Genomic DNA, 72,089 nt, shown 5'->3' with positions numbered 1-72,089 from the left:
CCAAAACTTTATTTTTACAAAAAAAAAATTTAAAAATTTTTTTTTTAATCAATTAATTATTATTTAATAAAGAAAAACGTATGTTGCTGGTTACATGTTTACACAGTCAAATCCTCAGTGTTAAACAAACACTGCTCAGTTTTCATATGGTCCTATATAGAGAGTAAAAATAACACTGACGCAATGTTGCAGTTAGTGATGTCACGGCCCCTCCCCTGCCTTGCAGGGGTGGTTCCTCCTGCAGGCAGAGGAGGGCCGTTGGTGATTGGAGCCACCTGGGCTCAGGGTATTTAAACTGCCTCACTAATCTCTCTCTCTCTCTGCTCCTCCAGGTATGATCCTGTTTGTGTTTGTTCCTTTGTAGTTTTACTTAGTTTCCACTCAGACATGTTACACACATAGATTCACGCATCCATGCACTTTACATACAGCTTACACTATGACATTTTCACACCTCATTCCATTTTCCTTGTTTATAGTTACTAGTTTTTGGTTTACAATAAAGAACCTCTTTTTGGCCTTTACCCGTTGTGGGTGTCCCCTCATTTTTGCCACAGGCTATGAGCCGGCCTGTGACAAGTGGGGGCTCGTCCATAAGTTAAAGTTTGTTTAGTTTGTTTATCATTGATACGGTTATTTATTTGTAGTTGGGCAATAGTTTGGCTTATTTGACTATTGTTTGTAGTTAACTTGGGTAAGTAGTTTTGTCAGTTTAGTTCAGATTGCCAAACGTTTTGTTTGAGGGGATACTTTGGTTGGGCCAATATTGTTGGAGAGCGCAGTGAGAGCCATGTGCTCCCTTTTGTTTAGTTAGCTTTGTAGCTAGTATGGTTAGCAATTCACTCTGGGCCTTTTCTGGGTTTAACGTCTAGGTAGGAGTCCTCTCCTGTTGAGGCTTATCAGCGAGTGTCAATAAGAGGCTCGTGGTGTTTTTGTTTTAGGTGGCAGTGAACGTGGGTAGAGCTTCCTTTTCCCTTTTCCCCTACATCGGCTCGGGAGCACCTCCGTGGATGTGGTGGGCCGCCAGTTTCTGGTTGTCTTTTCCACTTGCACTGGTTTTGTGTGCATAAAAACCCACCACATGTGACTGCACGAAGACTAGGGGCCAGTTAGTTAGTCGTTTTTGGAGGTTAGTGGGGTGTGGCTCCTGTCCTTAAACCCAGACTGGCAGCAGATGAGTTGTTTTTTGGGCATTTGTAATAGTTGTATTGGTTGAGGAAAATGTCTTCCATTTTGAGTAGTTTTGTTAAGGCTCCTTCAGAGTTAGCCTTAGATTTGTGTACTAAGGAGCAGTTAATTGAAATAGCTGAACATTATCAGATTGAGATTGTTGATAAAAAACTTAAAGAGACTGTTAAAGCTGTATTAAAGCAAGGTCTAAGGGAAGTAGGTGTTCGTGTGGATCAGTCTGCAAGTATGGAGGGTGCAAGTTTTCAGGCCAGCCCTTCGTTAACTTTTGAGCAGCAGAGGGAGCTAGCACGATTGCAAAATGGCAGTAGACCAGAAGTAGTACCACAGTTTGATGTTTCACAGAATCTTCGTTTGTTGCCTAAATTTGATGAGTCAGATCCAGACACATACTTTATTTTATTTGAGCGTATTGCGGGAGCTAGAGCTTGGTCAGATTTGGACAGCACTATGTTGTTGCAATGTGTACTTACAGGTAAAGCACGCAGGGCCGGCCCGTGGCATAGGCGGAATAGGCAAATGCTAGGGGCGCCACTCATCCATAGGGGCGCCAAAATGTATTACTGATACTATTTTATTAATATTAATTTGAAATATTACCAAATAAAGCGCAAAAAAACGTAACTAAGTCCCCGCATCTTTCTGGTCCGCCTCATCAATCTCCCCCCGCCGATCTACTTGAAGTGCGTCAGAAATGCAACGCGCGATCAGTTTATCGTTAGGGGAATTTGTTGTGTCGCGTCGCCTCTCGCCGCATCCAACGCAGACAGGGTTGCTTTCATTTTTTAGGGTGCTTGGCCGTTCGCGCCAGGTGTTGCCTGATTATTTATGACGGATGGCAGAATTGAAGTGTCTAAAAAAAAAGACAGAAGCCCTCTGATGCAGGGAAGATAAGGGATACACTGCTCTTCTTACGTAGTATTTGTGTCTTGTTTCTAGTCTAAATATCTAAAATTCCTAAATCAAGGTTGAAGGTGCGTTTACTAGATAAGTTAAATGACAGAAGATAGTTTTCTTGTTTTCTTGAAAAATAAAATCAAAATGAAGTGAGTTTTTGCTTAAAACAAGCAAAATTATCTGCCAATGGAGTGGAAAAATAATATTGTTTCTGATTGAAATCTTGTTTCTGTCCCAAACAGAAATAAGATTATTTTTCTCACCCCATTGGCAGATAATTTTGCTTGTTTTAAGCAAAAACTCAAGACATTTTTCTTGTTTACTTGAAAATCAAATCAAAATGAAGTATGTCATTTTACTCATCTAGTAAATGCACCTTGATTTAAGAATTTTTAGATATTTGGACTGGAAACAAGAAAAAGATTATAAATAAGAAGAGCATTTTTTGCTGTGTAAAGACAGAAGTAAAGGGATGTAGGCAAATTAGTTGAACAGTTAATGAACAGTTTATTTAATTGCATAGTAGTAAAATACTAATGTTTGCTAATTAATTCCAGTTATTTTTACCTTAAACTTTATGCAAGCAGCTGTTCTGGGTTCTCCAGAGGCCACAGCCAGTGTGATTTTGTAAAAAATAAATAATATAAAAATATTAAACGCATGTAATATCACTTTTTTAATAGCCTAATGTTTTTACTCTGCAGTTGTGCAGTTTTAAGGGGGTGTAGCAAATGTAAAAAGTAAAATGTATTTGCCGAAATTAGTAATGATATTTATATACAGGTTTATTTAAAATGGCAACATTTTATGTAAAATTCACATTAAATATCAAAATTTCTCAGTTGAATTCCTGGTGAAAGCATGAATGCTCATAGTTTAGTGGAAGATTGCTGCCATACTGGAAAACAAACACTTTTGCTAGTTCTCAATGAATAGTTTGTGCATGAATGTTAGATGCAATTACTCTTGCTATTTGTGTTTAGGCTGTAATGTGGCATAGGTGTAATATTTGTACAGTTTTACTATCATCAGCCTTTAACAAATAAAAAAACAATAATAATATCATGAACATAATGATGGGGTAGAATGGACTGGACATCATATAAAACAACAGCAACAATAAAAATAAAACATCAATGCATTACAAAAATAAAACAGTACGAGTGTTTCCACAACTTAGACTGATAATGTGTAGTGCTAAACCTTGATACAAGGGGCACCAAGTAAAATCTTGCCTAGGGCAGCAAATTGGTCAGGGCCGGCCCTGAAAGCACGTGAGGCTTTTTCAGCATTAAGTGTAGCTGACAGTAAAGTTTATGCTACAGTTAAATCAGCAGTTCTGAAGGTCTATGAACTTGTGCCGGAGGCATATCGTCAACGTTTTCGTTTCAGGAAAAAGCTAGATTCACAAACCTATTCTGAGTTTGTTCGTGATTTGATTTCTGCTTTTAATCGGTGGTATACAGCTTCTGATGTTAGCACTTTTGATGGTCTGACTAACTTGATTGTGCTAGAACAGTTCAAAAATTCTGTGTCTGACCAGGTTGCTACATACATTAATGAACGTAAAGTTAAGTCTCCAAGTGAGGCAGCAGTCCTTGCAGACGAGTACAGACTAACACATAAAAGCCATTTTGAGTCAAATGGTGACATGTACTATACAAATAATTTTACACCTAGGCATAGTAGGTCACTTTTTTCTGGCGCTTCTTTTCAAAGGCCGCAGCAGAAGTTTGGTTCTGGGGGAAATAAAGCACCAGTTAATGAGAATACCTGTCGCTACTGTTTAGTTGAAGGACATTGGAAGAAAGAGTGTCCTCTACTTAGATCGAAAAAGTCAGGTCAAATTAAACCTGCGGTGATGGCAGTTCCTGTTACAGCCTCTGACCACCAGGATGAGTTTTTTCGACCACTAGTTGAGTTTGGTTCTCAGTCTTCTCACTGTGATTTTTCAGCTTTTATTTCGGATGGTGTAGTGTCGCTGGTAGATGGAAACCAAAATGTTCCAATTAAAATATTAAGAGACACTGGAGCTTTAGATTCTTTTATTCTGGAATCTGTTTTGCAGTTCTCTAAGGAGTCTGATACTGGCAGTTGTGTAATGGTATGTGGCATGGGTTTAGTTCCATTCTCTTCTCCTCTACATAAAGTTACCCTAAAATGTGGTCTGGTAGAGGGTGATGTAGCTGTTGGGGTTAGACCCCAGTTGCCAGTAGAGGCACATGATTTTGGGGAATGACTTGGCAGGTAGTAAGGTGTGGGCAGCTGGCAAACCAAACCTCTTTGAGAAGCAACCTTCAGTGCCCCCTGCAAGTGTATCTCCAGATTGCAGTAGTGTGTCTCCTGAGGTATTTCCAGTGTGTGCTGTTACCCGCTCTACCGCTCTGAGGGAGGTTGAGAGTAAGCCAGAAAGTCTTGAGTTGCCTGTTAAACTCCAGATAGAACAGTTGACTAGTTCTAGAGATTCATTGATGGCTGAGCAAAAGGCCGATACTACTTTGGCTGATCTGTTTGATAAAGTTGTTCCTGATTCAGTGGTGAGGAATAGTGCTCAGTGCTATTTTCTTTTGGATGGGCTGTTGGTCAGGAAATGGATTCCATACTGTGATCAGGGTCTAGGAGAACCAGTTTTTCAAGTAGTTGTACCTACTACGTTGCGAAATAAAGTGTTGCAAACTTCACATGGTGATGTGGCAGGTCATATGGGTGTTCGTAAAACTTATGATTGCATACTCCGTTATTTTGTCTGGCCACGTTTGAAGCGGGATGTAGCTCAGTTTATTAAAACTTGTCATACGTGTCAGTGCACAAGCAAGCCAAATGACTTAGTGTTGGGTCACCGGTTGTGTGGGTCGCTAGCAGTGCTTCAGGATGGTGGTTTGCCTGAGGAACCACCTCGGAACCTTATTGACTATATAAACGGTTTTAGGCTGAAGTTGTATAGGGCTGGTGAACTGGCGAAAGGAAAACTAGAATGTTCTCAAAAGAAAATGAAACAGAAATATGACAGACAGGCTGAGCTGCGTGAGTTTAGTCCCAGTGATCGTGTACTCGCTCTTTTACCTCTTGTAAGTTCACCTTTTCAGGCAAAATACTTTGGTCCTTTTACTATGTTGCGCAAAGTGTCAGATATGAACTATCTTCTTGAAATCCCTGGTTATAGGAAGTCCTCTAAATTGTGCCATGTGAACCTGTTAAAATGTTATCATTCCCGTGATCTAAGTAAAGTGGAGGGCACTCCAGCAGTGAGGTCAGCGTTGACTGCTGCTCCAGTCACTGCATCTTGTGGCTTTAACTTGGTGGATGGGGGAGAAGAGGATGTAGATATGGTTTCGGAGGAGGTCTTGCAAGGTCGTTTGAAAAACTCCCAGACTTTGCAAAACCTTGGGGTTTTGATGGATCCTTTAGACTTCGAGAAACGTGATGAATTAGTAGCTCTAATTAGAAGTTACCCTGATTTGTTTTCTGACACCCCATCGCAAACCCACTTAATTGAGCATGACATAGACATCGGAGATGTTAAACCTATCCAACGGAGATTCTATTGTGTATCCGAGGAGAAGAGACGGCAATTGGAAACCGAGGTGCAGTGGTGCAGGTGCAGTAGAGTCCAAGCCTTGTTCGAAAGACTGGTGTGGGCCAGGTTGACTATCAATTTGGCAAAGTGTGAGTTTGCTAATGCAACAGTTACATACCTAGGCAAGGTTGTGGGGCTGGGTTTTGTCTGTCTCGTGGAGGCCAAGGTCCAGGCTGTGAAGCAGTTTCCGCAGCCCTCTACAAAGAATTGATGCGCTTCCTAGGAGTGGTGGGGTACTACCGTGCGTTCTGTAACTACTTTTCTGTAGTAGTGTCCCCACTGACCAATCTGTTGATGGCCAAGGTTCCATTTATCTGGTCCACCCAGTGTCAAGAGGAATTTAGGAGGCTTTGGGGCTCATTTGGGCTCTACAGCACTTCGAAGTCTATGTTGGTTCCGGTTTGACCCCTGTAACTGTGTTCACTGACCACAACCCACTCATTTTTCCGAAGTCCTTGCAAAATCCTAACCAGCGCCTGATGCGTTGGGCTTTGTTCTTGCAACCATTCAACCTTGATATTAGACACATTAGTGGCAAGGATAATATCATTGCTGATGCCTTGTCCCGTGCTCCTTTAACCTAGGTTCTATCTTTTCTCTCTGCTGACCCCTGCTGGCTGTCTGCCTGTTCGTTCTCTTAAATTGCTCCCTAGGTACCAGGGCTGCTGAGTTGGAGGGTTGGACAGTCAGAGGACCCGCGGTGACCGCTAGGAGCCAGGACTGGTTGTTTTGGGGGTTTTTTTCTTTGGGGATTTTTTTGAGATGTTTCAAAAATGTTGGGCCAATTTTTGGGCTGAGGGTGGGACCCTCATTTTAAGGAGGGGGGTGTCACGGCCCCTCCCCTGCCCTGCAGGGGTGGTTCCTCCTGCAGGCAGAGGAGGGCCGTTGGTGATTGGAGCCACCTGGGCTCAGGGTATTTAAACTGCCTCACTAATCTCTCTCTCTCTCTGCTCCTCCAGGTATGATCCTGTTTGTGTTTGTTCCTTTGTAGTTTTACTTAGTTTCCACTCAGACATGTTACACACATAGATTCACGCATCCATGCACTTTACATACACCTTACACTATGACATTTTCACACCTCATTCCATTTTCCTTGTTTATAGTTACTAGTTTTTGGTTTACAATAAAGAACCTCTTTTTGGCCTTTACCCGTTGTGGGTGTCCCCTCATTTTTGCCACAGGCTATGAGCCGGCCTGTGACAGTGAAATAAAGTAGATCCACACTACAAGTGATGATTGAGGATTAGATACCAGAAGTTAACAATCACAATCACTGAAGATACGAGGAACAATAAGAACAGAAAGAAGAGATGAGCAGAAACACAACCACTACAACTGACTTACAGCCACACAGCCTTAGATGAAGTCAACTGTGTAAGACCCGTTCAATCGTCCCAATGGAGGCTAATAACGATCCGCGGGTGAAGGTCTCTGCGCGTTTGGCCTTTTCAGCTGGGCAAAAGGATTTCATTCCCATTCTTCTTTTATCTGACTTAGGGGTGTCGCAATATACCGGTATTGACGATAACCGTGATATTCAAAGCACGAAATATCGACATCGTGTTAATTTAGGGTGTGGCAATATACCGGTATTGGCGATAACCACAATATTTAAAATGAACAGGTCTGGTATGATAACATGACGCGTAAATATTCCGGTGTCCTGAGTCTGACTGTAGCCGTGTTTTTTCCTCCCTCTCTATTACACACTGTTGCAGCCATAAAAAATAGTTCAGCTTTGTTTGTAATGTCAAATTTGTTATATTTCGTTTCGTTTCTTTATTAAGTTAATTTAGAATAAATGTTTGGGGCAATTTTCGTTAGTTAAATTAAAGTTTTTGTTTTTTTCCTAATGACCAAGCGGCCATCAGCGGCCGACAGTGAGTTAACCGCATGTTTGATCAATTTATCCTCTCAAATCAACACTTGACTTGTCTTGCCTATAATAAAATCCATATATATATAAAACACTTCAAGCATATCACAATGTAAGTTTATATGTTTACTATCACCACCACAGTAAAAACGCATTTTTGACAAGCTGAGGCAGGCTTGCACGCAATGGCGCCTGCAAACGAAACGGGCTATACAATCTAAACTATAAAAATAAAAACATGCATTGTCTTACCTTATACCTCTCCGTAAAATGAATATAAATCCAATCTTCAATTTCCACTCTATGCAAATTCAGTTCACGACAACCAAAGCAACAGATATGAGTTGTATTTTATTTATCGACTCATTTCAAGATCAAAGGCCGTAATAGGAGAACGAGCGACCTAAGCACTGGTAAGAGCATTTAGTCTCATTCGTTTTAATGGAGATTATTGTGTTTTTGAGCATCTGATTCTGGGCCTTGGGCTACTTTCAGTTTCACTGGCGGCCGTTTGCGTCTTTTCTTGCATCTTAGTGCCCTCAGCACTCGCGGGCAGTGCGTGGTGGTGGATCATCTGAGTGATCGGATTTAAATCCGCCTCGAAAGAATTCTCTTCACAATATGAAAGATATATGATCAGAGAAAACGAATGAAGTTAGCAGGTGTAAAAAGGCCATAACTCTTGCAGCTGCGCTGAAGGAACCGGCGCGGTCAGAGCCGGTCGCGGTCTCAGTTTCTTTTAATTAATGAATAATGTCTATTCTTGTATTTGTATTTGCAATCTAGTCATGGCCAATAACATTTATGTTAATATTTATTCATCATCATACTGTTGAACTTGACAGCATTTTCTCTCTTGTTATTTCATAAGGAGCTTCAAAGACAATTTATCAGTAACAGAGTATTACCCTGTTTATCATTATCCAATTATGTTTGTTGGGTAAAAAATAAAACTAAATAAACAAAGTAAAAATTAATTGGTAACACTATACAATAAGGTTCCTTAATTAACATTAGTTACATTAGTTAACATGAACTAATAATGAACTGCACTTATTAATCTTTGTTAATGTTAATTTCAACATTTACTAATGCATTATTAAAATCTTGCTAAAATGCACTGTGAACTAACATGAACAAACCATGAACAGCTCTATATTAACTAACGTTAACAAAGAAGATTAACTAATGCTGAACAGCTGTTGTTCATGGTTAGTTCGTTAACTAATGCATTAACTAATGTCAACTAATACAACCTTATTGTAAAGTGTTACCAATTAATTTGATAACTTTCTCCCCCAAGGTTTCTATAGATATCGCGATATATCGATATCGTGAATTTTTTTGGCCACAATAACCGTGGTGTGAAAAATCTGATATCGTGACAGCCCTAATCTGACTCCATTTTTATCATGATCTAATATTTAGGTTAGAATGCCGATTGGTTATTTGGTCATTTATTTTTAATAGTTTAATTACACATTTAATTATTCTGTTTAACCCTTTGTTGAAATTATACCCATTCATAATCTATTAGAGATAATTAATAATTCCAGAGCAAGTCAGAATAAATCCAAATGTAACAATTTATTAACAGTCAGGTAAATGTATAACGGCCATTACATAATCAATTCAAAGATAACCAATACATAACATCAAATGCTCTGATGTAAAGAGTAAAAGATGCATACCTGGCATCTGAAAATTACATAGTGCTGAGTAGACACTCAGCGTTATGGGCTGAGATCTTTGTACCAGTCGCACTGAGACATTTCAAACGAAATAAAACATGTATAATACTGTTTCACGAGTTCACACGTACATCAAATTAAATGGAGTAAAGATTATGCGTATTTGGCGTGCTGTCCGGGGGAGGGCTCCGGGCTCGGAATTTGGCCCGAACCCAGAGTATCCCCCAAAATGCAAATAACCGGACAGCCACCACGAAACCCCCCCAAATACGCAGATAATTGGTGGCCTGGCGTTTTGATAGGCCTGGTTGCTAGACCAGGAGGGCCCGTGTTGCCTCTGGTGGGAGCAACTCACAGCGTCGGGCGGAACGGGTCCTACTGGCCGATGTACTGGGAGCAACCTTGATTTGGAACGATCGATCGGGAACGCTCTTACAACATCTGAGGGGGGCCCGGCTCACTGGAACAGACGAGAAACAATCCTACCGGCTGATAAATGAGGAGCATCCTCACAAATTACCGATTGGGAAAGCTCGTGCGACGTCTGAGGGGGGTCAGGCTCACTGCAACAGACGAGAAACAACCCTACCGGCCGATAAACGAGGAGCAGTCTTAAATTAAAAATTACCGATCGGGAAGGCTCTTGCAACATCTGAGGGGGGCCCGGCTCACTGCAACAGACGAGAAACCATCCTACCGGCTTATAAATGAGGAGCATCCTCAAAAATTACAGATTGGGAAGGTTCTTGCAACGTCTGAGGGGGGTCAGGCTCACTGCAACAGACGAGAAACAACCCTACCGGCCGATAAACGAGGAGCAGCCTTAAATTAAAATTACCGATCGGGAAGGCCCTTGCAACATCTGAGGGGGGCCTGGCTCACTGCAACAGACGAGAAACAATCCTACCGGCTGATAAATGAGGAGCATCCTCAAATTACCGATTGGGAAAGCTCTTGCGGCGTCTGAGGGGGGTCAGGCTCACTGCAACAGACGAGAAACAACCCTACCGACCGATAAACGAGGAGCAGCCTTGAATTAGAATGACCGATCGGGAAGGTTCTTGCAAGGTCTGAGGGGGGCCAGGCTCACTGCAACAGACGAGAAACAATCCTACCGGCTGATAAATGAGGAGCATCCTCAGAAATTACCGATTGGGAAGGCTCTTGCAACGTCTGAGGGGGGCCCGGCTCACTGCAACAGACGAGAAAAAACCCTACCGGCCGGAAAAGACGGAGCAACGAGATTTAACGTGCGTGTAATTTTTTTTTTTTTTAAACGGCCAATCCGGAGGGTTCAAGCCACATCTGGCGGGAGATTAGACTCTCGGCGTCAGATGGGTGAGCCCTACCAACCGATAAACGGAGCGTCTTAATTAAAGAGGAAGACTGACCGAGGGGGCCCACCCAGCCTCTGTCTGGAGCGGCTTCCTGGCATCAGGTGAGTGGGTCCTATCGGTCAACGGTACAGTGAAAGAGATGTGAAACACCCGGCAGGAGAGCTCTCACAGCATCCGACGGGAGATCGAGACTCACTGCAATCGGATGGGTAAGCCTCGCTGGCAGACGGGTGGAAGGTAAACGTAGAGGTTTGTCCAGGAGAGCCCTTGCTGGACAGAAAAAGAGGAAAGATAAGCATTTGACCAGGAGAGCTCTAGCAGCATCCGAAAGTCAAGTCAAGTCAAGTCAACTTTATTTATATAGCGCTTTTAACAATGTAGATTGTTTCAAAGCAGCTTTACAGTTTTTAAACAGGAAAATAAAGCAGCATAATTTTATTCAGCTGTATAGCCATTCTGGAAAAAACGCTGATGTAATCGGTTCATTTCAATTATCATACAGTGACAGTGTGGGCTTTAGATCAATAATTCGATCAGTAATTTAGTTTAAATGGTTAATTTAGTTTATTAGATTTATTTCGATGTTTAGTTGAAAAATGTAGTGTCCCCAACTGAGCACGCCAAGCCAGAGGCAACAGTGGCAAGGAAACCAAAACCCCATTAGGTGACCTAATGGAGAAAAATAAACCTTGGGAGAAACCAGGCTCTGTCGGGGTGCCAGTTCTCCTCTGGCCAATTAACAAACAGCTTATTATTATTATTATTCTGGCAGCTTTACGGTTCAGAGGTCATAATAGATCGGAATATTCGAGGGACCGGGGGCAACATGCTGGAGACGGGTTTATTGAGGATGATGTTGATTAAATAATTATTAAAGTGCAATACTTGGAGGCCCTTAACGGTATTAAGATAGGAAACGAGTTGATTGAAGGAGAGAAAATTTGAGGGTATGCATGTTATAAGAGAAGTGGAATGCTTTAAACATCTCCAAGCGGTCACATAGGATTGGGAGATTCTGGGAGAGAACAGCACTGCTGCAGAAGTGGAGAAATTAGCCAGAGAATCTGAGCTCCTGCGAGAGCAGAGGGAACAGCACTGCTGCGGCAGTGGAAAAAATAGCCAGAGAAACTCAGCTCCTGCGGGAGCAGAGGGAGAAGCACTGCTGTGGCAGAGGAGAAATTAGCCAGAGAAACTCGGCTCCTGCGGGAGCAGAGAGAACAGCACTGCTGCAGAAGTGAAGAAATTAGCCAGAGAATCTGAGCTCCTGCGAGAGCAGAGGGAACAGCACTGCTGTGGCAGTGGAGAAAATATCCAGAGAAACTGAGCTCCTGCGGGAGCAGAGGGAGAAGCACTGCTGTGGCAGAGGAGAAATTAGCCAGAGAAACTCGGCTCCTGCGGGAGCAGAGGGAGAAGCACTGCTGTGGCAGAGGAGAAATTAGCCAGAGAAACTCAGCTCCTGCGGGAGCAGAGGGAGAAGCACTGCTTTGGCAGAGGAGAAATTAGTCAGAGAAACTCAGCTCCTGCGGGAGCAGAGGGAGAAGCACTGCTGTGGCAGAGGAGAAATTAGCCAGAGAAACTCAGCTCCTGCGGGAGCAGAGGGAGAAGCACTGCTGTGGCAGAGGAGAAATTAGCCAGAGAAACTCAGCTCCTGCGGGAGCAGAGGGAGAAGTTAGCCAGAGAAACTGAATTCCTGCGGGAGCAGAGGGAACAGCACCACTGCTGCACTGGAGAAAAGGTTAGACGGACAATGGAGAACCACATTCATATTAGGGAAACAGCTATGACTTTTAAATCTAGCATATTTTATGTATGAGCCCATACAGTAGCCTAGTGAAATAATTGTCCATATTTTCATGTAATTTGTTTATTTTATTAAATCTAAAAATAAAAATCTAAAATGTGTGCATCAACCTGACACCTAGATGAACACTTTACAGTTGGTTTTATGACAAAGCCATTCTCTTCAAATGCTAGTGAAGTTAGAAACATGTGTAACTTTAGAGACAGTCCCTAAAACCGCGGATATCGAATATCCAAAGTCATGGAGCTTACTCCAGTTAATTTCACCTGTAGGTCAGTCTGGCCAGTAGGAATTCACAACCTTTGGATCATGAAAGCCAAATAATTTCGCTCGCTAGGCATTTACCATGGCCCTGTAAAAATTAATTTGAATGGTTTGTTGAGATTCGCTTTGCACTGTGTGGTGAATTTGCAGACGGTCCCTAAAGCAGCCTAGGCGGATACTTTACCTCGCTGAAACTGCTCCTTTAAGGCGGAACACATTCTCTCACTCACTCGCTGATGAGTGGGCAATCCGTAGATGGAGCGCGAGCTGTGAACGTTGCATGCGTTCTAAATTCTGTTGCTCTTGCCATTTATTTTTTCTGTTCAGTAACGCAGTTGTCAGTCAGGAGTGTATGCCAACTGCCCCATGTGTGCGTGGGATCGAGGCGGATAATAAACTCCATGGAATGTCAGATATGTGAGATTGCTTACACTTGGCAACGACCATTCAGGCCAGCTCTCCGGCCTCTCTGTGTGAAGAGCTATGCATGTATACACAAACAATATTAAATCACAATAAAGAAAACATTGTCATTGTTCATAAATATTCGCTTGGCATTATGTTAGATGTGCGCCATTCATTGATTGTGAACTGCTCTGAACTGAAGCCTAGTTGTGCAAGCCCGTACAACGCTCTGAATCTAAAACGTGAGTTTCACATGTATTTATTGAAATAGCCTTTGAAGTTTGCAGTAACCTGATATGTTTTTCTATCCCCAAAATATAAGATGCCATAAAATAATCGTTAATAGCATGGTGTCACGGCCCCGGTCTAGGTCAGGACCGCAACATAAATGACACAACACAAAATGGCTGTTCAAGTACTCATTTTATTTTCTCAGTTTCTTAGATCTTTCTGATCAGTTCTTTTGTGCGGCAGCCATTGGAGAATACCAACCAAAAACAAAATAAGTAAACAAAAGAACTGAAGCAAATGATCAGGGGTGAGCAAATGCCAAAATAATAAACAAACAACACTCTAACTTCCCATTAATGAACTAACTTCCCTGTGCATAAAAATAAAGAAACCAAAATACAACAACATAACCTATCTATCCAACAAAACAGGAGAAAAGGGTGGTGGCCAAGTGGCCTACAAAAATAAATAAGGCACTCACCCCCTACAGCTTCACATGTGATTTACAAACAAGTTCATGGGACATGGACGTTCAGGACATAAAGCTCTCACAATGGTTAACAGCACTCTGTAACTTACTTTAACAGCATTTTCACTAAAGCTGAACACCAAGGCTAACACATGAGCAATAAGGATCAAGGAGAGAGACACACAGCAGCAATCATGACAAGTAACAAAGAGAGTGCAAACAGGTAAAAGGCGAGAGCAAAAAGTGAAAGCGCCCTCCAGGGAGACTTGGAGGAATTTATAGTCCAGGCCTCATCTCTGGTCCAACCATCGACGGTCACTCGTTAAGCCTTGGGCCAATCCTGTCAGAGAGGACACACAGGAACATACACAGCATACAATACGTCATAGACGTAACAATGGTATACAATATAGCCTACTGTATTGATGCTACATTTAAGGAAATGGGTGCTCCAAAATACAGTGTACTAGTTCGCACACTATTTTTCTATTTTCGCAGTTCTATTTTTTGTCGCAAATGTGAGTAGCTATATGGTCGCACTGTCGAGCCCTGTGTGACCGAGCTTATGTGAGCGAGCGTCAAGTTGAGAAGTATTGAATCAAAGCAGTGATTATCAGCTGGTTCCAACAAGTGGCTGATCGTTGGCATAATATGCCGTTTTGTACTGTCATCATTTTAGTGATTTCTTTACCAGCAAGTATATTTATAGTTCATTACCGCGTGCGTGTCCATGATGAACGTAGGCTACTTCTCGCGTGTGAAAATTGTCTGTATAGACTACACAGAGGCGGCAAGATCGCGAGAAAGGCTTGTTGTAGTTTCCCCTGTTGCAAGTCTGCGGAGTGCACTCTTTACACTGTCCGAGCACTTTCGTGGTTGACGCTGTCGTCATTTTTCTAAAACAACACGCTATTAACATGCATTTAGAACAACGATTAGAATTTAGAAGTCATAATCTCAATTGTGATTTGTGGCAAACACAATTAACAGTTACATCCGGGAAAAGCTGAATTTATTTTACCGTGAATGCTGATGGAAGTGGCCGAAATGGTTTAGAAATCTGTAAGGAAAAGATTTTAGCATTGTAGAATTGCTTCGAGCTGTTTGAGCTATTTTAGGCTATACAGCGTGGGCGGGTGGGGCGACCTTGCTAGCAGTCCATGCTAAAAATAAAAACGGTCAACGAAAGAAGGTAAATATGCTGTATATATACACACACCTCTTATCGTTGATTAAATCGATTGGCTTGATATGCTCCACATGTGTTTAATTAGGTTTAATTATCTGAGGGTGCTCCACTTGGGTTTGATTAGGTTACATTATCTGGCGTGCTCCATTGTTTAGATAGGTTTAATTATCTGGACGTGCTCCTCCCGAAATTAGTTACTAAAACTTCACATAGTGAGAATTCACATTAAACCATATTGATTTTGGATAAATTCTGGAGGAGAGATTGGGGGGAAGAGGTAGGTTAAAGGAAAGTCATGTACATTAAAGCCATTCTCAGATGATTCACTCAGCATGACGTCGTCTCGGAATGGGGACGCTAACTGTATGAGTGAGTTTAGATGATAATTTCCAGAAAGTGTACTTTTTCTTCTCGGGGAGTAATTGTCCCTCAATCAGACAGTCTTACAACTGCAAATAAAATCAATATCTCACCTGAGGATGATTAAACAACTCCAAAAACACATTACCATATTCAATTAATTACAAACCAGTTTGGCTTTATTTCTTTAATATGGTAAATGGTACAAAATTAGTTGAAGTCTGTTTGATGTTCCCTTTAATTGGGCACTTGGCCATTGACTTTGGTTGAATTAATTCTCTTTCAGCAATTGTTTAAAATCACTATTTTCAACAATATTTCATGCTTCTGCACTGCACTGACAAACATTTTACTATGTGCACTTTTTGGAATCAGTGACTGACAGCTGGATTTTTGACAATATGTGACTTCCCTGTAAAAAATTGTGCTGTAAAATAACGGTAATCTACTGGCAGCTGTGGTTGCCAGCAATGTACTGTTAATTTACAGCCCTCTACTGTTTATTTACAGCTTTTTTACAGTATGTTACCGTAATAATACCATGAAAGGTATTCTCATTTTAAAACTAGTATTCATACGGTGTTTGTACTATAAACATTTCATTTGAGTCCACTGAAAAAGAACATTTCTTAATATAAACTGCAAACACGTAATGTGTTGTAGTGAAAGTAGATTACTTTAACTTCAATTTTTACAGTTTATCGCTAGCAATAGCACACATGTATGTGATAAATGACTCAACAAACAGCTCATAAATGCATCAGCAAACACAGTCACTGACTTTAAATAAAGTATCAGGTAGCATTTAATCAGTGTTTTCTGCTCATCCTGGACTGAAGCACAGGCTCTACTCTCCAGCACAATGGTGACCCACAAAACTAATTAATTAAACTAAAAGATCTCTTCTATATCATCTTGTGCAACAACACATAGAAACAGTTCATTTTAATATTTACTCTACTTATCAGTTACTGACTTCGCAGCAACTTTTTTCTATTAACTTTCACTACTATTTCAGTGAAAATATCTTGATTCATCTGGTAAATCTGACTGTTAAATTTTACAGTATATTACTGTTTTTTATTTTTATTTTACAGTAATCTACTGGCAGCTCTGGTTGCCAGTAAATTGCTGTTTTTTTACAGTACTTTTCCATAAATGAATATTCAGTTGTTTACCGTTAATTTACGTTTCACTCTGGGGTTTTTTTCATCTAATTCCTTTAACCCTTTAAACCCCACAGCAAAATCTTCAGTTTTAAATGAACACTTATATGTGTTCACACTACAGAGTGTTAGAGTAATTGAAGCATTGTTGAAGTTAATGAGATGATTAAGAGATTAATTAAGTGATAATTGAGAATTAGTGATGAGCACCTGCTGTTAACAAGCAGAACCACTCAAGGAAAGAGAAGTACAAATGACTTCAGCCACAGCCTTAGATGAAATCAACTGAAAGTAAAAGAAGACATTAAAGCAGAGGAGGATTAAACAACTCCACAAACAGCATTACCAGTAGAGCTGCAACTAACGATTATTTTTTCTGTCGACTAATCTAACGATTATTTTTTTCGATTAATCGACTAATCTAACGATTGTTTTTCCAGATTAATCTTATTATTCTTTTTTACTGATTATTGTATTTCAAAGAGGGTAGTGAATTTGTATATTATTTTAACATGAAATCAATGAATGATGACAATATTAATTGTATTTCAGGAAGGGTAGTGTACATAGTATGCCATTTTATAATGAAATATATGAACACAAGAAGCTTTTTAAACATAATATATAATGATACTATTCATCATAAAATGTATACAGAGTAGGCCTAATTAGGAAAAGTTGTTTACTATAGTAGTTGAGCATGATTTACTTATTGATTTGTGTCAGTAGTAAACGAAAATGCACTTGTATTTATCTGCAAAAGGTTCACATACAGGAGCTTTCAGCAGTGTTAATGTATAACTAGTCGTCTATTTTGAAGATACATGTGCATAAACAACGACTAAAGCTGCCAGAAGTTTTTGCCCAAACTTCAAAGACACATTTAAATGATTAAAGCTAGAGGCATATCTTAACTGTAATGTTACTTTAATCATGTAAACTACCTATATACAGCAAGTTATTATGCATATGTGTTTGGGACAGAGCGGAACCAGGTCGCATATACAGGAGATATATGCAGCCCATAATAAATAAAAGCACGAGACGTACTGGGGTCGGAGAAGAACCCAGGAAAATGTGACCGTCTGTTGCAATACACACGTGGCGCGTTCAGCTGCGCGAGAGAAGACTGGCAGCAGGGTTGCCAGGTTTACACAACAAAACCCACCCATTCGTTACTCAAAACTAGCCCAAAACAAGCCCAATCGCGTTTCGGGGAGGTTCTCTGGTAAACATCGCGTTCGGGGGGTTAAATATGTGTGTTTTTTTGCTTCAACCCGCGGACATGAGACACAGCCCGCGGCAACAGTGTAAAAGTAGCCCAATTCCGCGGAAAAAAGCGGACTTGGCAACACTGACTGCAGTGTGAAAGCTCCCGCTCTCCACGCGCACAGCTTCTGCTCTGCCACCGCGCGCAGTGTGAAACCGGCGTTACAGAGCGAACAAAGCACAGTTTTATTCGGCTTCTGTTTAAAGTACTCCCACACTTTTGAATGTCGCGGTCTGGCTTTATATGATAAATGATCATTTTCACTATGCTCAGGAGCAGAAGCTGCCATTATTCTAGATCTTCTGTTCCATTCTAGAACGTAAATAATGTGCCGCCGACGCGTCGACGCATTTCACGCACGTATTTTCGTAGTCGACGTCATCGACGACGTCGACGCGTCGTTGCAGCCCTAATTACCAGCTTCACTTATTACTAACCAGATTGACTTTATTTCTGTCAGACATCTACAGAAGCTCTTATAGAAAATTAACAGATCAAATTAACTTTTGATGTTTCATTGAAAATGTTTGGTCACCATTATGGTGATTAGTGTTTGCCTCAGTTGGGCTCTTGACCCTTGACTTTGTAACAATAGCTTTTCTTTGTCTTCTATAACTGTGTGTTTCCTAGACACAATTGTTGTAACAAAACATCTGTGATCAGGTATTATTGGTTATGGTTATGACATACACATAATGGAATGCTTGGTTTGTACGTCTCATTCAGTGTCTATTCCATAAACAAAACATTTTTTTAAACATGTAATTTTACTCCTATTTTACATTACCAAAACTGTGACACTTTGTAAAATATCAAGCAGTGATTAGGAATCAGTTATGAAGGATTTTTAAACTCATGAAAAACAAAGGTGACAGTCAAAAAAAAAGATGAACAGATCAACTCTGAACATCACAAAACACTACCAAAAGTCAACACAAAAACAACACCAAAAATAAAGGTAAATATTAAGAATTAAAGAAAATAACCAGGCTATTCATTAGCATAATTTATTAATACAGCAATGCATGCTGGGAGTCATGGACATGCATGTACCCAGCATGCATTGCAGAATTAAGCTTTTGATTGTCACCATTGTTGAGATTCATACGCCGATTCTTGATATCTATTTGAGTCTGAATGATTATGGTATTAAAAATGTTTTGACCACAAGCTTTTTTCCTGTCCTTCAAATTATCTGGTTGTTGCAACACAGTTGGAACTCAAGCTGTAAAATTAATGGGTTACCAAAATAATAAAAATAAAACTTCATCTATATCATAATAGATTATTAGACTATGAAGGAGCTCAGTGAATCAGACCACTAATAAATAATTAACATAATTTGTTTACATTTTTTGTCGTCTTTGCATGCTATAACAATTGTATTTTAAACACACAGTTAGAGCAGCTACAGAAAAACTAATGTTATTATGTCAAGGTTCAAGAGCCCAACTAAAGCAAACACTGATCACCATAATGGTAACGTAAAATAAGTTCTGTAGACGTCTGACAGAAATAAAGTCAGTCTGGTTAGTAATTTGTGAAGCTGGTAATGCTGTTTATGGAGTTGTTTAATCCTCCTCTGCTGAGATCTTCAGAGATTTAATGTCCTCTTTTATCTTCAGTTGATGAAAGCAACTTTTTTCTGTTCATGTATCTCTTTCCTTCGGTGATAACAGCAGGTGTTCATCAGTGTTTGAATTCACTCACTTATTTTCGCTCACTATCACTAAACTAGTGTAGGGAATAGTGAATGAGGGTATAGGGTGTGATTTGGAGCACAGCCTCTGAGTGTCGACTTTGAGCGCTGTTAATTCACGGTATATTCCTGTTGGCTGTTTTATGAAAACATAAATTTAGGATGGTATATATTTGTTTTATGAGTTGTCAATACAGTATATAACAATACAATATATAGGGTATGATTTTACAACTGCAAATTTATGTTTCACTGCTTGGATTCCAGTTGTTTCTGTGAATTGCAGTGATCCATTTGCTTCTTCCATTTGCTCTTTTCTGTCGCTTTTATCAGTCTGTAAAAATATATCTCAAGATTTCTTGATGAATCTATTTGTACAGTCGATCACACAGCTCTTTCCCGTTTTAGATGTGTTTTGTGTGTTTTTTGCGGCTTTCAGACTGAAAACCAATGATGCCACTCAGTCTTTTGCCACTCCGGCCGACGGTGATGTCACGTGCATACCCTCTATATGCAGAGGTTAACAGGATAATGATACACAGCCGGAAGTTATCAAGCAGAAGGAGTTTAGGCAATGTGTTATGGGAAATGTAGTTCATGATATGATTAAGGAGACAGGAGACGATTGCGCCCTCTGGTGGCAATCGGTACTCCAGCTGACAGGTGTGACACTTTAAGTGCAGCGCAGGCTTCAGAAGAAATTATTTGTTCAAAAGCAAAGTCTTCTGTCCATACTGTCTGGTGCGTTCTGCACCCAGAAATTCCAAGTTTACATTAGTATAATTATTTATTTGGAATGTAGACCCAGATGCAATAAAATTACTTTTAAAGCTGTTAAGCATTTGCCCTGCATTTGTCTGCAATTTTAATAGAATCTTTATTTTCCTATGCAAAAGTCTTTAATATCTTAATGTATCACATCTAAAACAATTTATTTGAAATATAAATTATTTTTTAATAACTATTGTTGCCTTTACACAAATTCCTCATACATGCTAAACACAAAGGTTCCCCTTGTCAAACAATCAAACTTCAACACTTATTTTAGCAAAGTGTATTATTTGTAAGTGATGGATCTGAACATGAACATTTGCTCATTAGACAACTTCGGGCAATACTTTTTCTTATGAAGAGCACTGGTGCGTTTTTTCTCCAGTATGAACTCTCTCGTGAGCTTTCAAGGAATCTGACCGAGCAAAACTCTTTTCACAGTGTGAGCACTTGTATGATTTCTCTCCAGTATGAATTCTCTGGTGTGATTTTAAGTTGCTGGATGTAGTAAAGGTCTTCACACAGTCAGAGCACATATGAGGTCTTACACCAGTATGTACACGCTCATGCTCTCTTAAATTTTGCAGTCGTGTGAAACACTTTCCACAAAAAGAACAAAAGTGAGGCTTCACACCAGAATGAATTTTAAGGTGTGTTTTTAAGCTTGACGCCAAAACAAATGTTTTATTACACTGATCACAGCTGAAAGACTTCACTCCAGTGTGACGATGCAGATGAGCGGTGAGAATGCTTTTGGATGTGAAACTCTTTTCACACTGAGAGCATGTATAAGGCTTCTCACCAGTGTGAATTCTCATGTGCACATTTAGGTGTCCTTTATGAATGAAACTCTTTCCACACTGAATGCATGTGAACATATTTTCTCCAGTGTGAATTCTCCTGTGCACCTTTACGTCTTCTTTGCGACTGAAACTCTTTCCACACTCAGAGCAGGTGAACGGTTTTTCTCCAGTGTGAATTCTCATGTGCTGATTTAGGTGTACTTTATGTCTGAAACTCTTTCCACACTGAGTGCATGTATATGGCCTCTCTTCAGTGTGAGATCTCATGTGTCTGTTAAGGATTGATTTATTTCTGTAACTCTTTCCACACTCAGTGCAGCTGAAACATTTTTTGACTCCAGATTGTCCAGCCTGTTTTTGTGTGAAATTCTCATCAGTCTTTGAAAGGACTGCATTTCCATCTTCATTTTTCAAACTATCAGGTTTTTGAAACAGATGTTGTTTGTCTTCATTTTTATATGTCAGTTTTCCATCTTCATTTGTGAAATTATGCCATTTGTCTTCATTCGCTTCAACTGGATCTAACAATCAAAATATGAAATACACAAAATTCAATTAAAGAAGGCAAATGAGAAACAAAGAAAAACAATTCATTCTTACTTCATCACAAATCTAGTTTACTACTGAGTCTATTAGTATCTATTTTTAGATGTACTTTTATATCCTCCAGAGAACCAGAAATATAAGATAATTTTTTTATGAATTTAGTTTGTCATTACATTGTTTGGAGCATAAGAAACCAATGGAGAATTTTTTATTCTAGAATATTTTATTCATATTTTATGTTATGTCATCTGCAGAGGGCACCAGGACTCAGTTACTCTGTAGAGAGAGGAGAACCTTCCAGAAGAACAACCGTCTCTGGTAGAGTGGCCAGACGGAGCCCACTCAAAATGCACATGACCGCCCGCCTGGAGTTTGCCAAAGGCACCTGATGGACTCTCAGACCATGAGAAACTAAATTCTCTGGTCTGATTGAACTTTGGACTGAATGGCAAGCGTCATGTTTGGAGGAAATCATCAATGGCCAATACCATCCCTACAGTAAAGCATGGTGGTGGCAGCATCATGCTGTGGGGATGTTAAAATTCCTTAAATTCTTTTTTTACAACACCGGCAAAGATCGTTTACACTCATCTTACTTATTCCAGCGTGCGGGCAGACAGGGTTGCCAGGTTTTTACAACCCGCCCAATTGATACTCAAAACTAGCCAAAAACAAGCCCAATAGCTTTCCGGAGGGGTTCTCCGGGAAAAAAGATTTCAAACAAACTTCTTTCATGTTGTCATTATGGAGTAGGTATAATGGACGTATGGAGGGAACTGAATCCTACAACCAAGGACTACACTTTTTACACATCACCACACAAAATATACTCAAGAATTGATTATATCCTAATGTACAATAAAGATAGACATATGGTGGGGAATTGTGAGACATCTAAGAAAAGAACAACATTCTGGAGACTAAATACCAGTATATTAAAAGGAGACATTAAAGAAGAAATAAATTTGGAAATCCAAAGATATTTAGAGGAGAACGATAATGGGGAAGTGTCCCCACCAGTACTATGGGACGCATGTAAGGCGGTGTTAAGAGGGAAAATAATTGCTATGTCTGCTTATTTAAAAAAAAATTAGACAAAAAAATCTTGTTGCATTACAGTTGGACCTACAGAAAGTAGAACAGGAACATAAAGAAAGGCCGAATGATAAAATTTATCAGGAAATTAGGAAGAAAAAAGCGGAGATAAATGACATCTATTTAGCAGATATACAAAAAAAGTTACTGTTCACAAAACAACGTTATTATGAAGCAGGTAGTAAATCAGCAAAATTATTGGCATTTAAGTTAAGAAAGCAGGAGGCCAGAAGTAATATATATAAGATTAGGGACTTTCACAATAAAAAAATAAGGCATAAGACAGAAGACATACAAAAATGTTTTGAATTATATTATAAACAACTTTATGACCAAACATCCATCGATAATAAAGCAGACATAGAAGCCTTTTTAGATACACTTTCTTTACCAAAGGTAACAGACGAACAAAATTCAGGCCTGATATCAGAGATTACAGATCAGGAAATAAATTCAGCTATTTCTAAACTCAAAGTGAATAAATCTCCGGGTGCAGATGGATACCCCTCAGAGTGGTACAAGTTGTTCAGGGAATCATTAATCCCAATGTTAGGAAGAACGTTTAACTGGGTGTTAAAGAAGGGGGAAATACCATATTCATGGCGGGAAGCTATAATTTCAGTAATCTCTAAAAAGGGCAAGGATGAATTGGACTGTTCCAGTTATAGACTGTTGTGAACTTCTGTTGTTTCTTGAAGTAGAGACCAGGGGCCTATACCATGAAGCCGGTTTAGCTGGCTAGCCAGATATGTTTAAGCTTAGTTTGTGCTAATCCTGGGTTTTGGGTACCATTAAAATGGTTTGGCTTTTAGCAGTGTTCATCTCCATAGTAACTTACGCTCCACGGCTAACCTGCTCCAGGGCAGGTTATGTTCTGGATAAGAGATCAAACTGAAATTGGACCAATCAGCTGTGAGCAAAGTGACACACCTCTGATGCAATAAAGTCACTCCCCCTGTTTCTACTCCAAATTACAGGTCACTACATAGCAAATGGCTATTAAAGACTAAAGCGTCTGGCTTTTAATAATGCTTATCATTTTAGTTAATCAATCATTAATAGGCACTTAGTTGAAATTAATATAAATAGCCTATACAAAGTTCAGACAAATAAGCTTTAAAATCAATAAATAAAGCTATACAAATTACCACATGCAAGCTTAAATGTTCAATTGTCTATATATCAACTAAACTAACTTCATAACTTTTACTTGCATTGACGTAGTGAATATTTTATTTAAGTTGTACTCTTTTATAGTATTTTTCAATCATGCAATATTCTGCAGAAGAGAGAAATGAATCTCGCTGCTTCTCTCGTGAGAAGTGAATCTCAGTTTTACTGATCCACACCGTGTGATTGGCTGTTCACTACTGATGTCACAGCTAAACTCCTAAACTCAGGATCAAAGCCTGACTTGACAGAGAAAGCTGATGATCAGCATCATGGGACCAACAAAGCCTGAATAGATTGGTTTGGTTTTGTCAACTCTAAACTAATCCTGTAACCCTGAGTTTGTTAAACTACCATCATGGTACAGGCCCCAGGAGAACTTGGATAGGTTTTTCAGCAGGATTCTTTATTGAGAAAAACGTGCTGTCTTTCCGCTGAGGTTCCAAGTCTGACTAAAGCCAGTTGAACATTGTATTTTATATACATTTCAAGGGGAGGGATTATACAGCAGGGGAGGAGACACTCTAAGCAATACAATGCCTGATTTAATCAGCATAACAGTGTCAATCAAATGCATAGATGCTAATCCAATCACTCAGCATAACAGTGTCACTCAAATGCATAGATTCCATCAGCCTACCACTCAGGGGCTCCAAAAGTCATTAAAGACAAATGGTGCTCATTTTAGAAACAGGAACTGGCCTGGAAGAATCTGATATCATCATTTTTACCTTAAATGCTAAATACAATGTACTTTCTTAAATTTGTAATCCCACAAGACCTATTAGTGTCCTTAATCAGGACTATAGACTTTTCACTGCAATATTGGCTAGGCGTATTGAAAAAATCTTACCGAGTATTATTCAGCTGGACATATTAAAGAAAACCATACTGAAGCAGTGATTATGGGAATGGACGCGGAGAAAGCGTTTGATTCTGTTAGGTGGGATTTCCTTTACAGTGTGTTAGAAAAATTTAATTTCCAGGATATAATAATTACGACAATACAAGCCTTATATACCGACCCAACGGCTAGGATTAAGATTAATGGTAGTTTATCCAATTCTATTTCATTAAGCCGCGGATCTAGGCAGGGGTGTTCGGCTAGTTTTTTTGGAACCACTTAGCCAATCCATAAAACAAAAAGCACAAATACAAGACATAGAGATAAAGGGTACATGTCAGAAGTTGGCACTTTTCGCAGATGATGTTCTAATATTCTTATCTAGTCCTGATACATCCGTGCCAGCACTCATGTCAGAATTTGCAAAATTTGGTCAAATGTCCGGATACAAAATAAATGTACAGAAAACACAAGTCCTCACTTTCAATTATAGCCCCTCTGAAGATGTTAAAGAAAATTATACACTTAAGTGGGATTCAAAATCAATGAAATATCTAGGAGTTAATTTGACAAAAGATATTGGCCAACTGAAATCAGCAAATTACGACCCACTAATATCCAAATTAAAAGAAGATATTGCAAGGTGGAATTTGATCCCCTTTATGACTCTTACAACTAGAGTAGAGGTGATTAAAACCAATATTCTCCCCAGGGTGTTATATTTGTTTCAGAATCTACCAGTGGAGATACTGAACAAAGAAGTTACAGAATGGGATAAAATTATTTCAAGATATATCTGGCAAGGAAAACAACCTAGAATAAGGTATAAAACATTACAACTGTCTAAGGCGAAGGGGGGACTAGCTCTCCAGTGCTTAAAAAGTTATTATCAAGCAGCGCAAATAAAACCTTTGTTGAACTTATGTAATCCCTCCTACTCTGCTAGGTAGAAAGAAATTGAATTGCAAACGACAACGGAACTCCCAATACAGGCATTTATCGGGGATAATAAACTCAGGCATCAATCGGAAAATATACCCAATCCATGGATTGACATTTCACTCAAGTGTGGTTTGAAATTGTTACAAAGAACAAATTGACACACAACAATAAGCTGTTAAGGTGGATAGGATATGATACAGAATTTTCCCCTAATAGAAGAGATAATAGATTTAAAAATTGGGAACAAGGCCCTCATATGTTTTGGGAACTATTAGAAAATAGTGTAAAAGTTTTGAAGAAATCAAAGAACAATTTGGTCTGGTAAATCAAGATTTTTTTTTAGATTTTTGCAAATGAGGCATTATTTAGAGCATGATATAAAAAAGGAAATTATGATGTTGAGGTAAACATTATTAAACTCTTTATTTCCGCATATCAATCTAAACTAAACAAGAAACTAATTTCGAAGATATATTCAGGGATAGAAGCTTTAAAAGGAGATGATACACACTACATAAAACAAAAATGGGAAAATGAAGCAAATATAAAATTGATGGATGAAGAATGGGAAGATCTCACTCAACAAATATGGAGAGTAACATTATCCTTAACTTGGAGGGAACATGGGTGGAAAAATTTAGTGAGATATTTTAAAACTCCAGCTCAGACAAAATATCGGGATACAAGCTGTTGGTGGGAATGTGGGGAACAGAATGCAAATCATGTTCATATTTTCTGGAGTTGTCCTTCGATAGATAAATATTGGATGGAACTCAAACAATATATGGACAAGATATTACTGGTTAATCTCCCTTTCAATGTTGACACACTTTATTTGGGAAGACTTAATATGCAAGGCAGAAAAAATCTGAATTGTAAAATGTTTAAAATGATGCTACTAGCAGGAAAAAAGGGAATTACTAGGAAGTGGCTAAAGGTGGATGCACCAAGAAAGGAAAATTGGGTTGATGTGATGCATGATATATACATTATGGAGAAACTGACGTACACTGTTAGATTTGAAACGAATAAGTTTGAGAGGTTGTGGAATGGATTCTTGGAATTTATTAGGCCAATAAGATCAGACTTTGTGTAAAATAGAATACCTGGGACATTCCCCTTGTTTGTTCTTGCTACCAGTTTATTTTAATTTAATCTTTTCTTTTTGATTGTGGTTGGAAGGGGGGGGGGGGGGGGGTCATTTAGTTCTGGGGGAAAAAAGATGTTGTAGGACAAGATCAAAATATGTATTATATGACCAAATGTGTATCTATGTCATGCAACTTCAATAAAAAATAAAAAATAAATAAAAAAAGAATATGTTTCCCCTACCGATCGAACTGCGATGTTAATAGAGTCACGTGAACGCCCTCCGTACACAACCAACGGCCACGATATTCTTTAAGTAACACATTGAATTTCAGTTTGTTTTTCACCAAACCCTATCATATTTTTATTCATCTTTATTTCTTAAGCTGGGCATACACGGTGCAATTTTTGTTCGATTTCGAACTCTTATTTGGGTCGGGACAATTTTCAAAATTGTGAGGTGTTTGTCTATCTATGAGATGATTTTAGTATCAAAATTATTCATTGCGCGTGCAACAAGTAAGATGTGCATTTGTGGATCCGGTGCCGCGCATGCATTCATTGCCTCGTTTGTGAGTTGATCTTATTTGATTCTTGTAATTGCTGTCAACCAGTGCCATTAGAACTATGGAAAATGTATGCTTGTAGTTGTAGAATGTTGATCATGTTCCTGGTGGGGGACGATTGTTGATGTGCTTCCCATCCAGAGCACCCAGGCAGTTTGGGAAGTTCCACTGAGCCTGGAATCCAATGACCACTTGCTGCCACTGTTCCACTGTGTCTGGGCACTGAAAAATCACTGACGGAAAGAGAAACACAAGAACTACAACTGACTTCAGACATAGCCTTAGATGAAATCAACTGAAGATAAAAGAAGACATTAAATCTCTGAAGATATCAGTAGATGAGGATTAAACAACTTCACAAACAGCATTATGAGCTTCACGCATTACTAACCAGACTGACTTTATTTCTGTAAAAATACTATATATTTCTGAAAAAATATTTCTGAAAATAATAGTTTCATAGTATGGAAGTCACCATACTGGAGATGAGTGTCTGCTTTAGTTGGGCTCTTGACCCTTAATTTGTTTAGCTTTAGTTTTTCTCTGGCTCCTTTAACTGTGTGTTTATAAAGCACTTTTGTTATTTCAAGGGAATCCAAGAGAAGATATTATCAGGTGATGTTGGCTATTTGTTTTGGCCTGAATCACTGCTCTAATTTAGAGGCTAATTTGCTGGTTATAGAGGTAATGTGTTATTAATTGTGTTGTATTCATAGTATTAGCCATGGGATTATTCAGCACAAGTTGTGTTAATTGAATAATATCCAGATAAAAAATTTAAAAAAAGTGCACAAAAGGTTTTAATCTACGGCATTACTTAGACACACACAGACATCATGAATCAGCGTTTGAATCTCTACAATGGTGACAATCAAAAAAAATTAAGATAAACAGATCAACTTTGAACATAAAACAAGCAACTAAAATGTCACGACAAAAACAGCAAAAGTTAAAGCAATGTAATTGCTAAAGTAAGTATCAAAGAAAATTTGTAAATTCAGATGCATAATTTATTCATGCCGCAATGCATGCTGGGACACATGGGGGGGGGGGGTTAATTGGTGGTACCCAACATGCACTGCAGCTTGAAGATTTTAATTGATTGTCACCATTGTTGAGATTCATACATTGATTCTTGATGTCTGTGTATATCCAAGCAATGCCATAGATTTAAATCCTCCATATTATTCGAATACCACAACGGTGCTGTAACTCGTGCTGTAGAATCACATGGCAACTATTATGAATAAAACAAAACTATTAACACAGTACCACAATAACCAGAGTATTAGACTCCGAATGAGATCAGTGATTTAGCCACACGATGTCATTAACAATATATATATAGCCAACATCACCAGATATTCTCTTGGATTCCCTTGCCATAACAAATGTGCTTTATAAACACACAGTTAAAGGAGCTAGAGAAAAAAGTTAAAGAGTTAGGAGCCCAACTAAAGCAGACACTGATCTCCAGCATGGTGACTTCAAACAAAACTATAAACAGAAAATTACAGAAATAAAGTCAGTCTGGTTAATAATGTGTGAAGCTGGTGATGCTGTTTGTGGAGTTGTTTAATCCTCTTCTGCCAAGATCTTCAGATTTAATGTCTTCTTTTATCTTCAGTTGATTTCATCTAAGGCTGTGGCTGAAGTCAGTTGTAGTTCTTGTGTTTCTCTTTCCGTCAGTGATTCTGCTCATTATCATCAGGTGTTCATAATTAATTCTCAATCATCACTCAATTATCTCATTAACTTGAACACTGCTTCAATGGTACTTTATCTCAGTAGTGTGCACTAGGCTGTGTTAATTTATCATGGGCATTTTTCTGTGTACCATTACATAAAACTTACCTATTTCATTTACGTTTGACTGACAAATATGAATCACATTAAGTTTATTTGTTTGTTTATGTTAAAACTATGTAGTCCAAATGGATGGAAAATTGTAATGTAATTCAAATACATAAAACTTATATTTAGACCAAAATATTTTTTTGAGTGTGTCAGACATTTCTGAAATGTTCACTAATCCGTCTGTGGTGAGCGAGATTCTGAGCCTATTTATATCATTATAGCTCTTCCGGTTTCCCGCTTTGAATAACGAAAACAGACTACTGCCACCAGCTGGTACGGAAAGGTATTTCCTCTTACACAGGCGCAGAACGGACGTGGTACTTGGCCGTCGGATGTCGAGCGTGTCGACGTGAGCCGCTCACTTTCGTAGCCACTAGTTGATCGGTGGTGGCTTGGTGTGTTCCTAGCTTTAGGGGTGTTGATGGACTCGATCTACTCCATCTGTGTGAATCATTGTTCTGAATCCGATCTGGATGTAGTCTTTGACAAAAACGTGATTTTCTCAGCTTTTTGTTCAAAATGTTGCTTTTTTAAATTAAACTTACCCATATTTAAGTGTTGATAAAAAAGGAATTAATGAAGCTAGAATACGTTTTTTTTTTGTGTTGCTGTTCAAAACCAGAGGGTCTGCTCCTTTTTTTAATATATTACATGCTCAGATATTCATATAACAAAATATTCTATAGGCCATTATATTTTTGTGAAAATGATCAAAAACGCTGGCTGGCAACTTAAAAAAAAAACGCTGACAGGGAAAGAGTTAAAATCGCCTTGAATGTTTAAATTGACAAGACATTAAAAGACGTGCAAATGATAAACTTTAGTGACAATGCAACACTGGTTTGCACCCGATTGTGCAAGTGGTGACAAGCGTCAACTGTCCCAAAGCGCAAGAGTCTGGTATAGCCGTCTACGTCCTGCAGAAAGTTTTTAAATGATTGATTTGATTTTTTAACCTGTGTGGATTAATTTACTCATACAACCTACATGTTAAAGTGAATAAATGTTTGCGCAAATTTCCCGCATTAAAGCGCGAGACCTGCGGGAATTATTAAAATTATGTGCAATATTTCCAATATCCAGCGCTGAAATTCAGAAGTGGAACCGGCGTGCACTCCCAAAAAAAAAAAAAAAAGTACAAAATTGTACCTTTTAAGGTACAAGGGTCCGTCACTGGGGTGGTACCCTTAAGGGTACATTTTTGTACATCCAAGTCAGGGCAGGGTCCTTGCAGGTTTCAAAGTCAAATTTAAGACCTTTTTAAGACATTTTAAGACCATAAAGATTGAAATTTAAGACCTATACGACGCATTACCAAAATTATTTAAATCAAAGAAATAATAAAAAAAAGCAATAAAGCAATGACATTAGTAACCCTCCACAGCCAACAACGTGCCAAATGCCCAAAACCTTAGGCCCAAAATGAAAATAGGCTAAAACAAACTTGCCCTCAAATAGAATAGATTACAAAACAGCATATTGATAGCCTAATAGATTGAACAGGGGGATGAACTAGGGAGATAGGATAAACTAGGCATGCACAATTTGGGGAAGATATCTAATTGCGATTATTCTGGTTAAAATGCTTTTTGTTTTTTTGTTTTGTTTTTTTTTTACAAATGAAAAGTATGCATATAACATTTTATATATTAAAGGTCCCGTTTTTCGTGTTTTTTTTAAGCTTTGATTGTGTTTACAGTGTGCAATATAACGTGTTCATGTTTCATGTGTAAAAAAACAGTATTTTTCACACAATTTACTTATCTGTATACCACTGTTTTCACTGTCCTCAAAACGGCCTGAGAATTTCCTCGTTCTATGAAGTCCCTCCTTCAGAAATACGTAACGAGTTCTGATTGTGCCAGCGGTTCCCGTGTTGTGATTCGACAGCAGCTTAGGGCACGTTCCCCGGGAAGGTCACGCCTCTTACCATAACGGGGAGATGAACGCACTCAAACTACAGCCCCTGAAGGCCAAACAAAGGTGATTTGACTCCGGGATGAAAATAACAGCGTCTGATGGCGACAAACGCAACCGAACCGAACCGAACGCAACACTCCCTCTTCTCCACGAGGGAGCAACAAGACCACGCCCCCTTTTTCGCGTATTCTTGTGGGCGGAGGTTAGTCGACAAACTAACTGTTCTACTGACGTAATTAAAGCAGGAAATACCAGGATGTAGTCCAAACCGGCCGTTCGCTGTAGGCTTTTAAAGGGAACTTCTGTTAAATAAAATATGTCGCTTGGCATTGAACTTTGAGCTTTATAATTTTACAGGTATTATTTATGCTCTAACAGCAACATTACACACTAACTAAAGTTTGAAAAATGGGATCACGAAGAACAGGACCTTTAATGTTTATATATTAATGAGACTAATAATAATAATTATATTCGATAAATACAAATATTTAACAAAATTAGAAATATTACTATTACAATAACATTTTAATTATTAAAAAATAAAAAATTGAGTATTTAAGAATAAATATAACAATATAATAATAATAATAATAATAATAATAATAATAATAATAACATTTCTATTTTACAGAAAACTGTAGTTGTAGGTTGTAAATCGTTTTATCTTTGACACTGGCGGTGGCTCATCCGATTTTGTTGCGTTATCCTCCTAGTCCGTCTCTCCCCCCATTTCACAAAACTGAGTTAATATAAAGTTTTAAAAAAGCTAGCAACTGAACACTGTTTTATCCTGCATGTGCGTGGATGGATGCGACCGACCGACAGCACAGGCAGTTGCTAGGCGATAGGGGATAAGTTGAGCCCGTTTACGGACACAGGATTGGATACATAACCATGAAGAAAACACAGTAACAGTATAAGGAAACGGTTTCATTTGAAGCCAGGAAATTCTACTTTAGAAGTACATTTTCACACAAAAAACGGGACAATTTGTGTCCCGGGAAAGAATATACATTTTCCGGGACAGACGCTCAAAAAAGAGAACAATCCCTGGAAAACCGGGACGGGTGGCAACGCTAGTTCTGAGGGCAGCGTTGCAAAGACTCTTTGTAGTCTACGATTCGATACTTTTTTGCTACAGTGTAACGTTAAAGCTACACTGTGTAACTTTTTTAGCTAAAAACACTTAGTTCTTTCAAAAATATATGTGCTCATTAATGTATATTTACTTCTTTCAAGTAATAAAGTATTCTCGTAAGTTTATAATATGCCATTGAAAATACATAAGGTAATGGGATCTAACGGTGGTCGCCATGTTGCCCCTCCATCTTGAAAGTACATTAGCCAAAGAGGGACATACCCGTAAATTACCCGTACCCGCTTCGCTTTTCGCGTTTTAACCGGTTTTAACTTGTCTGGTGCATGTGCAGAGAGTTTTCATCTCAGCAGCGTCCAGTAACAGTTATACGGAGTTTTCCTGGCTTGTTTATTCCTCAAAAGCCTCAAGGTTTTTCCTTGTGTGGTATTTCTGTGCGTTAATAACTCCGTAAGTAATAATAGTTATTGTCATTGTAGATGTGTTTCAGAGTGTGTCATCGCGTAATTCAGTTGATGTCACCTCAGAAGTATTTTTGTGTCAACATACAATAGCGTAATGCTCACCTATTTGAATAATCATTCAGTTATTTTGTTATCAACAATGTTTATTTGTTTATAGAAAATATTTGCTTGTAATGTATGTTGATGGAAATATGTATCAGGTCTGATCGGCATATTAACAATTGTTATACAGAGCGCACTGCAGTGCTAACGTTAAAGCGCCGCACACACGTTTGTAACCGGACACCGCTTGTTAGCAGCGGCAGCTCCGCTCCTTTTAATGCAGCTGCCTTTAGCGCCTATATATGGTACAATAAGCTCTGGTTTACGGTTACATTATACAAATGTAACTTATAAGTATAGTTATACAGTTCTTAACTGTGTATGTATATTTACCATCATTATTTGTTCTCTCACAGACAGGGCCGGCTCTAGCTCTTTGGTTGCCCTAGGCAAGATTGAGTTTTGCGCCCCCCCCCCCCCCCCTTAATTGTTAAAATCCACCTGCAAATAGTTGCCAGTGTATAGGTGTCATTTTCCTTCTGTAAGTATTTTTCTAGATATTATCCATGTTTTATATCTTAATGACACACAAGCATACAACCAAATAAAGGATTCAAGAAAAAAAAAAGTATTAACTTCCTGTCACATGAGACTGCCAACTTCCTACTCCTACTTCCAGGGAGCACAACGAAGGCAAACCCTCCCAAAGAAAGGATATTTTCATGTTCCTAATAAGTATTTTTAGTTGACATATATATATATCAACGTAATCATGAAGGTCTCTAGAATCATCCAAACAAAACAAATCTTACAACAGATCTATAGTTTTTAGTATACTTAGTCAAACATAATAAATTTGATTATGAATAAAGATTGATCTGTTGAAAGCAGTTATTTTGAGTTAGATGCTAAATGTTCTCCTCTTATACATATTTGACATTGAAGGGGTGCATACAACATATTTGCCCACCGGCAACTATAGTTGCCACAGATTCAAATACGATTTTCAAGAAAAAATACAAAAACCTGGGGAAAATAAATGCAGAAAATGCCATTCAGAAAACAATTGGGCACAAATGGGTTAAGTATTTATAAAAACTATATAAACAAAAATGCTCCTATAGTTACTCCAAGACTTAAAAAGCTAATTATGACTTAAATGATACACAAATTATGACCCATAAACTGGATTAACTATACCCTCTACAAACAAAAGTGCTATTATGGATACACTGTACTTACCACTACAAAAATTAAAATATATAAGTTCTTGTAGCTCTATCCCTTTCTTAAATAATAAAAGATGAACAGTTGTTTCTGGCATTTCTATTCACCTTCAAAATTGACGCAGCATTAAAATTTGGCTCGTCTGGATTTCCTTATTGTCAGTGAAATGCGTAGTAATATGTTGATAACTAGCTAGCTAGTGATAGCGTAGTGACAGCAATAAAACGTCCAATGCCGTCCAATATTAGTTGATAATATCGATAATACGAAGTAAATTTATTTCGTTTGACACCTTTATGGCTGAGATGAGAAGACTTACCTCTATACTGGGCTTTCTTTTGATCGTGTGCCTTTTTCTTTTTCCGTCCCTGTGCACTCGAGGGTTTAGACCACATTTTTGAAGAACGCGCCAGTGCTGAGCACTTGCACTTCCTAACGCCTGAACGCCTGTGCTGGACAATACTCACAATCAATTCAATCTAATAATCAGGTTAAGTAATTAAACGTGCGGCTGAGGGGGCGCCCAAGGATGATCATGTTTAATAAACAGTATGTTTTATTTCGCTTGTTTTAATTCTATGCTTAATGGGAAGTAAGTTAAAGGGCGCCACTAGAGGGCGCCTGCGCGCGCCCCCAACACATTTGTCGCCCTAGGCAACCGCCTAGCTCGCCTATAGCAAACGCCGGCCCTGCTCACAGAAACCACATTTATGTACATATCCACGCAAACCTGTTTATGCCTTGCAATTGGATGACTGAATAAACATTACTATCATCAAAGTTCACTCTGGATTAGCTGCAGTTCTTTCAAGCCGAATAATTAGGCCAGTTGAGTTCCAACCATCCCACTGCGCACAGAATATCCCACAGGCACCGTGTCGAATGTGGACGAGGTCGAACTGGAAGCCATGTTAATCTTGGACTAAATCGGCCACCGTAGGAGTTGAAACGAAATCGGAATTGAGAGGAACAGAAACTAAAATTCACTGGATGGTCATATACCTTTTCACCACTAGATGGGGGAAAATATCACACAGTGTAGCTTTAATAACTTTCTGCGGCCAGCGTTTCTGGAAATGAACAAGGATAACACCTTCTTTTTTAGACCTAACTAAATTAAATTTAAGACCTCGGATGAAAATCTGGCCGTCTTTAAGATGTTTTAAGGCCTTAAATTAATTTTTTTTACATTTTAGACATTTTAAGACTTTTTAAGACCCAGCAGGAACCCTGCAGGGGTAGGCAAGTTCGGTCCTAGAGAGCCTGGAGAGTTTAGCTCCAACCCTACTAAGCCACCACAGTATAAAACTCATGGCTCTCAGCATGCATTTCAGCATTAAGTATGTCACCATTGTTGAGATTCATATGCTGATTCTTGATATCTCTGTTGATATCTCCCTAGAATGTATTTAAAAATCAAAATTCAGAATGCCTGATCTGTGGCAAGAAAGTACTATTGGTGAATATTATTTATTGATATTTTTAGTCAGTGATGAGTTTAGTCAACCATTTTTCTTCATGACAATTTTTGTTTACGGCTTCTTTTGATTTGAACAGATTTTGTGTTTTGTTAACACTGTAACAAAAACCACAAACTTGCATAAAAATCTAAGAGTCAAACTGCCCAACTAAAGAAAACACTCATCACCACAATGGTGACCAAATATTTTCAATAAAACAAACATCTAAACCTCTGTTAATTCTCAATAAGAGCTTCTACAGATGTCTTTCAGGGTTGGAGTCAAACAGGGTTGGAGTTTTTGGATTTTATAAGTCTGACCATAGTCAGACCAATGTCGTCTGCAAGACTGTCGTCCCCACCAAAACTGGTAACACCACAAACTTGTTTTACCACTTTAAGTCTTGTTTATACTTTCGTCTGGCTCAGCAGCGCGAGCCTACGCTGACAGCGCGTGCACGCCTCGTTCGTCTGGGGACGTGTTTATACTCAACGCACTCGCCGTTGTGCTATTCTTGACTTTGGCTGAATCCGAAATCGCCCCCTAAACCCTCAAACACTATTCCCTACTTTAGTCCACTGATACAGTTCACTTGAAGGAGTAAATGAAAACAAGTGAGCGAATTCAGACAGCCGCTGTGTGTACAATCAGCTGTACACTCGTTATTGCGGTGCAAAGTGGGATAGAATGAGTGCACTCAATAACGTCCACTATTGTTTCGGACATCACTACAAATGGCTGTCCTCTCAAATAGAGCCCTATTTAGGGGTAGAGGGGGCGATTTCGGATTCAGCCTTTGAAACTAAATGGAGAGGTACTCTGCATCAGTGCCTTATGACAAAGCATCTAAACGGTAACCGTTACAAAGAAATAACGGAGGCACTGCACCTTGATGTTAAGAGATAATTTTTAAAAATAGCCAAATTCCCCGTTTTTCACCACTTGACTGCGTTGCATACTTTCCGACTACAAAACCTCCCTCAAGACTGATTGACAGTTGAGTGTTAGGCATCGCAAATGCAAGTGCAAAGGGGATTGCGATTCCATTTGAATTTTGTGAGGGTTGTGGCAGGAAGCGGAGGAAGTGAAATAGCAAATGGGTGATTTTCTATTGCTATTCCAAAATGGCGGGGTCATAACTAGTAAGACATCAGGGATGGAAATTAGCACCCGCCACCAGCCAAATGCGGGTGATTTTGTGTTGTGGCGGGTAGATTCGCTTCACCTACCGGCCACCGTGGCGGGTAAATAAAAATAGCATAGCCGACTGTTTCAGCTGTACGGCGGACACTTTTAGAGGAGTCACACCTTCAAAAAGAAATGTGCCGTTACAAATCAAATTCACAATATGCAGTAGAGAAGTTTATTTGCGCGTGGTTGCGTTAAGCGGCTTTATTGCCATAGCGGCGGAGTCTCGAGAACATGCGCTGGAAACGTGCGCGGTTTTTTAAAGACATATCGAGCTCGCGTCGCATCCACCGTTTGAACGCAAGAGGATCTCCAGATATAGAGCTGAATAGAAAAAAAGGTATCAATGGGTCTGTCCAGTAACTCGTGATGAACCTCAGGCGAACTGCACACTTTATGAGAAGCATTTCAGTTGCTCAGACTGACTGAAAAGCAGCAGCAGTGACACAGAGAGAGACCGGATAGCTGGACCGAATGGCTTCAGCCAAGTGCAAGCAAAACTCACGTAGGCAGGCTATCTGACGTTTCACATGGGGTTTATTATCAGCGCCATTCCCATGCACTAATGGGGTAACGTTAGTTTGCAACACTTCACTGACAACAGCGTTATTGAATGGAAAAATAAACGAGAAAGAGCAACAGAAATATATAAAGCATACATGCAGCTCACAGCTCGTGCTCCATCTAAGGACTGCCCACTCAGCGAGAGAGTAAAATAAGTGCCTTCCCCCTTAAAGGAGCAGCACCGAATTGTACTTGTTACAAGGTATAGGTCTATTGTTTTTTTAAATGGATAATATATTTATATAATATTCCATACATTATCAGAGCTTGGCAGACAGAATTATTATATATTTTTAGACAGGTTAATTAATAGATTATAGCCTAATTAATGTTATTATTAATGTATAATTTTAATCATACATAATAAATAATCCTGCCATATAAAGTTTGCCATTTATTAAAATAATATTTAGATAAAAATGGGACAAATAATTACATAATAACAGTCAAAATTTAAGTAAATTAATACAAAATTTAACAATTTTGAATTTCAGAATTGTCAAAAAAGTGATTAGTGGTTCAGAATGACTGCTTAAAGGGACAGTTCACCCAAAAATGAAAATTCTGTCATCATTTACTCACCCTCAAGTTGTTCCAAACATGTACACATTTCTTTGTTATGTTGAACACATTGGAAGATTCATTCCTACTATGGAAGTCATTGGTGCCCCCAAAGCAGCCTGGGTACAAACTTTCAGCAAAATATCTTCTTTTGTGTTCAGCAGAACAAAGAAACTCATACAGGTTTGGAACATCATGAGGGAGAGTAAATGATGACAGAATGTTTTAGTTTTGGGTGAACTATCCCTTTAAAGTGCACCAAATAGGCTTTAGAAATAAATTAAATAATCAAATGTAAAATAATATAAAAATGTTATATTGTCGTGAATGGGTGTCCCTTATTTTGCCACACTGAAGGTGGCAACCCTAGTATGTCGTCAACACGCTTCAGAAGATGCCAAAACTAATAGTTTCATTGTTGGGACTAAAAACCTAAAACTGGAAGCCATAAAAGACCACGAATCATCCAAATGCCACATCCATTAATCTGCCCTACTCATTTAATGAAATTAATATCAGTTCATGTTCCCTTTCGAAAGGGAAGCTGACGCTATGGGGAACGCCCTCGGCGTGACTGGTGTCTGAAGCTACTATCGAATCACGGCAAAGTCTTTGACCGACGTCAGCCCATGACGTCATCAACGTGCGACCCGGAAGTATAAAAGGGCGCCGTGCCAACACATACACATCTTTCTCGTCTTCAGGGACTGTCTGTTTGAACTGCTATACGAGTTAAGGTAAAACAAATTCAATTATTAATACACACGAGTGTGTATTTACTGCCTGGGATCAAGAGCATGCACAGTCAAGTTCATTTGAAGTTGTTTGTGTGTGAGTGTGAGCGGTTTTCAATCTGAGATCGCTCCACTCTAGTCTGGCTTTTTTCCTGAGGGAAGAAAGTTTGGCATCTGGGACTGGATGATGCTGTCCCACTCAAGCTGAGGCTGAGCGTTGGCATACATCATGGGTTCTCAGATGCAGCTCGCCGATCGTCGCGACGATCTGGCGGCTAACGAGACTAAACAGCAAGTGCTCTTAGGGATGGCTGGTGAGAGTGGTATGAATCCTCTCAGCCACCTTGACCGTGTATGCTGAGCTGATGAATGTTATGGAACGTGCTGCGGGCAGGCTGCTGCTGCCATGTTGGCACGTTAGAGGAGAGATCGCTCGTGATAAATTGCACGATCGATTTCTCCTTGGCCATAAACCATCAGCTCAGATGAGCCTTTCATTCCTTCTTGATCTTGATCTTCTTACAGAGATCGAGAGGGCATGGAAGAATCCATATTCTACCCAATGTTCATCGACATCAGCGTTTTAACTTCGCTGATGTCGAGGGGATAGGGGAATATGGATATGTGTTGAGGCTACCGACTGGCGAGGAAAGTTTGCGAACTTTTCTCGCATTTCGTGGGCATCAACACTGAAGAGCTCAAACTCTGCCTTTCTAAATCACGTTGTGCTTTAATGGCAGGGGCATACACGGCAGCGGGTCAGGCTGGTGCTGCTTTTCACACCATGGCGGTGTTTCAGGCGTACCAGGCGGACCTGCTGGAGAATCTCGACCAGGGGGCCGGGCTGTACCCTTGAGGCGGTTGCTGAGCTGCGCCACACCACAGATCTGTCTCTCCGGGCCACCAAGCAGACTGCTGCTGCTTTCGGCCGCTCTATGGCGGCTATGGTGGTTACGGAGAGGCATCTGTGGTTGGGCCTGGCTGATATCAGGGAGAGAGAAAAGGGGTTTTCTCTTCGATTCGCCGGTTTCGCCTACTGAACTTTTCGGCACCTCCGTGGAGGCGGTGGTTGGAAAGTTCAGGGAGGCGAAGGCGCGCTCAGCGGCATTTAAGAATAAAACATGCATACCGCTGAGATCCGCGCCCCCACCCAGGCAGGCGGGACCTGGTCCTTCACGGTCTGAGGACCGTAGGCAGGACCAGAGTGCTAGCGTCTCCTCTCATTCCCCCTCCTTGGAGGAGCAGGGTACAGAGGAGATGGGATTCCCGCGGGAAAAAGGATCTAAGGGAGGTGATCCAGGACAAACGTTCTCAACGAAGGCGTTGGTGATGGATCACTTCCCTTGAGGGCGATTACATCATAGCCCTCTCCTTTTTCCTTTTTAATGTCTTTTTATGACTTTTACCCAGGCGCTTCTTACATCAGGCCTGAGGCGGGCCTATGGTGAGTAGAACTATGTTCTGATGGCCCGCCCGGACTTGCTCAGTGAGAACGCCCCTTTCAGGCATTCAAGGGCGGTAGAACATGGTGGTGAGAACCGCACAATGAGTCTTCGCTCAGCATGCCGCAGGTGAGAGTGGTCATTTTTGTGTGTCATACTAAAAATATGTATTTCTGACAGACCCCAGGTTCCTGTATAGAGTTGGGTATTCATCAGAGAGAACTGTCTTTCCCCTGCTTAGTTAGGCTTTAACACAGCACCATTATCTGGGCTATGTTTGTGAGTGTGTGTTGGCTTTCCCTGGTTGGTCAAGATGGCGCCAGATAGGCCACCGCTTATGGTTATCAAAGATGGGCCTCCTCTCATTTTGAGAGTAGTGTTTAGGCCGCCGCTCTTTTCTTTGAAATGTTTGCGGATTACTAGGCGGTAGCACACTTTTCTGATAGAATGTATTGTTTGTCTACCGCCTAGGGTTACTATGTGTCTTCGGTTCCCTAAGCCACTGCAGGTTGGATTAGTTTGTCTCTGTTACGACTGAGCGCTGCGGCGTCAGTTGGTATGTGGATGAAGGAGGCGCGTTGCTGAGGCACCGTCACCTTTTTGTTGTACTTAGATCGGAGGCCTCCTCTCATTGAGAGTCGTTGGTTTTAATAGCAGTCAGTTTGTTTGTCTGGCAGTTATTTCGCGTTTTATGCGAAACTCGTACAGCTTGTAGGCTTCTACAAGCCTCCCTGGAACGGGTCCCCATAGTAATGGGTAGCTATCATGTGTTAGGCCTCAGCAGGCCTCCATGAAAACGAGCCGTAGGGTCTAATATTACTACAACCCACATTTTTCAAATATGGCTGTCCCAGTTAGCAGGAAGGATTGCACCGTTCTCAAGAGTAAACGGTGACAGTGGTAGGCCTTATCAGGCCTCTAGTAAGGCAGGTGACAATGCTTAAGCATCAAGGTACTACTAGCCTAGCTGGCTATCAGGTTAAATAGGGGTAAATACGCTCTCCTGAAGGTCGGCTGTCAATTGTAGGCCTCAGTAGGCCTCTTGAACAAGGCGCATTATCAGTTGGAAGGCCTCAAACAGGCCTCACTGGAGGTATGTACCGATGTGCGCATCAGGACAGCTAGCCTGGAGGCTATCAGGTTGTAGGCCTCATCAGGCCTCCCCGAAGGCCCGCTGGTAGGTGTAAGGCCTTACTAGGCCTCCTTGAGGGTGAGCTCTCAGGTTGTGATCACTACCAGAAGCAGGTTGTAGGCCTCATCAGGCCTCCCTGAAAGGCCTGCTGTTAACTCTAAGACCTTACTAGGCTTTCCTGAGGGTGAGTTCCCAGATTGTGGTCGCTCTCAGAGGCAGGTTGTAGGCCTCATCAGGCCTCCCTGAAAGCCTGCTGTTAATTCTAGGCCTTAATAGGCCTCCCTGACTCGGACAAGGTAGTAGGCCTCATCAGGCCTCCCTAAGGTGTTCCTGGGGTCCAGTCATCTGAAACAGTTAGCACGCATTGCAAACAGGTAGCAGGCCTCTCCAGGCCTCCCTAAAGGCTGCTTATCAGGTAGTAGGCCTTAATAGGCCTCCCTTGAGGGCGAGTTCCTTAATCAGGATGCTCGAAAAGCCTGCGTAGCTTGACTGTCGAGTCCCAGATGGTGGTCACTCGAACGAGGTAGTAGGCCCCATCAGGCCTCCCTAAGGTGTTCCTGGGACCCAGTCATTTAGCACGTGTTGCAATCAGGTAGTAGGCCTCTCCAGGCCTCCCTAAAGGCTGGTTATCAGGTAGTAGGCCTTAATAGGCCTCCCTTGAGGACGGGTTCCTTAAACAGGATGCCCGACTAGCCTGCGTAGCTTGACTGTCAAGTAGTAGGCCTCCATTAGGCCTCCTTGAGAAAACAAGGGTAACCTCAGCAGGCGGTATTGCTGTCAGGTAGTAGGCCTCACTAAGGCCTCCCTGAGGACGGAGTCCCGAGCCTGGATGCTTGGGTTTCCAGCATGGCTTGCGGTTAGGTAGTAGGCCTCTATAGGCCTCCCTGGAATACCCGCTATCAAGTAGTAGGCCCACAGGGCCTCCTTGAAGTTGAAGTTCCTGAGCTAGGCACTTTGATTACCAGTTCTCTGTGAGAACTTGTGGTAGTTGGGCCTATAGCTGGAGGTTACTCGCCAGGCAGGCTCAGCTGCTCCCCTCAATGAGGGTCGTCTATGAGTGCTCAGCCGCCTGAGCCTGGTCAGACGGTCGTAGGCCTCTCATGAGGCCTCCCTGTTAGATCAGTCCTTAGGCCCTTTCGGCCTCCCTACTGCTTTGAAACACAAGCACCTGGTAGATCCTTGATTTGAGCAGGCAGACTCCCCTCGATAGCAAGGGTTGAAAAGCACTACGCTGAGTGTTGCTCTCTTGGATAACCCGTCTCTGAGTTCCGGGCTAAGTAAGACTGCCTGTGTTTCAGTCCCTTAGCTTGGACGCCCTTTGGGCACCATCCAGAGGCTCTGTTTTGAACAGACAGGGTTGGCTAAACCGAAGTGTCCATAACACTTAGGGCACCAGGTCAGGCCTCCCTGGTGGCACTCGGGAGAACTTTTTCCCGAGTAGTGACTGGCTGGGGTTCCTTCGGGTCCCCTAGCCACATTCCCTTGAAGGGACCCCTTCATTGGAAGTAGTGGTCCCGGGCCTTCGAGCGGTCTAGATGGAACTCCACGCAGTGCGTTAGGGTTCCGTTTAGTTGTATAGCTTGGGCTATGACCGTAGGGAGTGCTGTCACTGTCAGCCCAGGACCTGAGGGGGAATCGCTCAGGTTTTTCTATGAATTACTTGAGTTGACAGTTGTCACTGCCAATGGGCAGACACTCCCCTCAGCATGGCGGCGTTGGTATATCGTTCCCCATAGCGTCAGCTAGACGCAGCGAGAGTTCCCTTTCGAAAGGGAACGTCTAAGGTTACGTATGTAACCTCTGTTCCCTGAGAACAGGGAACGAGCGCTGCGTCGCGTTGCCATGCTTCAGGGCCTATCTGCCATACAGTCCCTTCAGACGAGAAGATGTGTATGTGTTGGCACGGCGCCCTTTTATACTTCCGGGTCGCACGTTGATGACGTCATGGGCTGACGTCGGTCAAAGACTTTGCCGTGATTCGATAGTAGCTTCAGACACCAGTCACGCCGAGGGCGTTCCCCATAGCGTCAGCTAGACGCAGCGCTCGTTCCCTGTTCTCAGGGAACAGAGGTTACATACGTAACCTTAGACGGTTTGTGTGTGTATAAGAGAGAAAGAGAAAATGCCAGTATTTCATTGAGACTTGAGATTAAATAAACTGCTGAAGTATTGTAGAGCTTGTAGTATTCATTTTCACATGCAGTTACACATTGTCGGTTAAAAACAAGAAATGGCTGGTAAAAACATTGAGTGGCTGGTAGATTTTGAAATCCACCAGCCACAGTGGCCGGTGGACAAAAAAGTTAATTTCCATCCCTGTAAGACATTACATGCAATTGCAATTGCATTGGACTTTGGATTTCCATTTGAAATTTAGCACACGTTACATACACGAAAAAGAAAATCCAAACACAATTGCAAATCGTTGGGGGTGTGACGAGATCTGGTGCCACGAGATCTCGCGAGACTAAACTGTGACAAAATTTCTCGTCGAGATGAAAAGCCTCGTGTCACATTAGGTGTGTTCGACATCGGCTGCGGCTGGATGCAACTGATCGGCGAGAGTAGCCGCGTGCAGGCGGGGAGGAGCTGCAAACATAGACGTGAAGTCAGACACTTTCTGCTTCCCGCGGTGACGCTCGCGCTGTGTTTGCACACTTTATCAGCTGAAGTGAAATAAATGCAATATTTGGCAATACACAGATGTTTCAGAGACATTATTGTCATGTAATACTTTATGCACTGCTTAATACAGCGTGTGTTTTTACAAGAATAAAGTTCAACATATAAGCCTACACTATCAATGAAGTGGGGTCTATGTTTTTAATCAGTTATATTTTGATAAACATGACAATATAACATCGCGACTACATGAAAGGAGGTTTTACTGTTATAAAAAACAGATTTGTGCGCATTAGTGGAGCTGAAGGTTTTAGAATAAACACGAAACACACGTGATCGCTGTCATGCGGTGAATCTGGCCAATCGTGGAACGGCTGTGTCGTCATCAGAGCCCGTGCAGCCTCATGCAGTCGCTCTCGAGAAACTGCACCGGCTGTAATCGCCGGCTGCTCTCGAATCGCTCTTGCGGCACTTTGTTGACATACGTCACTGTCACGTGGCGTCGGCGCTGCCTCAAGTCGGACAAAATTTCTAACCGGCATGCACTGCTTCAAGTCAGCCGCCGATCGGTCTGCGCATCGCTGGGTGAAGTCGAACAAGCCTATTGTCTAGACCTGGTCATGACAGAGTGTGAAGTTAGGATAGAATATGCCAACACTACGTTTACATTACGCCTCCACTCTAGTTTAGCTTTTTATAGAAATTAAAACAATTTACTTCAGGTGGATAACAGTCGCTTAAATTAATCAGCTCATCCAACACGAGCACAGCACTGCCACTGATCATGTGACGAGAAGACATTGAGCGTGTTTCATGAGTGTGTGTTACGTCTTAGTGAAGCGCTCGCATTGAGTGTGTGTTACATGTTAGTGGACTGGACCGTGGCGGAGGATTCGTTGCGCAGCAGAATATAAGTCTTATATTTTAAAATGCGCGTTCAGAACCACCTCTCCCTATTCACAGAGTACGCGTGATCGCAAAATTGAAAGTGAAAAATAAACGGGGAGCGCGCGAATATCTCCCAATATAAAAGCTATCTTGTTGTAACCATCTCTTAGCTCTTTATCATGCTTGAAGAAAAATGTGGTCTCTATTTGCACTTTTCAATATTGAGTACTTTGATTATGGTTATTGTTTGCACTTAATATCTGATCAATTTGTGGGAAGGAGTTCAGTTAGGAGGTCAAAAGAAGCTCATTTAATCAGATAAACAGATCAACTTTGAACATAAAACAAGCTACAAAAACGTCACAACAAACAGAAAAAGTAAAAGCAAATGGTAAGAATCAAAGAAAATTAGTCACAATTCAGGTGCATAATTTATTCATGCCGCAATGCATGCTGGGACCCATGAGGGAGTTTTGATAGGTGGTTCCCAGCTTTTCATTGATTGTCACCATTGTTGAGATTCATACGCAGATTCTTGATGTCTGTAGCTGTGTCCCAAAGTGAAGGGTGCGCACTTCGAAGGCCAGGCCACGCCTTCGAAGTGCACGAAGGGCGAACCAAGGGACAGGGTTGCCAGGTCTGCACAACAAAACCCCTCCTTTGCTAATCAAAAGTAGCGGAATCACGGCCAAAATGTGGCAAAATATGCCAAACGCGGGGGGCTCCCGGTAGAAATATTGCTAAAGTAAAGAAGTGGACTATAGGCTATAAACAACCCACACCAACAGTAAATGCAGCCTAATTCCAGACTTGGCAACAATGAACCGAGCTGCGTTGAATGGGCTAGCAGGTGTGTGACAACTGACAGCGGACGTTCGCGAGGAGATTTTAAAAAGAGAAATGGAGCAGAAAAGTTTTTTTTTTTGCTTTTTATGAGTTTTATTGGATTTTGACATGCTTCAAAGCCTGCGACAATGGGAGACCGGACCATAAGCACGTAAATCGGTAGCCTATGGTTAAATATTTAATCGTTAAGTTGCAACTATTGTTTATTATGTTAAATGTAACTGTTACAATATATTTTAAACATTTATACATTTACGTCCAAGTCTTTATTTAAGTACTTATTTTTATTCAACTCACATCATCTCAGATGCATTATGACATGGCAGCCGTCGACCGATTCAGCCCTGCAAACCTGTGGACAGTGGAAATATGAACTCATCCCAGATGAAGATGATGTCCCGCTGGCACAGGCCTGGTCTCTACTGTGCATTATTCCCCATCCCGGTCCAGCTCCACCAGCGTCTCCCGCTCAGCTCAATTAAATACAAATGTTTTCTTCTGTTTTAGCTGTTAGTTTAAATTTCTGTTGTTTCTGATGTTAAACTTAAGTTATATTGTAGGCCTATGAATAGTTGTAAAAAGTAGCCTTCTTTAAGTAATGTATAGACCAATTTATTTTCATTTACACATTTTAATTTACATGACAAGAAAATATATGTGAACATATGAACATATATGAATTTGTTTAATGTACAAATTATAACTTGCATTACAAATATGAATTTGTTTAATGTACAAATTATAACTTGCATTACAAAAATAAACTATGTACAGAACAACCACTTCTCTTTTATTTAGCCTATACACATTTCAAGTTAACGAAAATGAACAATAGACAGCAATTACTTTGTTTCATTTACAAATAACTTGCATTAAAAAAAAAAAATAATAATAATAATATAGAGAAATTGGCCACGACTTTACATTCAGGGTTGGAGGAGACTTTCGGTAGCCTAATGGACCGTCGTCAGTGAGCGACATTCATTCATTCATTCATATAAAATACTTTATTTTGCATTACAGCTAGTAAAGTCAGCAGTTTTCGTTTATTTGCATTTTGACTTATAGTTTTGAGTGACAGATGTTGCATTTGATTTAGCTTATTTTTGTCTGTGACATTTTTTAGCTACGGTGTTGACAGTATGATAAGAAAAATAAATAAATGATTGCATGGCCAACATCCTATTACTTTTGTTATCCCCAGTCTCTCTCTTTCTGTAGGGGAAATTTAAAAGAGAGATCCTGGAAACAAAATCAAAATTTAGCTGGATCGGTCGGGTCGGGAATAAAATAATTTATAGCGGGTGAGCACGGAGTGAATTTGAAGCGCGAGCGGGAGGGTGCGGTGCGGAATAGATCCTATTGCGGGAGCGGGACGAAAAAACAGCCCCGTGCAGATCTAATTTGTATTTAAAGAAAGTGCAGAAAAAAGAAAGAATGAGCGAAAAGGGAGAGAATGGACTGATTCCTCTTCTTGAGAGAATGGTTGAGAAATAAATAACATTTATGCAAGTTAAAATTTTGCCAGGTTGCTCAGGGCAGGGAACTGTGCGAATGCACTAAACGTTTTGTTTACTTCAAGTTCAAGCGGTTGCGCTGTTGTGTTCAATAGTATCCAGGCTAGACTTGCCGACTGCTGCCGTCTTTCACTGGGAAATTTAATCCCGCGCCGCAAGAAATCTGATCGAGTGCCGCGGGAATGCAGACCAGTCAAATCCTGTAGTCACCAGTGTGCTATGAATTCTGGTGTAACAACAATGAGTTTCGGGGAATAATTAATTCAAATGGTGTAAATATTCATGAGTCTATGAATATGATTTGCTTGTTGTACAGACAATATTAACTTATAACGGAACAATTTGTATTACTGAAGTAGTAATACAAGAAAATCAAGCTTAAACGGGTAGCTAAAATCTTACGTCTCATTGACTTCGATATTTGTGAGCAAAACAATACGGATTCACTTCAATGCAATCAATGCACAAAGCTACGATTCACACGGGGGAAATATGCATATATGTAGGAGAAAACAAACAATATGGTACAAACAAGGAAAAATGAAACTTAACGAAGAGAGAGAGAGAGAGAGAGAGAGAGAGAGAGAGAGAGAGAGAGAGAGAGAGAGAGAGAGAGAGAGAGAGAGAGAGAGAGAGAGAGAGAGAGAGAGAGAGAGAGAGAGAGAGAGAGAGAGAGAGAGAGAGAGAGAGAGAGAGAGAGAGAGAGAGAGAGAGAGAGAACGAGAACTTCACAGCCCTTTCAGAGACCTCAAGAAATTAACCGCCCCGTGAACAGGAATAATTCAGACAACCTTTTACAAGCAGTTTGATTGTGAAATAGAATACTTGCATTACTATGGCTTCTCGTGTAAGTGTCTGAGTTCGAATCGTCTGGGAAGTTCGCTAAGGATTTGCGGGTCCCAGGAGAATTTCTATGAAGTTTAGGAAAGTAGCTCAAGAAGTCTGCCGGTTTCTCTCTCCGTGGCGGGGATGCCATCTCTCAGGGTTGCGAAGACCAGGGATGGTCTTCCCCTCCATGGCGAAATGCCAAGGGGTCCTTTCCTTCTCTTGTGGTGGCGAAATGCAAAGAGTTGATGGTCGTTCCTGTTCTTATAGAGGGGATGGCCGACGCCCAGAGAGTTCAACGCTCCAATCTCTTGCGGCGACACGATGACGCCTCGGATCTAATCAGTGTAGATAATTACATCAACACACAGGCCCTTTGTTTAAGTATGATTTGATTAGAAAAGTCACAAGGGCTGTGAGGAGGTCAGACTTTGGCCATCCTGCCAGATGACTGATTGAATCAGAGCATTATTGCTACACTGGGATAGGGTAGGCTGCGAAGTTGTGGGAAGGTTCCATCTGCTGTACCCTTCCTTTGCCTGAGAAACGGAGGGCGTATTTTGAAGTCGCTTTCGACTTGCGGCAGCCCTCGTCGCGCCGCTGTGATGCAATCGCACTTCAAATGCGGCCTTCAGAGGTGCAGCTTTCACATTGGGACACCCTTCGTAGTGCCGCTGTGACGCAATCGCACTTCAAATGCGGCCTACAGAGGTGCAGCTTTCACATTGGGACACCCTTCGTAGTGCCGCTGTGACGCAATCGCACTTCAAATGCGGCCTTCAGAGGGTGCAGCCTTCATATTGGGACAGCCTTCGTAGTGCCGCTATGACGCAATCGCACTTCAAATGCGGCCTTCGAAGTGTTTTTCATTGTTGTTTTTTTCCACGAACACCTGGCATCCCGCTCGAAACGGCTCTCATTCGCGCTTGCATATGTTTACACTATAAAATACAATACTTTTTTTCAATGATCTTATAGCCAAGCCATTTTTAATAGCCTCATTATACTTAATACATATATTTGCTTCTTCTTAGTGTTCTCTGCAGCAGAGCGCACAACTGCACGAGCTTATATGGCAGAAGCCATGGCTGAGCTTGCATTTTGGGTTAAACTGCGTTCGTTTGACATTGTGGAAAATAGAAAATAGAATCAAAATATATTATCCTTTTTACACGTTAGGGATGTGACGGTGAAAAAAATTTCACTCACTGTTTCCCTCATTACTGTGTGTAGTAAAGCTTGTTTGTACGGGAAGAAGGAGGCGGGAACCGGCGAACATTCAACAAGTTTTAATCAATAATAAAGACAAAATAAATATGGCGGCGGCAGCCCCTCGCGGCCGACTGCCGCCTACACACAAACACAAATAAACACAACGTGAAAATAAAGGCTGCAGCCCCTCACGGACGACTGCAGCGGATAACACAACTACAATAAAACATAACATAAAATCCAGGCCTGGTCCTCTCTCGTCCCTCACTGTCGTCGCTCCTCCTTTATACTCCCTCACTCCTCCGCAAGGGCCGAGATCGCTGCGGCTCGTAGCTGGCGCTCATCCTCTCTGATGAGCGCCGCCTCGTCCCGCCCTCACGGTCCCTCGGCCTCGCTGCTGAACGCATGCAGCCGTGCGCCTTTTACTTTCGGTTTGCCAATTCAGGGGCGGGTTGCTTGAATTGTGGGTTCATTAGCTATTATTCTTAATGAAAAACATATGCAGCAATGAAGCCAGTGACTGATTTCACGGATGTCCTCTTAAGGGAAAAATATGTTGCTGTGTCTTCAGTAAAGCCTATGTTGGAACTTTTATTACCAGACCACAATGACACTGCACTGACAGCAAACATAAAGGGAAATGTGCAGGTTATAGACAGAAAAATACAGCCCGTCTGAAATCCAAAACATCTTCTGACAAAGGTCACCATATTGGATCCAAGGTATCGTGGTACCATGAAGGATGCGGAGGTCTTGAATGATGTCAAAGAAAAGCTCTTGTAAGAACTACTAAACATGAACAAGGAACAAAAAACGAGAAAGTGCCAGTGGTGAGACTTGTGTTAAAGCTGCAGGGGAATATGAATGATCTGAATCTGAACCTCCAGCAACCAAGAAGAAGAGGCTGTGTGACCTTCCCCAGAACAGAAGAACCCAACTGGCATTGGTAACAAAAAGAGTGCAGGCTGATGCAGAGCTGACCAAGTTCCTCCAGGAAGAAGCACTTGATGCATCATCTGATCCCCTGATGTGGTGGTGTGATAACCATAGATTTCCTCTTAATAGCCAAGCTGGCACAAAAATACATGTGCATTTGTGCAACAAGCACTAGCTCGCACAGTTGGTAACTAGGGCTGTGCTCAGAATATCGATACAACGATACATCGTCATGAACTCCTGATGATGCGCGTATCGATACAGCAGCTGCCGTATCGATACTGTGTGCTTTTGAATGTAATCAACGCGACGCGAGCAGCAGTGCACAACATTCAAAATGGAGAAGAGGTTTTCAGTTAATGAATGAACGGAACATTGCAGCGCACCTCACATCCATTAAATAGCAATACTCTTTGTGCTTTGTTGCTATTGATATAAAACAAAGTCTCAGATTTCAAATTATGTCCATTTTATTACGAAATTCAAAAACATAAATACCGTTTTGGCGCTGTGGCGTGAGATCGTTTGGCGCAGCTCAGCTCTAGAGAAGCGATTGCACGTGAACGGATCTTTTCTTCCACCTAATAGACCTTTCTCACAACTTCCGTATTTGCGACCGGAAATACGCGATCGTCGTTATTATCTTCTTCCTCCCCGGGCAGGGCTACATGTAAACAAATGGTGCAAGCAACGAGCAAGTGTGATTGTGGCTTACCGGGCTGTTCTTGTTATTCCCAAAAGCAGCAATATCTGTCGTTTCATTCCTTCCCTGTTGATGGTGGAGTTTGACGGAAATGGATTCAGGCTATCCGGCGGGATGAAGGACCAAACTTCCCTGCTCGTGTCCTACAACCCTTTAAACGCAAAGGGGAAAGACGCACCTCTGTGGGGAAATATAAAACAAATATTTTTTTTAACTAATATTTAACTTCTATATATTACCATTATTAACTGAAATCTATTTAAATGTTTCTCAGGCTGTAGTATTGTTTCACTGACGGAACTACGAAAATAAACACGCATGCTTAAATGGATGTTGCCTCGTGAGTCGTGTATATATTTTTTTTATTTTCAAAATGTATGATATTTGATTTAATATATATAAAATTCACTTTTGCAAAATGCCTCCATACATATTGTGAATTTATTTTGTCTTAAAACATAACGTGATGTTAATCAACATTATTTTTATTATATTGTAAACATATATTATTACAGATTGTCTTTTAAAATAAAAACATATCTATAATTTTATTAAAAGTATTATGTTGTATGTTAAAAAATAGAATTGTGCACACTGCGTGATGTTTAAACTATTTTGAACTGTAGCCAAAGTCCGGACAAACAAGATATCATCTTGGTCAAGGATGTAATATGAGACTATGTAAATATGCCTAATTGTTCATTTCCATCAAATGTAATTATTTGGTAAATCCGTTAGCGAAGTTGTGTAGACTCGCTGATCCATTTTCTCTTGGCCGGGTATGCTTTTCTGATGTGTTGACGCTTGACAGGAACTCCGGTTCCGCAATGATTACATATTTCCGTTTTTTGTGAGAAAGGTCTGTACTTAATGCCAGTTACAGCGCGAAATAAACATGAATGAACATCTGAACGTGTGTTAAAAGATGGAGTACAACTTACCCGTATCATGTCACATGAAATAGCTCAATCAATCAGTGTTTCAAACGCGGAAAGGCGTCAGTAAAACAGCTTGTCATGTAACGTCACATTTACCTCCGTGTCCATAAACTCATTAGTCAGCCAGACAAATTTACTCTAGAGAGGAGCATTTTGCTAAATATATGCACCATATTACATATTCATTATAATTTTTAATGTTCTTCAATATTTAATGCATGTTTGAATTAATCTGGCAAGTTTTTATGACAGCCACTATTTAAATCTTTATATTTCAAAAAATATGTATATGATTGTCATTTGTAAAGTTAATATTTTATAACTTTATTATTATAAAAAAACATCATGTCATTTAGTGTAATTTAAGTGTTTTGTAGCTACAAATCAGTTCATTTTTACCTTTAATATTATAGTACAACTGACTCCCATAGTTTACAGCATTAGTTAAGAGATTTGTTTTCCCAAATTTGTTTTAGATTTTAGATTATAGCGAGATTTGTTTTAGATTCCAAAATTTGCCATGTATTGTAGCCTACCTGATATATATCCAAAATAATCAATATTGAACCAAGCCTTTCCAAAGTTTTTTTGTGACAATTTATTTATTTCTTTTAACTCATCGTTTTTTTTAATGACAAAAACAAAATAGTTTTTCAGTTATCAAAACTGTTATAACACTGGTTATTCAATAAACAGATATTACTGTAACTAAACTCTGCTCAAAAGAATTTTAATTCCAAATTGATCCATATCGTGATACGTATCGTATCGTGACTTCAGTATCGTATGCGTTTCGTATCGTGACATTGTTGGTGATACACAGCCCTATTGGTAACATTGTAACCGCAGAAAGATCCTGCCTTAAAGGGACAGTTCACCCTGAAATGAAAAAAAAGTAATCTTTTACTCACCCTGCTGTCATTCCAATGCCCTATGCCCTTCTATCTTTTTCGGACCTCAAAACCAGAAATAAAAAAATTAGAGATCGACCGATAGTGGATTTTACCGATACCGATAACTAGGTTGGACCGCACTTGCCGATAACCGATTAATCAACCGATAGTTTTTAAAATGGATACTGGATAAAAAAAACAATTAAAACAGTGCTGAACTTTAAAACATATAAATATGAATATTAAAATGAGAAGTTCTAACATAAATTCTTCAGAAAATAATTTAAACACTAAAATATTACAGGTCAAATTTGTTTCTTTACTAATAATCTAGAAACATGCATGTACATTTCATAGGTAACACTATGCAAGTCCCTATGTAACAAGGATGTATTAGCTTACAGGTATAAGCATTATGCATACATTTTTACAGCATGTATTAATATGAGCAATACAATTGTACCTTGATCATTCATGTTAGTTCATAGTGCATTAACCAAGGTTAACAGATAAAAATTCAAACAATTTAATGTTGAAATTAACTAAGGTTAATAAATGCTGTGGAAGTATTGTTCATCATTTGTATGTTAAAGGGTTAGTTCTCCCAAAAATGAAAATTCTGTCATTAATTACTTACCCGCATGTCGTTCGACACCCGTAAGACCTCCGTTCATCTTCGGAACAGAAATGAAGATATTTTAGTTGAAATCTGATGGCTCTGAAAGGCCTCCATTGGCACGATGCACGGTTCACTCTCAAGACCCTTAAAAGGTACTAAAGACGTCGTTACAAAGTCCATCTCACTACAGTGGTTCTAAAATAACTTTATGAATCGGCGACAATAGTTTTTGTGTGCAAAAAAACCCTAAATAACGACTTACATAGTGATGACGATTTCAAAACACGGCATCATGAAGCTTCGAAGCGTTATGAATCAGTGAGCCGATTGATGATTCGGAATGCGTGTCAAAACGCCAAACCGCTGAAATTTGGCGATTCAAACCGCTGATTCGACTCGCTGATTCATAACGCTTCGAAGCTTCATGATGCCTTGTTTTGAAATCGTCATCACTATGTAAGTCGTTATTTAGGGTTTTTTTGCGCACAAAAACTATTCTCGCTGATTCATAAAGTTATTTTAGAACCACTGTAGTGAGATGGACTTTGTAACGACGTCTTTAGTACCTTTTAAGGGTCTTGAAAGTGAACCGTGCCATTGTGCCAATGGAGGCCTTTCAGAGCCATCAGATTTCAACTAAAATATCTTCATTTCTGTTCCGAAGATGAACGGAGGTCTTACGGGTGTCGAACAACATGAGGGTAAGTAATTAATGACAGAATCTTCATTTTTGGGTGAACTAACCCTTTAATGTTACAAATGGAATCTTATTGTAGTGTTACCATTTCATATAAATCCAAACAGTCTACTTTTTTAAAAGGAGATTATCTAATAAAAAGATTCTGCTTTGTTTTGCTTTGTTTTGTTTATGTTTCTGTCGGCAGCATGATGATACTGTTTGCTTTCTCACATCACTAATTTTATATGTTCAACATTTGGGTCGGACTTTCGTGTGTTTTTATCACATTGTTTTAACTGCTTGAGGTACTGCTATTAGCGTCCTCTCAGCCTCGTCGACAAACATACACACTGCTGTTATTTACCTGTTAATGCAGCATCTAGTCAAGAAATTAATTACTTTATAATGATTTGGCAACAAGTACTGTAGTGCTATGTATTCATACCGTTTCGCTGGCGTGTTTTAAACATCTGAAGTGTCAGCGCTCTCTGTGCAGCATGTGCTCTCTGTGCAGCGTGTGCTCTCCGTGCAGCGCGCAGCCTCACGTGGTAATGTAAACAACACACGTGAGGTTTTTTTTTTCGCCTCTAGAGGCTGCTCTCGTGCTATATCATGCCAGCAGACTCTTCTCAGAACTCTTGTACTGTGTAATAACAGCGCACACGTCTCAGCCGCTCCAGCAACGGACGCAACACAGGAAAACTATCAGTGAGGATTTTTGCCGATAACCGATTGTTCCACCAATCAACTATCGGTGCCGATTAATCGGCAAAACCGATGAATCGGTCGACCTCTAAAAAAAATGTCCTGCACATGCTCCTCCATATAATGGCAGTGAATGGCGATCAGCTAAAACTTTAGAAAAAGGATACAAAAGTATCATGTAAATGATACAGTGAGACGCGCGCCATATATGGAAGTGTTCAGGATACATACTATAAGGTTTTGCGAGAAAGAAACCTTATTATTCAGTCAAAATACTGAGCTCGGCTGTTACTCTGTGCACGTTCCTGTGAGTGTGTGCGAGCCGTCAGCAGCCACTCACACAATGTTGTCATGACAACCGGTACATACCATTCACTTCAGCAGATTTACCTCATTATTAGTATTATTTCTTATTATTTACCTTATAGAAGAGACGAGAGTCGCGTTTGTTTCTATTGAGCCTGATTTCTCAAAATGGTGCGTGTGTGTGCTTATCCTGGGTGCCATGACAACAGTGCGATTTAGGCCGGTTTCACACTGCACGCGTTAGCAGAGCGTAAACAGCGCATATTTTTTCGGCACCCATGTTAACAGATTAGAACATTCACACCGCACGCAGAGGCGGCGCAGCATTTTTTTTTTTAATTCTGCTCACACTGAATTAAAGCCACAGTGCATTGCTCTGAATCTCTGATCAAAATTGACCTGATTAACATGAAAAATAAAAAAATTCACCATGAAATCATGTAGTGAAGTGTTCCATGTGTTTCACAATCACCATATGACATCCAGCGCTGTGAAAAAATTTAATAAAATACACGAAAACACATCACTGCCAGAAGATTTTGCCCAAACTTCAAAGGCCCATTTAAATGATTATAACTAGAGGCTTATCTTAACTTTAAGGTTACTTTTATCATGTAAACTACCTACAGTGTTTCCCCAAGGATTTTTTTCAGGGGAGGTGGTAGACCAATAAATAAATACATTTGGTAAATAAATATAAACAACATTTATTTATACATCACAACTATTTACAACACAAAAGAGGTTGGCTTTGCTTGAGTTGTTTCTCTGGATTTTGTTGCTTTTAAGAAAAAAATAATTTTTGTCTGTTTAGGTTTGTCACATTTCTCCATTCCTCTTCAACATTTTTACAGCTAAAGTTACAACATGGAGCTCGCAAATCCGCTTCTTATATATATATATATATATATATATATATATATATATATATATATATATATATATATATATATATATATACACACACACACACACACACACACACACACACACACACACACACACACTTCAGGGCTCAATGCTAAGGATTTTTTTTCAGGGGTTCAAATTTTTACTTTCACTGCCAAAATGTTCACTGGCCCCACCACACAAAAAACTCATAAATAAAATATAATAGGCCTAGTATTCTTTTTGTTTTTGTTGTTATTGAGCCATGTAACCTTAATAAATAAGGTTATGACCCTAAAAACTATTATTCTAACTCATATAATTTTTTTATATTGTTATATTGACAGTCAGTAATAAAATAAGAACAAATAATCAAATTACGAGCACAAGCACAAATAAATACAGCAGAACAAACATATAAATGAAATAAACAGTTATTTTCATGTAGGTCTAAACTAGATTGTCAGGTACAAAAATAGTAATCAAATGTAAAATATCACTGCATAGTCTGCATACAATTTTATGTCACTGCATATAAATAAAGATTAACCCTTATTAAAAGTTATTCAGTCAAGAGCAGTGAGTGATTTTTTGGTATTTTGTTATTTCGATATTTATATAGCCCATGATGATGTTTTCCGGCTTTCCATGTTTTCACTGTTATAAGGTAGGGGGCGCTATTGCGCATCTCCTGGACGAGTACAGAATCTCCTGATCAAAGCACAGACGAAGAAGCAGCAACGTGGGATATCTTATGTAAGCAAAATGCATATGTAAAATAACACGATCATCAACATTAAACAGCATATAAATCAAAACTGCCTTATGTTACTGAATGAAATGTCAACCCAGGATGAGCTATAGGACTGTGAAGTTTTGGGGTGTTGATGAACTCGATCTACTCCATCTGTGTTTTGATCAACGTTCATCGTTAGGACATAGTCTTTTACAAAAACGTGATTTTCTCAGCTTTATGCTCAAAATTTTGCTTTTCATTGAAACTTGCAACATTTAAGTGTTGATTAAAAAAAAAGAATGCATGAAACTAGAATAAAACAGAGGGTCTGTTCTTTCTTTTGATATATTGCATGTTTAGATATATACACGTGTTTTGGACAGAGGGGAACACGGTCTCATTTGCAGCAGATATGCTGCCCATCATAAATCAAAGCACGAGACAGACAGGGGTTGGAGGAGAACACCAGAAAAGGTGACAGAATAGACAATATTCGTCTGTATTTGCAATACACAAGCCGCGGTTCAGCTGCTCACGCTCTCCATAAGCACTGCTTCTGCGTGCGGTGTGAAGTCGTCGTTATAGTAAGCATGAGCAGCTGCTGACGGCTCGCACGCACTCACAGGAGTAACGGCCGAGCTCAGTATTTTGACTGAATAATAAAATGTCTTTCTCGCAAAACCTTAAAGTATGCCTCCTGGACACTTTCCATATAATTAATCATTACATGATACTTTTGTATCCTTTTTGTAAAGTTTTAGGTGATCGCCATTCACTGCCATTATATGGAAGAGCGTGTGCAGGACGTTTTTTTTGTTTATTTCTGCTTTTGAGGTCTGAAAAAGATAGGAGATAGGGCATTGGAACAACAGCAGGGTGAGTAAAAGATGGCTTTATTTTCATTTCAGGGTGAACTATCCCTTTAAGTCCCACAAGGTAAACATGTTGGTGTACCTTTTTTGGAATCTGCCTAACAATTAAAAATTTATCTGGCAGCAGATATGGCTTGTTGAGGCCTCTGTGTCAGTCACCTGGGTGGCATTGGCTCAGTGGTTCATGTAGGTTGTCTACTAACCGGTGGTTCTATCCCCGGTAGGGATGCACCGATACCGATACCAGTACTCTGGTGTCAGTCCGATACTGTTGTCAAGTACTCGTACTTGTAAAACTACCCCGATACAACCGCACCCGATACCACTTTATGGCAACGCATCTTCGGATGCGGAGCCGCGCGGAAAGTTACATAACTCGCCGTACACACTTGCACACCGCGGCGCCAAGTGCAAAGGAGTCTCGCGCTCTCAAAGTGCACGACTGCCATAGTATGGCTTGATTTTTGCCGCACACACCCGAGCGCTAGAGCGGACGCAGCGAGTATAAACCAAGCTTAACCGCTCGTGAGGCAGATACCTCTCAGTAGTGAGTGCTGAAAGTGAAAGGCTGTTTAGTAGGGATGTGCGCAATGACTAGCCTAACCCCGGTAGTATAACAACCCTAAGCAAGTTTAATTGTTATACTAGTTTGACATGACATGGAAGCTTTCAAAATCCCTCCTTCACCCGAGTGGAGATTTATCTGAAGCCTCTGCGAGCGCCAGAGAAAACCAACGCATGCAAAACTTGAGGCAAAATTAATGATTTTGTTTTGCTGCAGATATACACTTTTCAAAATAATATATTAATTTCAAGATATAACATTAACACGACAGTAATTTAAACATAGCCTTTGTAAAAAAAAAAAAAAAAAAAGATATATTAAAGCAAAACCTTAAATGTGCCAAAAAAAATTAAACGACTAGTATTTTCCAAGTCGTCAAGCAGCAGCACTAACGTTTAATCGACTAGTCTCGCACATCCCTAGCTCAGTGTCACACATTGAAGATGAAAACAGAAATAATGGATAATGGAGAGAATTTTCTTTTCATCAAAAAGAACCAGCCTCTCACTTTTCCGAAAAGGGCTGCATGGCTATGATAACATTATTTAATTCAGTTGTTCTGCTACTATGTTGTGTGGTACTGGAATCCACTGAATGTTACAGGTTACATTTATGTGAAATGGGCAGCAGTGCCATGTTTGTTTAGGAAAACACAAAGTTGAATGTTAAAATGTCAGCAACAGCATCAATTTGTGTATTTACTTTGTTACAGACAGAAAGTGAAAAACATCTGATGAAAATAAAACATTGTTAGAAGAACTGTAATGGTATTAATAAGTACTCGTATCAGTACTCGTATCGGCAAGTACCCAAATGTAAGTACTTGTACTTGGTCTGAAAAAAAAGTGGTATCGGTGCATCTCTAATCCCTGGTTCCACCAAGTGTCGAGGTGTCTATCAGCAAGACACCTAACCCCAGCTGCTCCCGACGAGCTGGATGGTGCCTTGCATGGCTGACACCGCCGTCGGCAGGTGTGGACTGGCCATCAGGAGCACTGGGAGTTTTCCTGGTGGGCCGCTGGACAATGTGGGCCGGCCCGTTGCTACGTAAATATATATGATGAATGAATAATAGTAAATTTACGTAGCCTAGTCTATATCCTTCCGTCAGCCCAGACGAATGGCCCGCGTGGCCCACGTGAGGGAAAAACTCTATTTTGCCTGATCAGTCTCAGTGGTCTAAAAGCGCGCTGTCAAACGCAATGTCAAAATGTTTGAGATATCCAATCAAATCGGACGATGCGGGAGGAGTTGAGGAGTCAATACAGCAATATTTCCCGACTGTTTACGATTAACACAATTTAAACGATGGACATTCATTTCCAGGGATGCAAACTACTGCTGACCTTTTCGAATTTCTCAGATTGTAATGCCATTTACGTTATTCGACACACAATGCACAAAGAAACATTAACGTACCCTAGCAGTTTTCAGCATCAGAGTGAATGTTTGTGTATTTGTTTCCAGGCTTTCTTCTTCTAATATCACAGTCATTTGAAAGTGATTTATAAAACTCAAAATATTATTTTCACTAAAACATGGTAAAACTGGCAACTTTCATATTCAAGTAGCCCATGTCCCGTGAAGGAACGTGTCATATACTAAAATAAATATAGGCTATAATTTGCTAGTTAGTTCACATGCATTATTTTACACATTAGAAATAACAGTTATATGAAATAATTAAGACTTTTTAAATGTTTCTGAAACGAGAAGGCTGGATTTATTTGATTAAAAATACAGTAAAACACAATATTAAGAAACATTAATACAATTGTTGTGAATATATTGTAAAATGTATTTTATTCCTGTGATCAAAGCTGCATTTTCAGCATCATTACTCCAGTCTTCAGTGTCACATGATCCAGCAGAAATCATTCTAATATGCTGTATTTTTAATTTAAAAATTTAAATAGTCCACATTCTGCACTACACACTAAGTCTTCTAGACCATAGTATTGTTTTATATGGACTTATTTTATGGTAGGTGTTGAACTTTAGTGATATTAAACTTCACTGTATGGAAAAGATTTCAAAATGTGTAAAAAAAAAAAAACATAGCATTTATACTTCTGTATAAATAGCATCTATATTTTATGTTAGTAAGTGGTGTATAAAATTGCTTTAATGAGCATAATGAGCTGGTGAGTTTATGGTGAGATGTGTTGCGGACCGGTTGTTATGGGCCTCTTTTTGCCAGAAAGTCCAGGGCCACTTTTTTGCACCAGTCCGCCCCTGGCCGTCGGTGTATGAATGAGTGAATGAATGGGTGAATGTGAGGCATATGTAAAACGCTTTGGTGGCCATGGGTCTGTTGAAAGCACTATATAAATGCAGTCCATTTTACCATTTAAAAGTCTAAACTAACTTTGTTTAACATGTTACCTTTTTTGGGGTGTATTTATAATTTATTTGTTTTACTTAGGATAGTTTTTTGATATTCCGCTTCCAATGTCTACATATTCTTAAGAATTAAACTTTTTTTTTTAAGAGTTACACTATTATATTGTGATTATATAATCAGTGGCATAAAATGGTCTTAAAACGACAAAAATACCATTTATCGCAAATAATTTTGGGACAATATATCGCACAACAAAAAGTAGTTATCGTGACAGCCCTACGGAGGACAAAAGTCTATACCTGGGTCTCAGGAGGATGTGTCAATTTTCATCTTAAAGGGTTAGTTCACCCAAAAAATTCTGTCATTAATTACTTACCCTCATGTCGTTCGACACCCGTAAGACCTCCGTTCATCTTCGGAACAAAAATGAAGATATTTTAGTTGAAATCCGATGGCTCAGAAAGGCCTCCATTGGCACAATGTACTTTACATTCTCAAGACCCATAAAAGGTACTAAAGACGTCATTACAAAGTCCATCTCACTACAGTGGTTCTACAATAATTTAAGTTAATAGTTCTAATACAATAATAAGTTCTAAAACAATAATCAGTGAGTCGAATCATGATTCGGATCGCGTGTCAAACTGCCAAACTGCTGAAATCGCGTGACTTTGGCGATCCAAACCGCTGAATCGACTCACTGCTTCATAACGCTTTGAAGCTTCATGATGCAGTGTTTTGAAATCAGTCATCACTATACAAGTCGTTATTTAGGTTTTTTTTGCGCACAAAAAATATTCTCGTCGATTCATAAAATTATTGTAGAACCACTGTAGTGAGATGGACTTTGTAACGACGTCTTTAGTACCATTTATGGGTCTTGAGAGTGTAAAGTACAATGTGCCAATGGAGGCCTTTCTGAGCCATCGGATTTCAACGAAAATATCTTCATTTGTGTTCCGAAGATGAACGGAGGTTTTACGGGTGTCAAATGACATGAGGGTAAGTAATTAATGACAGAATTTTCATTTTTGGGTGAACTAACCCTTTAATATTCCTCATCAGTCATTAAAGGGTTAGTTCACCCAAAAATGAAAATTCTGTCATTAATTACTTACCCTCATGTCGTTCGACACCCGTAAGACTTCCGTTCATCTTCGGAACACAAATGAAGATATTTTAGTTGAAATCTGATGGCTCTGAAAGGCCTCCATTGGCACGATGCACGGTTCACTCTCAAGACCCTTAAAAGGTACTAAAGACGTTGTTACAAAGTCCATCTCACTACAGTGGTTCTACAATAACTTTATGAATCGGCGAGAATAGTTTTTGTGCGCAAAAAAACCCTAAATAACGACTTATATAGTGATGACAATTTCAAAACACGGCATCATGAAGCTTCGAAGCGTTATGAATCAGTGAGTCGAATCATGATTTGGATCGCGTGTCAAACCGCCAAACTGCTGAAATTTGGCGATCCAAACTGCTGATTCGGCTCACTGATTCATAACGCTTTGAAGCTTCATGATGCCGTGTTTTGAAATCGTCATCACTATACAAGTCGTTATTTAGGGTTTTTTTGCGCACAAAAACTATTCTCGCCGATTCATAAAGTTATTGTAGAACCACTGTAGTGAGATGGACTTTGTAACAACGTCTTTAGTACCTTTTAAGGGTCTTGAGAGTGTAAAGTACAATGTGCCAATGGAGGCCTTTCTGAGCCATCGGATTTCAACGAAAATATCTTCATTTGTGTTCCGAAGATGAACGGAGGTTTTACGGGTGTCAAATGACATGAGGGTAAGTAATTAATGACAGAATTTTCATTTTTGGGTGAACTAACCCTTTAAAGAGAATAAAGGAAAACACCAACCTATTTGTTCCTCTGTATCTTCATCTTTTATTCTGCAGGGTTCTTCCTCAAACTCCATCTTTACAATAGTGTCAGTAGTTCCTCCTGGAGTAATTCCTCCTGCTTGCTGCTTCTTCTCCTGTGTGATGATGGGAATATTCCCCAGCATTTAAACTCTTTTGAACTGCTGTGGGAGCGGCTTCACTGACTGAAGGTGTGAATTGTGGTCGCTGATGTTTATGTTGCTCTTACATTAGATATGATTTACATGCATTAAAACTGTTTACCAGGTTTCATTACATAAAATTAGTAATTTTAAAAAATAAAGTCAGTAACGAGCTTACTTTTCACGAGTGTACTGTACAACATCAGTCGGTTCATTTCGATTCATTTCTGAGTGATTCATTAAATGAACTGACTCGTTTAGTCATTTGGATTTAGATTTCTCCTAATAAATGATCACATGAATTTACTCAGTCTGAAAAACAGCAAATTTAGAGCAGAATGAACGGCTGTGTTCCACTTCGCATATTTGTTTATGTTCCCTTCCCTTGATCACTTCTCTTCTTCTCCTAGACTCGGATGTGTGTCATTGCTTCGGTTGCACGAGCGCCCTCTACTGGTGGAAACCAATCCAAAACAATAGTAAGCCGCAGTTTCAGAACCGCAGCCACAGAACCGGAAGTGAGCGGCGCTACCCATACACTTTATTTTTTTTTGTTAAATATAAGCTGTTTTCACATGGATTTTAATCGGGTCGATGTCTACAATATTTAACAACAACACTTTTAAATAAATTTACTTTTCTATTCATGTCCTTGAACAAGTGAAACATGCATTTAAGCCAATGAGATGTCAGCAGAAGCATGAAGAATGTTGAGTTGTGTGTGATATTTGTCATGATGTGGTGGTGAACGAATATTGAATCTGTTCACGTCTTTCACGTTTTATCGTTAAAGCATAATGCATTTGTCAAAAGATATTATTTGTCTTAATATTAAATAATTATTAATTAATAAAACGTGTTAATTTCGTTTTCAGAGATGAAAAGACTTTCATCTTTTCACTTCTTTCACGTTTTATAATTAAAGCTTTTTTTGCATTTGTCAAAAGATATTTGTCTTAATATTAAATAATTATTAATTAATAAAACGTATTCATTTCGTTTTCAGGGATGAAGACGTTCATCTTTTCAAGTATTTCTACAGAAATGCCATGATATGGGCTTAAGAGTCACAAGTTTTTGTGTTTTAAGAGGATAACTTTTTTGCATGTTTTTATTTTCATTATGTGCCGTTTAAATACATTTTAAACCTATTATTTTAGAAACATTTTTATAAATGTCCTATTTGTTTTCTTTCAGAGAAACACGTTTCACTTCAAGGCTTTGTCAAGTCAAGTCAACTTTATTTATATAGCGCTTTTAACAATGCAGATTGTTTCAAAGCAGCTTCACAGTGTTAAACAGGAAAATAATGCAACAGAATTTTATGCAGCCGTACAGCCATTCCGGAGAAAACGGTGAGCAAATTATTTGATAAAGTCTGTATTGTGCCCTGGTGGCCTGTATACAGTAGCTAACACAAATGTTAAACGGGATTTATCATTTACACTACATAACGTTACATAAAGCACCAAAACTTCGAAGGAATTATATTTGAAACTAGACTTCTGAGTAATACTGAAGATATTATTATAAATTACAGCAACCCCTCCCCCTTTGCCTTTCAGACGCGGCTCGTGTTTATAACAATAATTTTGGGGGGTGGACTAATTTAAAGTAATGTAGTCGTCAGGTTTTAGCCAGGTTTCTGTCAAACACAGCACATTTAGATTATTATCTGTAATGATCATTAACAATAAGCGCTTTTGGGGAAAGGAATCGAATATTCAGCAACCCAAGCTTTATAAATTGTTCATCTGTATTATTTCTGTTGTTTATTTGTTGGACAACAATTACATTTTTACTGTTGAATGGTTTTGATGTTTTTTTGTATTTACTAATTCGGGGAACAGACACGGTCTCTATGTGATAATATCTAGGTGAAAGAGTCTCTATGTGCTGGGATTTATCTGACTCCGGTGACGTGAGACAGCTAGCAGGCAGTCGGTTTAGCCAGTTTGTCTGCTTCCTGACCTGGGCCCTATGAGTCAAGGTTTAGCTCTAAAACTATGTGCCAAATTACTAGAAAGAAGAGCGGAACCACCCCAGTAGGGATGGATGCCATCCTTCTTCAACAAGTCAGGTCTGCCCCAAAAGCTTTTCCAATTGTCTATGAACCCTATGTTATTTTGCGGACACCACTTAGACAACCAGCCATTGAGTGATGATAGTCTACTAACTATCTCATCACTCCTTTTAACGGGGAGCGGACCAGAACAAAAAACTGCATTTGACATCGTACTAGCGAGTTCACACACCTCTTTAATGTTAATTTATAATGTTAAGAAATTATGTTAAGTTCTACCAGGCCGTCTGTTTGTGGGTGATAGACACTGGTACAAATTAACTTAATGCCCAACAATTCGTAAAGCTTGCTTATGGTGCGGGACATAAACGCAGTGCCTTGATCGGTGACAATCTCTTTCGGGAATCCCACCCGGGAGATAAAAGAAACCCAAATTAAAGCATCCCCGACACTTTTCGCCAAAATGGTGCGGAGAGCTACTGCTTTGGAGTACCGGGTTGCATAGTCCACTATGACTAATGCAAACCGATGCCCCCGTGCGGATCGTTCCAATGGCCAGATGAGGTCCATACCAATTCTCTCGAAGGGGACCTGCATGAGAGGTAGAGGGCGCAATTGTGCTTTTGGAGCGGCCGGTGGGTTCACCAACTGACATTCACAACAAGCGGTACACCATCTGCGCACAGCCTCGTGAATGCCCGGCCAAAAAAATCGGGTCATTAAACGATTCAATGTGCTTGTTTGACCCAAATGCCCAGCCATGGGATTACAATGAGCCGCCTGGAAAAGCATTTCCCGACTGCTCTTTGGTACTAATAACTGGGTTGTATCCTGTTTTGTTTGTGTATCTTGGGTTACTCGATACAACCTATCCTTTAACACTGCAAAAAAAGGATATGAGAGCGGCCGTGCCGGTTGGAGAAGCTGACCGTCGATCGAACGGACCTGCTCGAACTGTTCCAGAGGAACGGACCTGCTCTGACTGTTCCAGAGGAAAATCATCACGCTCAGAAAGCCTTAGCCTATCCACAGCGCTCCGTTCCTCTGACCCAGCCCCAGATGATCCCGGCTCAGCTTCCCCTAGCTGCGCGACCAAGCCCTTTCCTGCCCTCTTTTCTCCCAAGAAACATCCGCACATATATACCCCAATAACTCTTTAAAATCGGGCCAATTTGTCCCCAAAATCAGCGGATGCCTGAGGTGGGAACTAACCGTGACCTCCACACTGTTTTACCCCTCGAAGTTGAATTATGACTAGCACTAATGCGTACTTCACCTCATCCCCGTGCACACACCTTACCGTAACCAGGCGGCCATTATCCAATGCATCAGGTTGAATAAGGCTTTGATGAATCGCGGTTTGGTTACAATCCACCAAAGGCTGATATGTACTCCCCTTAATACTCATTTGGTATAACCCAGCTTGATCGGGGGCAGCCTGTGGCGCGTCCGGGACCCGGACCAGAGTCCCCACCTCCATCACCGGACATCTGTCAATAGAGTGTCCCGGGTCCCCACAACGCCAACACGCCAGCCTAGGCTTCCCCGCCATCCTAGTGGCAGGAAGAGGGTCAAGGGATTGGCACGGAGAGAGCGGCGGGAACTGGCCAGTCCCATGGTCCGGGCAAAATGGTCCGGCTTCCCTGGGCAGAGCACCCTGGCTGGTAGACACCTCTCCGCTCCTCCAACGGGGCATCGGTCTCGGTGGCGGGCCACGGCGGGTCCTAGGAAGAGGGACAGGTCTCACGGGAGAGGGCGAGAGAGAGGGGGAAACAGAGGGAACAAAAGAGGAGGGGAGAGAGACAGCTGGAAGGGGTTCGCCGTGGACCCAGTGGACCCACTGCGCTGTCATTCGGGGCAGATGGCTGGTGGTCGAGGGAGGCGACGTGGACCACATCATCAACCAGGCGGTGCTGCGGTACCTCCCGGCCCAACCAGCTCCGGAACAGCTCGCGGTCCTCCTGCTGGGTGCTGATGAGGGACTGGAAATGCCGTTCCTGGTCGTCCCTCATGTCCAGCACGGCGGCATGCGTCCTGGAGCTGCTGAGCCATCACGAAGGGCCGGTCACTCTCCCCCAGATCCAGTGACCTGAATCGCTGACAGTGTTGTTCGGAGGCCGACCCGCTGGAGGATGGCCTTCCTCAGATCGTCATAGACCAGGAGGTTCTGGACCGGAAGTTGCTGTGCCTCTCCTGTCAGAAGAGAGATGAGCCTTACTGGCCAATGCTTCTGCGGCCACCTGCAGGACTCGGCCGTCCTCTCAAAGACATCCAGGAAGGCCTCGCGGTCGTCCTGGGCTCCCATCTTAATAAGCGGCACATGCACTGCCGGCGTTGCAGCGGCGGCTTGATCTCCGGTCCGAACCTCCCGGCCCAACCAGCTCCGGAACAGCTTGCGGTCCTCCTGCTGGGCGCTGAAGAGGGACTGGAAACGCCGTTCCTGGTCGTCCCTCATGTCCAGCAGGGCCTGGTGCTGTTCTTGATGTAGGCCCGCGATTGGATTGGGTCCACAAACGGCATGGCTGACGGGCTTTGCATGATGGTGGCGGCTGCCTTCTTCCTTTCCCGGGTTTCGGCACCAGTGTAACAAAGTTTGTTTGTGGGTGAAAGGAAGAAGGCAAGGTTGGCTGTGAACTGGGACTCGTGGGTGTTTTATTCAACCTAAAATAATACAAGCTGGCGCCACGTGCTCTCTCTTCATATAAACACACTCAGTAACTGTCAACTTGGTTTCTGCAATCAGCATATCCTTCTGGATCTCTCTCCCAGCGTCCACGAGTCCTCAGTCCATCTCTCTCCACAAGCACTGTTTGGGGAGCGGCTGTATCCGGTCTCTCCGCGCCAATCACTGCAATTAGACACAGGTGTTTATCATCATGCACTTGACCTACTTTCTTACCGCTCGCCCCCACTAACCACGTCCCCTAGCCACAATGCAATATTCGTTACCAACTATCCAATGTATCCCATGATTCAATATGTAATGACAATTTACTCAGACCATCCAGACGTGTGAACGTGTGCAAAGTATAGAGACAAAGGAATAGTTTGCAATTCAGAGATTTAACTTATAGACTCAAGTTAAATGTGTCACATATACCTGTAGCATCATTAACAGCAGTACAATTAGAAAATAATGTTGTACAATAAAACTATCTAGAAAAAAAACTGTTATATGGTATGTGTAATGTACTGCTCCGAGACAGAGGTTGAGAATCCAAATGCAGCTTTATTTGTAAGGGTAATCCACACTCGTAGTCAACAAACAGGCAAGGGGTCATAACATGTAATCAGTCCAATAAGGCAAACAAGGCAAGAGAGACAGGCAAACGGGTAATCCACGGAACAGGCAAGAAATCCAAAACCAAGACAAGAAACCAGGGAAAACGCTCAGAAATGCAGTAGTAACACTAAACAAGACTTGGCAATGACTGACAGAATGAACAGGCTTATATAGGGTGAGCTAACTAGGTAATGGGGTGCAGGTGGATGTAATCAATGGGTGTTGAAGAGTCCGGGCAAAGTATTATGGGTGATGTAGTCCTTGATGGAGTGACAGTCTGGAGTGGAGTGCCCTCAGGTGGTTCTCATGGGCACTCACACAGGACGAATTGTGACAGTATGTCTGAAATTCGGTTTGTTGTGTGTCATACATTGTGTTTGCCAGGCTTCCTTTATTCATTATTTATGGGAATTACAGTTAGACACCATAAAGAGTCCAAACTGCCTGGAGACTTGGAGCTTGATGTATAAATGTTGCGTATGCACAAAAAGGCATTGAAATGTGCATCTGTGAGTTTCCACGGACATATCGGGATTTATAAAAAATAAACTTAGCGTAAATATGTGTGCACTGTACGGACACTCTTTGACTAGAGTGAGCGAAAAAACTAAATGAACAATGGTTTTCTCCTTCATTAATGGAGTTAAGCACTGAAATACTTTACTACCTTTCTGGACCTTGAAAGTGTTAATTAAATAGCGGCCTTTGGAGGAATCAGAGAGCTCTCGGATTTCATCAAAAATATATTTTTTTGTGTTCTGAAGATGAACGAAGGTCTTACGGGTTGGGAACGACATGAGGGTGAGTAATAGATGACAGAATTTTAATTTTTGGGTGAACTAACCCTTTAAGAAAATATATGACTATAAATGCCATTTGTGCCGTCACATTACATTACTAAAAATCATTCCGTATCCTTGTCTTGTTTCAGAATAAATAAATCTAAATAGTATAAAATAGCCTCAGAGAAAGTTTTCAGAGAAGAGTTCTCACTCTTTTCCACTGGCCAAAAGGTATTTTTGAATTGTTTTAAACAAATCAAATTTATGCAATTTTGTCTATAGGGTAAACATATATTTTAGGATGTTTTAATGTATATATTTTTATTGAAACAGATAGGTTTTAATTTTGCATTGTATTGTCTAATACTTTACAATAAGGTTCATTAGTTCACATTAGTTAACTACATTAGTTAACATGAACTAATAATAAACCCCGCCCCTAAACCTACCCGTCTCTGGGGTTTAGACAAAACGTACAAATTTGTACGAATTAGCCACCTTGTAAAATACGTAGGAATTGGTCGTGAGATAGTGTTGGAGCAGCTGTATTTTTATGAACTAACGTTAACAAAGATTAACTAATGCTGAACAGAGGTGTTGTTCATGGTTAGTTCATGTTAACTAATACAACCTTAATATAAAGTGTTACCATTTAGTTTCTCATTTGCTTTGTTCAAACCTGACCTTAAAAAAAATTTAATAAAATGTCTGCATGGAACTGTGTCGCGGGCATTTTAAAGGGCTACATGTGCTTGCTTTTGCGAGCACAGCCTCTTGATACAGGGGGTAGATTGAGGATAGTGCAACTCGTAGGTCATGCTCCACTGAAAGGCACTGGCTTTTTTTGTTTTTCACGTGTGCCAGGGATGAGAACGCTAGCTCACACAAGTAGAGATAGATGGGTATTCGTGTCCCACATGCAGCCAAAATTCATCCGAAGACATTTCTCCAAATTTTAATTTTAAAGTGCGATCCAGAGTTCCCCCAGTTCTTCTTGCACTTTGATTGGCAACATCTTTGCCGATTCTGATGTCGGTCGGTCGTCTGGGCTTTGACATTTCTGCTTTTCTTTTGTTTAAACTATGAATTTATCCATCTTTGCCCTGTCCTATCAATCTCTGCGTGAAATATAAAATTGAGCGCGCACCAGTAAAAAGGGCGGAGCTGAGCTGAGCTGAGCGGGCGAGCGATTCTCTCTTGAGAACAGTCTAATTGGCAGTAAATAAATATTTAAACTTTAAATATAAATTAAATATATCAGTTTTTTTGCTTATTTATTTTTGTTTGGACATGTTTTGTCCAGATTGACTCGTTCATTCAAATGCGCTACTATTCCATTGTTTTTCTATGTAAACACGCACTAGTCTGATTTGCACAACCGTTCCGTTTGCTACTGCTAACATTAAATCACATATAATAGTCCATAAACCAAATGATATCCTCATAAACCACGAGTAAACACACACAAATATTGTAAAACTCGCGCTTGACAAGCTGCTATAAGCAGGTAACGTTATAAGTTATTCGTTTTACAGTAACGTTACATACCATAGAGATGTCCTGCTGTACTGCCGTCCAAAGGCAAAGCGCAGTAACTACACATTTGGTCAAAATTGAGTTAAGACTTGAAATGGGCTTTGTGACATCTGTTCCGTCTTGTGACAAAGTTTGCTGGTTCAATTTTGTCCAGTTTTAGAGAGACGAGTGTGTCAAAATTGCAGTAACTACAAAATCCAAGCCAATACCAAGGCAAACCGCAGTAAGTGATGTTACTGCGTTCTAGCTTTGTTTCCCCGTTCTTGACACAGCAGATACTGCTGTTTCAGCATTGTCACGAATGGGGATTGTAACTTATGCAGTTTGCCCCGATCGTAACACACAGAAACAATCCCGCAGCCATATGATGTTTGAACTCGCGTTAAAACGCAAATATTCAAAGACTGGTAAGGAAGATAGCAAAATAATAACTCATAGTAAGGCAACTGACAGCTTTATATTCAGTTAACATTGACTAGCCAGCCGCTATCGAATTTTGACTTACATGTGCTGCTCTATTAAAGGCAATATCCTCTGACAACGTAAAGATAATCCGATTTAATCACGTTGGTGTTTGTTGATTCGGACATCTCTCCGTTTCAGGCAGCTAATCCAATTGTATTGACAGGGGTTACTTCTTCAAAAGTTAGCTGGGTCTGGTAAAGTTATCTTGTTAGACAAAGTTACTCCAAAAGTTAGCGGCGCCAGTCAGCAGGTGACAACCGGACGAGCGCAGCCGGCCCGACAGCAAGCACACATGGAGAAAAGTACACTTGCATAATGTACTGAAAGTACTCTATTTTCACGCACTAATTTCGTAGGCTACTTAATATACAAAAAAAAAAGTGCCAATCAGTTTTTTGGATTTCACAGATAGGCTAGCTAAGAATACATAATAATTTTATTTTAATTATTAATTATAGCTTTAAGGGTGTAGAAAGCATAAACAGGAAATGTACATGTTTGAGAATAGCTTAGAAGTTAGGCTAAAGGGAGAAGAAATACGTAAGTTAACTTACTCTCTTACCTCTAATTCTAGGAAATGATGTATGGCCATATTAAAGGGATAGTTCAACCAAAAATGAAAATTCTGTATTATATAAAGTTTATTATTACTATAAACATGTATTAAGAAGCATGAAAAAAAGTTGGATGAACACATTTAGTTTGTAGATACTGCATTTTGGGGGTCAAAGATCACATCGGTGGTCATGGTTTTTATCTATAAAAAATTTCTTCCTAAGAAGGCAATACATGAATGCATTACCACTAATCTACCCACAACATGTTTGACTGGCTGGTGTAAAAACTTTAAAGCCATTTTTCTCAGTTTCAGTGTTTGCGTAGTTACTGCACTTAGCCTTTGTAGGGCAGTGTAGTCGTCGCTGCTGCTTCTCCTGTTCAATTTCAGCCTCTAGATCTGATTCTGGATCATATATGTATAGCTAAATCTGATTGATCTCAATGGTTTATTTAGTATAATGTTTTTTCCATGTTTAAGGATGTCACAGCTTTCTCAGCTCTCAGCGCAATCGCTGCGCGCGCTCGTGACTCTTTAGCTCCGCCCACACGACACGCCTCCAGCCTCTCGTTTTTTTCCGGAAAGACTCGGTACAGCGTATCTTTCTTTTATAAATATAATAAAACTAAAGACTTTTCTAAAGACTTTATGAAGGATGCAATTCTACTCTATAGGTACTCAAGATTGACATGAGATTGACTGAAACTGAGTGTTTCACCCCCCCCCCCCCTTTAATGACTGACCCTCATGTCGTTGGACACCCGTCAGACCTCCATTTATCTTCGGAACACAAATGAAGATATTTTAGTGTAAATCCGATGGCTCAGAAAGGCCTCCATTGGCACAATGCACTGTACACTCTCAAGACCCATAAAAGCCTCTATAGACGTCGTTACAAAGTCCATCTCACTACAGTGGTTCTACAAAAACTTTATGGAGCGACCAGAATAGTTTTAGTGCGCAAACAAAAAATCTAAATAGCGCCTTTATTCAACTTTATTCTGGGCCTCAGACATGAACTCATTAAGCACCGTCACGACACATGCGCGAGAATATGACGTCGAGCACAGTTCGGGAATCCATGAAATGCACACTTTAGCCCCATTTTGAGCACTACACCAAGACCTAAAGTGCGATCAATGTAGAATTCAACAGCTTCGATATGGCGCGTCTTCCTCTGCTTGTAAACGAAGCTCCTCGCTTCCAGGTCATGTGTCAGAACGCCGGCTCTATTCTCGCGCATGCGTCGTGAGTTGCTTCGTGAGTTCACGTCTGAGGCTCAGAATAAAGTTGAATAAAGACGCTATTTTGATTTTTTGTTTGTGCACAAAAACTATTGTCATCGCTTCATAAAATGATTGTAGAACCACTGTAGTGAGATGGACTTTGTAAC

General features: G+C 40.3%; 1 protein-coding gene across 3 annotated transcripts; it reads right to left on the bottom strand.

Annotated features, from left to right (window-relative positions):
- Positions 1 to 19,582: 19,582 nt before the first annotated feature.
- LOC307137931 (uncharacterized protein) lies at positions 19,583 to 62,476 on the bottom strand. Of its 3 annotated transcripts, XR_013817974.1 has the most exons (4): positions 62,230 to 62,476; positions 61,907 to 62,024; positions 50,501 to 50,668; positions 20,292 to 21,518 (listed from the first exon to the last, which is right to left on the bottom strand). XR_013817974.1 is itself a non-coding variant. In XM_079835966.1 (3 exons), the coding sequence occupies exons 2-3, from the start codon at positions 61,962 to 61,964 to the stop codon at positions 20,548 to 20,550; spliced, it is 1,029 nt and encodes a 342-aa protein (XP_079692092.1). In that variant the 5' UTR covers positions 61,965 to 62,024; positions 62,230 to 62,458; the 3' UTR covers positions 20,361 to 20,547. The 3 variants fall into 3 exon arrangements, 2 of the variants coding, with proteins under 2 accessions (XP_079692091.1, XP_079692092.1); XM_079835966.1 differs by lacking the exon at positions 50,501 to 50,668 and having other exon boundaries at positions 20,361 to 21,518; positions 62,230 to 62,458; XM_079835965.1 differs by lacking the exon at positions 50,501 to 50,668 and having other exon boundaries at positions 19,583 to 21,518; positions 61,907 to 62,476.
- Between the last annotated feature and the right edge of the window lie 9,613 nt (positions 62,477 to 72,089).

The sequence above is a fragment of the Gobio gobio genome (assembly GCF_949357685.1).
Source record: "Gobio gobio genome assembly, chromosome: 14".
Classification (NCBI taxonomy): Eukaryota; Metazoa; Chordata; class Actinopteri; order Cypriniformes; family Gobionidae; genus Gobio; species Gobio gobio.
The sequence above is the reverse complement of the archived record's forward strand: the minus strand, read 5'-3'. Positions and strand labels throughout refer to the sequence as shown.

Coding starts and splice junctions, on each gene's coding strand:
- LOC307137931 (XM_079835965.1), bottom strand. CDS start 62,054: ATGCTGGGGAATATTCCCATCATCACACAGGAGAAGAAGCAGCAAGCA. Junction 21,519..61,906: donor AGATACAGAGGAACAAATAG/GTTGGTGTTTTC, acceptor TTTGATTGTTAG/ATCCAGTTGAAGCGAATGAA.